This window comes from Pseudopodoces humilis, chromosome 2 (assembly GCF_049639895.1).
Source record: "Pseudopodoces humilis isolate 2021_Gansu_Grassland_sample_001 chromosome 2, ASM4963989v1, whole genome shotgun sequence".
Classification (NCBI taxonomy): domain Eukaryota; kingdom Metazoa; phylum Chordata; class Aves; order Passeriformes; family Paridae; genus Pseudopodoces; species Pseudopodoces humilis.
This window is the reverse complement of record NC_142201.1, coordinates 60,762,930-60,834,532: the sequence shown is the minus strand read 5'-3', so window position 1 is coordinate 60,834,532 and position 71,603 is coordinate 60,762,930. Positions and strand designations below refer to the sequence as shown.

The following is a 71,603-nucleotide window of genomic DNA, read 5'->3' as shown; positions in this document are numbered from 1 at the left end:
TGTGAGCAAGTGCAAGGAGTACAAAGAAGAAAGAAAATTCTGTTGATCCAGCCAGAGACAGGCAGAACACATCACTACCCTGGGCTAATTGCATTCTGGATATGTGCACACATAACCTTTGTACATGGAGAGGGAGACAGGTGTGCATCCACTCACGTGCAATGTGGCCAAAGTGTGCTCTCTGTAGGTGGCACTTAGACACCTTCCCCAAGTGCTCAGAAGTTCTGCTTGGAGTGCTCCTGGGACTCTCTTTGATATCCTCTGCTTACCAATATAAAACTTGCTTTGCAAGTGCTCCTTGTTAAGACAAATAAGGCAAATAAGTCAATGTGTACTGGCAAAGAGAAAACATGAGTCACTTGGACAACGTTGTTTGGGTGGTAGTTTATAACAGACCTTCAGGAAGCAGAGCTCATGAAGAAAGTGTTTAAACAGTACAGATACCTCCCCATTTACCCCAAATCGTGCATACACTAGAGCAGCTTTCTCTCTTCTAACCCAGGAGAGCTAGCAAAAGAGGGTAAAAGAAAATAATTAATAAATAAAATAGGTTGGCACAACCAAGTCCTCAAAAAATGCCAGGGAAACGTGTATTTTCAGCCTCTGCTCACACCTCTCAGCCATGATTGAAACATACTGCTGAGGTCTGTTTCCTCCCAGGTTAATCCATCATTTTCTAGCACAACCAGCATCTGATTTTTATATTTGAGAATGATGTGAGGGAGAAATGCCAGAACCACAGAAATTTAGACGTAGCCCAGATTTTCCCCTCCTGGTGGTTTCATGGGCTGCAAAATTGTTTCCTGAATGAAATAACAGAGGTTGGTGACATTGGCCATGTATGCAAATGATCGTAGTGTCCTACAGAGATTAATTGGTTCATGAATAAAGATGAGGAGCTGAGGTGTGCAGGGAGAAATCATTTATCAATTATATGCCTTGGAAAACTGAAAGATGATGCAGCCTTAACGGCTGAATGGGTTTGAAAGGGGGACTTGTAAATTGAGTTCTAATTCTGTTCTGCCACATTCATAATAAAGAGCTGTTACACTAATTGCATCCTTGTGTGGCTCATGAGCAACAGCACTCAGCTGCATCTCACAGTGAGCAACAGAGATCAGAGTTTAGTTAGATTTTAGTCATCTTCTGCCTCACGTGGGAAGGATGCTCACTGGTTACCTTTGGCCTTGTCAGTAGGGATAATGCGCCGGAAAAATGGCAAGAGCCTATCAGCAATTTTCATGAGATTATTTTGCATTTGAATCTGAATTTAAAGAGCCAGTAAGGACAGCACAGACTCACTTGGCTTTTATATGCTGCTTGTGTCACACGGATGCATCAGCACGATTACCCACCCCTGGAGGGACTCTCTGATTAACTGGAAACAAGAGGATTCTGGAGGATCAAAACCATAACAGACAATGCTAATCACAAACAAGGAAAAGGATCTGAGGGATGTGGCTGTTGATAACAGCTGACCTCTGCTCCTCCTGCCCCTTCTGAGTGCTTGTTAACAGGTTTACTGTTACAGACAGCAGTAGCCTAGTGTGGGCTTTTGCACACACTGAAATACAGACTCAGATCTGAGAACCTTAATGAGACTTGTTATTTAAAATCTTGCTGCTGGATACTGTGCAAGCCCCAGGATCAAAGAGGACAGCCGCACTTAGGTCACAGTTGCATGTAAAGGAAATCTTGTGACACTTGGGCTGCTGAAAACCAGGGGTGACACTTATGGGAGTCACTGGTGATTACTCAGGGCCATTGCTGCAACTGCTCAAGACCTGTTGTGACTGCAGTGGCTCAAGAAGCTTTTCTTTTGACTTGTTTTATCTGACGGGTTTCCAGGGTCTGTCTCTCTTTCACCAAAACGAGCAGCCTGCAAGAGCCCAGCATGATGACCAGGCACAGCCCAGCATCCCAGTGTGTGCTGAGGGGTCTTGAGCAATGACAGATACCCTGACTTAGCAGAGACATGGGTCTCTTCTGCTGCCACCATTTTGGGCACTGACATCTTAAACCACCACACAAAGATGTGCCAGAGCCTGGTCTGGCTGAGATACAACACCCAGTCTCTTTCCAGGGGATACTGGTGTTACTACACATGAATGTGCAGAGGAGAGATGGCATCCAGCCAAAAGAGTGAAGACATCTCTTTAGAACTGCCTTTAAAGTGTGATTACATTTTTTTAAACCAATATAATAATGGCATCAGAAGGCTATATATATTGCCAGTCCTAATTCCCAGATGCATAATTTTCAACAAAGAAATCAAGAGAACACTTTGTTTATTATCTGCTCTAAAAACTAAGACCTGCTCATCCCTCTTTAAATGAAAGCCTGTGCATCTCCCAAAGCTACCCTAAAAGTTAACACAAACCAACACAACTGAAATTGCTCCCCATTAATACAAGGCCTCTGATCATATTTGCTATGGCAACATTTTGCTATGGCAGACTTGCAAGTATCAGGTCAGCATAGCCCATGGACTACCCAGTGGAGAAGGAACAATTAATCCAAGTGCAGCAAAATCTTTGAAAGAATTTTTGACCAAGCAGCTCTTCACCAGGGAGTGCTGACTCAGCAGAAGCAAAAAGGGTTGGTGGAAATGATCAGTTTTGATAAATTTCCCAATCAGAGAAATAAATTAATTTGTTCAAGAAGGGAGGATTTCAAATCTTCTCAAATTCAACTAAAACCTCACCTTACAACAGTTTCTAAATTCAATCTTATTTCCTCCAGGTTTAAAAACAGACTGTAGAAATGCAAGTTAATTTTCAATAAAATAATTAAAATGCCTTAGAAAAAATAAAGCAACAGTTAAAATTCTCAAAATGATTTTTTTTATTAATTCAATTTTTTTTAGAGTTGCCCTTCACAGTGTTTTTTTAAGACTTCATTTTTCTTCCCAGATAATCTGGGAAATACTTCCCAGGTTCTCAGAGGTCTTCAAAGGTTATTAAAAGATATACTGCTGTGGGTAGAGTTTCCTCAAACACCTTTTTTTCCTTCTTTTTCTGTATGAAATATTTTCTCTGCATTCCAGAAACCAAAAAGCAAGTAGGAAATCAGTAGCTTTAAAACACTGTGTGAACAGTCTCTGCAATAAACCATAGAATCTAGGAAAAGCTACCAACACTAAAAAATGTTTGTCTAAAACTTTCTTCTCAGGTAGACACCAGAAGGTGGTGCTCCCTTTTTCAACTTAACTAACACCCTAAGACATGTAGAGAGATGATCCTTTCCTTTTCTTCAATAAGATAAACCCAACTCCATTAGCTTTTCAATCTCTTCTGTTGAACCTAGCTCAGCAGATCAAATCTTTTTCATATCTGTGCATGAAACATTTCCACATGAAGGAGTGTCTGGATGAGCAAGTTTTGTCTTCTGTCTTTTATTTTTCTTTCACAGGTTCCTTTTGCCTGTGTGAGGAAAGAGCATCTGAACCACTGGTTTAAAAATCAACCCTTCTGGCAGAGTGCTGACCACTACCCTTGCTGGGAATGGCATCTGTAGCTTATCAGAACTTCCTATTTGCTTGAACAATATCTAGAAAAAATAAAATAAGAACTAAAATGTCTAGGTGAGGCATCAGTGGTTTCACTTCCCATGAGCCTTTCTTTGCCTTTCCTTTTGGTGTCTGGTTTGTGCACAACTCCAGTTTGATGATTTTCAATGTTGGTGTATTTTCACAGAGACATTAACCCAAGCATACTCACTGGGGAGCATGATTCACCTCTGTTGACTTTAGTCACCTAAAACTCAGCTGTCTGGCTTCTTAGGATAGGGCTGCCCTTCTGAAACAATTAAAACAAAAAATAAACCCAGGGCTGTGTTTGACTTCCAAAGGCCTGGCTGCCTGCTTAGGTGGAGAACTGGCTTTCATCTGAACCACTCCAGAGCTGTTCTAGAGGAGTTCATGGATGCAATCTAGTCTATGCAATCTAGTCTGCATTACTTAACCTTAGCTCCAGGGCTTGCTCCCAGGCATTTTTTCACCTAGGGTATAGCTATAACCATAAGCTACACCTACAGCATCAAATAATTTAGTTCCCCCATTCACATCCAAGTCTTAGCTCCCTGGTGTCTCCATTACATATATATTGATCCACTCCTCAGTCCTTTTCTGGAATGAATTCCCTCTGGAAGAGGACTCAAACCAGGATAATAAGTTGTGTCTTAGTCAAGTTTGCATTTGCTGTTCAAGCACGGAACAGAGATGCAGATCATCTATTCTGGATATGCCAAATTCACACAGCTTTTCAGCATGTCCTGTATGGATAACAGTGGATAGAGATATGGGAAGCTAATCTTGGGGACATTCAAAAATTAATAATAATGAGATGAAGAGTCACTTGCACTTTTTCTTGAAAAGTAACCCTTATGACATCCATAAGGAAAATGCATGGATGTCAAAGCACCAAAAAAACATATGTCTCACTTGCTCCTTGTTTTCTCTGCTATCAAAAGCCAGGAAAAGAAGCTTTCCTGTTCAGAATTTTTCTGTTTGGACTTAACCTCATTCCCACTGCTTTGAACCAGATTCATGCTTGGCTGTGATGTCTTATAAGAGAGCTGGATGCACAGCACACTGTTGGACCTCCACAAATATTTGAGGATTACAAAAGCTTTGTGCTTGGTGTTCTTATGTCTGTTGTTCATAGCTGCAATAAAATAAAAGGCTGAGATGAAAAAGTGATTTGTCAATATGAAAATGTCCAAAATATATTTTATCCTCTTGTATGTGGACGACATCAATATGAGCAGCACCTCCCCAGAGAGCTCTGTCATATTGACTTAGCCACCAGGAGCTTGGGGTTGAAGTGAGAGGCAGTATTAAATTTTAACTACTCTTTAAATAACATTTTTAAAATCAATAATGTGGGGCCTGAACCCTCAGATTTCCTATTGCATTTGGCTTTGTTGTGGATGCCATGAAGATGAAGTTTTACCTGCTCTTTTTCACTCTTTTTATCTTGGTTCCAGAGAACAATGTCTTCACTATTCCAAGGTAAATATCTACTGATGCTACTGGGGGGCTCTAGTGTGTGGTGTGTGGGACAAGGAAAGTATTGATGCAAAATAATTCCTAGTTGCATGAGAAAACATTTGTCAAAGGCTGACAAATATTTATTGCCCTTGTAATTGGATACGTGGTTCAATTTAACATAAAGATGGTTGGGGAAATGAAATTATTTTAGGTCTTCTTTGCATCCATAAATCCTGTATTTTTAATCATATTACAACTACTCTTTTCGGTCTAAGTGCAAATCAATTCTGTTCATTCGGTACTTCTGAATGCCAATAAAGGGCATTTTGAAGCTTAATGGGAAAAAATAATTTGCTTCATTTGCCTTAAAACAAGAGCTTAAATGAATTACTTCTTGAGGTAGAAAGAGAAACCATTTCAGAAAGTGCTAACAATCTGTTTTCTTTCCCAAGCAGCTTTTATGATTGTTTTTCCAGGCATAAATCATTTTTGAATAACCATTTGGTATTTGCACAATGTTTCAGAAGCAGCTTTATTGTTACCTATTGATAAACTTCAGAAATGCCCTGAAACCAAATGCTTTCTTAAAAAATATGAGAACATATGTCAGAGAGGAAGACAGGCAAAGTGCTTTTATTTTCTGCATGTACCACTGGTTTAAAAACCTGAAATGTTTTAATAAGTAAAACAAAAAGAATAAGTTCCTCATGTAGTGATTTTAAGCAAAGCTGAACAACCTAGGATTAAATACAACCTGCTCCCAGAACCAAAATATCTGCCCAAATAAAGTGTGAATTATTTCTCATATCCCTTCTGTGATTTTGTGCCACTCTGCAGACCTGTGAGAGGTGAACACCATTGAGTTCATGTATTAAAAAGAGGATCTTTCCTCTCCCTCTGTATTGCAATCATATTTTGTCGTGGATTGCTATGGAGGTGGGAGGGTTAAAGTAGGGGGTAACGAATGTGATTTAAGGTGAATTCAGTAGAACAATATTGCTCTGTGCTACTTGAAGATTTATTTATTTCATGTTTAAATACAACACTGAATATCTGACTCTTAAAGAAGATTATTTCCCACTGGAAAGCAGGAGCCTAACCCCCTCAGCCCCTGTTACAAAAATGGCTAAAATAATGAGATTCATCTGACTAGATGGGATTTTTACACAGCTTTGTGTAGGAACAAGTCCCCTTCACCTTTCTCTACGGCTAGTGGGGGAAAAAAATTTGTGCATTTAGAAGGCAATTCATTTCAGGTTAGCACACGCATCTAAGTTAGCTCTGGTTAAGCCGACCCCTAGAGTGCCTGTTTCTTTATTAAGGCAGTGCTCAGCTCAGATGAAGATATCATCTTCAAATTAACTGAAATGTATCTTACTCACTTACAGGGTAAGATGTGAGTATTGTAGTGTGGGGATGGCAGCTGGACTTCCACCAAAAGGTAAAAGAAAAAGGGAAAAGATATGGAAACAGGGACAGAGCCCAGTTGGACTCTGGCAAAATATTGGAAGAAGGGAATGAGAAGGATGTTTTTGAGGACAAACTGAAAGCAATCAGGGAAGGAGGGCATGAGAACAGAAAGAAAAGAGGTGTGTTTAAGATGATCAGGTCCAGCTGCACAGGGGCAGCAGGCAGGGCGAGGAAGCTGGGAGATTCTGAGTTTGGTGTAAGGGTAATAATTAAAGCTTTTGCCGGGTGTTTACTACAAAAGTGGGGAAGAAGACCCATGAAAGAGAGTACAGTGCCAAATCAAAGGAGGGGGACTGAGAAGGACAACAACTACAGTTTTGGGTGTTAATAGTCACCACACTGAACAGCAGGGGCAGAATTTTGATCCGTTTACTCAGTGTATTCAGGTCCTACCACAAGAGCTAGAGAGGAATCATAGCACCTGCTCAGTACTTACCACACTTGGATGAAATATTTGTGCAACAAACAGTGGGGTAAAAGTACACATCAGCTTCCCCATTATGGCGCTTTCAGGCTGTGGGAGTCATGCAGTGAAACCAGATGCAGCAGGCCTTTTCTTGGCTCCTGTGTGAGAAGACTCCCTCAGCTATGAGAAGACATCCATTTTTAAAGTAGCCTCAAACACACACACTTCAGAGTGCACTTACCTAAAGAAATAGGCAAACTGCCTGCCTTGCCTATCCCTGATTGTTATTTGATGTTCTGTCAAATGATGGTGGAGGCAACAATAGGGTTGGCATGCTGTTGGTTCTGCATGAGAAACTTGATTCTCATGATTGCTTGGAGCCTGGCTAAAAGTAAAGAAGAATCACCTGGTTGCCAGATGCTGTCAGATGTCTGCTTGAAATCAGTCACAGCAACAAGCTGTGACAATCATGTTATGCTGCTTGAAAACCCGAGTTTTGAGAGTGCTGCCTGTTTTCTTTTCAGGACAGTCTTTGCAGACAGGGCTGGCAGGGACTTTGATTGTGCCTGGTTTATACGGTGCCACCCATTCTATGTGATTAGATGGCAGAGAGCCACCCCAGCCCAGAAATGGGAAGAGGGGTCTGACATTCTCCTGAGTGTCCTTCTTCTACACACACAAATTATTTTAATTATCTATCCAATGCAATTTTTAACTACATGACTTGGACTTGCAGGACACTGATGATCACAACTCAATGCACACTGTTATTTTTTTCTTTTCAAAAAGTGAATTTTACTTCTGCCACCAACAGTGGGGTCAGGCATGGAGTAGCTGGGAAGCACTATGTCATATACAGCATGTCCAGACCATGGTTTTCAAATAGAAAGGGAATATAAGTTACTGGGCAAAGATGGGGAGAACAGTGTTGCAGACAACTGAAATGATACCAGCAGAGGGACATAAATGAGAAGACCAGAAGAACTTGACTGAAGTAGGAATACACATCTACAAAACATCATGTTTGGCTTTTGCCAATCTGTGAGGGCTTTTGGCAGACTGGGAGGGCTGATGTCTCTGATGAATGGTGACTGAGAAACTCAGGGAACAATAGGAGAGCCATCTTCCTGTTCTCAGCTAGTTGTTTTTTTTGCTGCTACTTCTGGGGCTGGTGGCTGTGGTGCTGGTGCCAGCTCCCAGGATCAGTCTCAGTGTTAATTTTAAACACTGGCTTATTTAAAAATTTTAATTTTAAATATTTGAAATATTTAAAAATATAACATTGGCTACCAAAGCCCTGCACCACCTTTTTCATGGATTTTACTGATTGGCAGATGAAGAAGCTGGAACTAGATTCAGCATCTTCAATATTGGATTATCTTTGGGTTCACAGCAGCCAAGCCAGGGAAGATGAGTGAGTCCAAGCCTGCTTCTCCATTTTTGCATGAACTGGAGCTGTTCCAAGAATCTGTGCTTTACCTAAAAACCCTTGTTTTTCAGGGATGAAGTTTTGTGGGCTCTCCCACAAACTGATGAACAAGTTAAAGCTCTTCAGGACTTACTGAACACCCCTGAGGTAAACAGATTATTCTGTCTCTCTGAACTCTAGGCCAGATTTTCCCCAAAGTGCTGTAATAACTACTTCTCCCTCTCAGAAGAGATTTAGCCCACTTCCATTCATTTGTTCTAATACATCAGCTCAGGAAATGCTTGGTTTTCATTTCTTACTGCTTTCTGATTTACATGAGGAGACCCCTCCATAATGTTTCAGTAATGAATTATATTGGAGCTCATATTTCTGCAATTGATTTTGTGTATTAAGGCACTGCAAAACTGGCAAAACACCAACACACAGTAAGTAGAAATACGTTTGCTGGGGAACTTCAGCACTTTTGACCAGTGTGATCTTGACCTATATGGCTTGCACACCTTTGAAGATGAGGACTGGATTTTTGTGGTATTATTTTAAAGGTAGAATCTAGAAGAAAAAAATAGCTTAAATAATACTTTTGTATTGTTATTACTTCTATCTTTCATTAGATAAAGGAGTGTTTAATTAAATTGAGACATCTCTTCCTCTTCACTTGCCCAATCACAGCCTCCCAGTTTGAAATCAACACTACAACAAAGGTGTAACCATTCCCTCAATCAACATCATTTGAGGATGATTGAGGATAGTTTCATATGACAGAGCTTTTAAAGGTGTCTATGCCCAGTCTTTCTCTGTCCTTCTTGGCTTTTATTCATTCTATGCCCACCCCAAAATCCTTCTGCTGTCCCTACAAGCATCTTTTAATCCTTCCCTTATGTTCTCAGAAATATTTTGATAACCTTTCTTCCTCTCTTCCACCTTCACAAGTCACATATACATCTCTTTTTCTATACCAATATAAACCTCTGCTCCTCCATTTATTTTTTTTTTACTACTGTAATTCTTCACTTTCTTGTACACAGGAGAAGAAGTCAGGAAGAAGAACTGCAGCACGTTCAATGCAGAGAGGGCTTGTGGTGGTTTCTTCCAAGCCATTTATAGGAATATGCAAACCAAATGTTTTTCATGGGTTATAAACAGAACAATTTATTTCCATGAGTATAAATTGGGCAAGCTATAAGAAAAAAATTAGAATGGGAATAGCAAATAGGAAAGGGAAATGGGAAGGGGAAGGGTAGACACAAACAGTATGTCCCAACCAATTTTAATAGTTACCATTTATTGTTCAAACAATATTCCTTGTGCAACTGAACCATAAAGAAAAAAAAATAAACCCTATTGTCTGGGTCTGTCATGATGTATGGTGCCCTAAAAATGCATCCAAGAACTATGCTGACTTTTTTCACACTCTAAATTTATGCCTAATTTACTGCTGTCACCCTTAGATCTTTTTGTATTATTGGTTCTGAAGTTTCAGTCTTTTATTGAATATGTTGGCTTCTGATTGTATTATTGTAAAATATTTAATTTTACCAAGAACAATCTAATTTTCTTACTTTTCTCCAATTTCTAATCTCTGTATTGCTTCTTCAATTTGACTTTTATTCAAACCCCTTCTGGCACTTATTTCCTCCGTGATCAAAGTCATCAGGGAATACAATAACTACAAAGACTGGTCTGATCTTCATTAATTCTCTAAATACCCTCAGGGAAAATAACTCTCAGCAGACTTGAAAACATGTAACATAATAACCAGCCAAATATATCTATTATACTAGAAATACTATCTCAGAAAAGGTTATGTACTTGTCTTTGTTCTTGATTTATGAATTTCTGTGCAGAAGTCATTATAAACCTTTCTTAAATACACACATTTCATTTCCAGAAGTAGCAGAATGCTACACATCACAAGGAACATTAAACTGCTTGTTGCAAGCAGTCTCTCAAATTGAAAACACATGCTTTGATTATTTTCAAAATGCTTATTAAATGTTAGTAAGAATATTTTTTCTTTCCTCAGTAAAAAAAAAATAAAATATTTTTGGAAACTTTGTAGGTCATACTCTGGCAACCTGTTGTGGTTGAAAACATCAAGAAGGACAGAGAAGTCCATTTCTATGTCAGGGCATCCAACATAAATAGCATAAAAGCTCAGTTAAGGCAACTGACCATCCAACACAAGTATGTATTTTTTATTTGTTGTCATGAATGATTCTGTAAAATTGTCTGTCATTTATTTAACAGGAGGTTGTGCTCTTCCTTTGTTATTCAGAGTCTTGATGGGAGATGTTCAAGGAATTATTGAAAAACAGACTGTCAATGACACAATCAATGCTCGCGGATCTTCCTCATACTATGAAAACTACCACTCAATGAAAGAAGTAAGCTATTTTTGTTGTGAACATCTGTAGATGCAAAGGGTGAAATTTGTCTCATTAGTTGAGAATGGAGATAAAGGGAAAGAAATCACCAGCAGTTAATAATTACCACTGTATTGCTCAACAATTAAGAGTTCTATTTATTGTAATGCTTTCACAGAGATAGAAAGAAGTACCAGACAAAATCTCTCATGTATTGCCTCAAACTGTCATTCAAAGACAGTAAATACAGAAGCAAAATGAAGTCACAAAACAAACAGGCAAATATTTAAAACATTAAATCAATAACAATGTAAACAGATAGAAATAAACAGGAATTTCAGGGCTACATTTGGACTGTGTTGTGATTGCATCTTACTGTTGGTTTTAACAAAAATTAGTCAGGCAAGTGGTAGCTGAGTCAAATTACTAGTTTTTCTTTACCATAGATAAAAAATTTGGGAGGTAGAATGAATTTAAGTCTAGAACACTTCCAGGGATGAAGGAAAATAGTAGAGAGAAGATCTACTTACTAACTTCATCCTTGCAGATATATCGTTGGATGGAGGAAGTAGTGAAAGTCCACTCCGATCTCCTCCAGAAAATATATATTGGATCATCCTATGAAAAGCGACCGCTTTATGTTCTGAAGGTACGCCTGTGACATACTGCAAAAAACTTCCCAAGTACTACTATAAGCAAATGATGGGGTTTGGCCAGCATGTTTCCTTGAATCTATACCTACATTCCTATTTTTCGTGTTTTTTAGAAGTTTCCTAATATGTTCTAGTAAGATGTATTACCATTGCAAATGCATTTGACCAGATTAGGTTCTTTTCTGGGTCACAAGGAAGTTACCACATCTAGGCCATTATGCAAAGGCATGAAATACTGGCACAGTGGATACCCTCCTCTGTTGACAAAGCCAATCTAGTTTGTTGCCCTGCATAGCTGATGGCACACTCACCTGACCTCAGGTCTTGCTGTAGTTTTGGGGCCCGTGTTAGGACTCTGCAAGCAGCCTGAATGTGGCTCTCTGACTGTACGCAAACCTAACCAATGGCTGCATCCTGGCTCAGGATCAGTCTGAGCTCTCCTTACAAGACAGATGCTGCTTCTTCTTCCATCTTGGTTCCCTTTTCACTTCCGCTTTTTATGTGGTACCCTTTTATGATAGTGACATTTGAATGCAATCTGTCTTTTGTCAGATTTCTAAAAGCACGGAAAAACCAAAAAATGCCATATGGATTGACTGTGGTATCCACGCTAGAGAATGGATTTCTCCTGCTTTTTGCCTGTGGTTCATAGGTCATGTGAGTACATAATCACATCTGATTACAGTTTTCAAAGCAAAGCAAAAGATCTTGATGCCCTTTACCTTAGTCCAATTGCATTCTAGGATACATAAAGCCTTAATCCATTTACTCCCACAACACCAACACAGAATATTTGTGTCTAAGCTATAAGCATAGCACTGTGTGTGTGCGTGTGCATGTCAGTAGATAACGGTATGTATGTGTGAGAAAAACAGAAAGTCATTGGGAGTGAACGCAAAAGAGCTCAAATGTATTCCAAAGTATAAAAGAAACCTCAAAGTATGTGCAGCAAATCCAACAGAGACATTTATAATTATGATTGGTCAAGAATGGAGAGGGCATGCCAGAAAAAACATGTGTTTTGTAATCTACTAGGGCCATGTCTGGACCAGGAGTGGTCTTGGCTCTGAGTCACACAGCACATGGTGATTTGTGTCCATATTACTGCAACTGGCACTGCCTGGAGCAGGTCAGAAGACACACAGGGTGAGCTCAAGCTATCCTACAACAACCCTTGGCTCTTCCCCACATGCCTTCCTAGAGCATTAGGTGCCCCATACTTGTCTGCTCCAGACATGGCACAGCTCCACACCAGCAATCCACTGGCTGTGATGCATCACCTACTCCTGTGTGTACTGCTACTGCTCCTCCTGACTCTGTTTTTCATTTGTGCTCCTGCTTTTCTTTTTCTGGATCTGCAGAGAATAAAGCCACATAAGCCGCCTTCTTCTGAAGGTATTATCCCTGCTAGTGACACCCTCATGTCAGACCTCCTGAACATGATCAACAACATCCAGCTGTAGTACCAGCTCATGGAAACTAGAAAATCACTGATGGGTTGAGCCTATAGATTAATGACTGATGGGATTGGCTTAGATTAACCTGCCTTGATGTATGGCCACAGACAAATAGACACATCTATCTTTAGCCTCTTTATTATCTACACTGCCCAGGAGAGGGAAGAAAGGTGCACAAAAAGAAAAACATCCAGTTTACAACTGGATTTTAAAATACATTGCCTTGGTCTTTTTGAACTTACAGCATCTCTGCCCAACTCCTTATGCTGAGCTGCTGACTCAGTCCCTTGTATGGGATGAGGAAAAGGCTTCTGAGGCCTTTCTGGCCCGGACGAGGTTTCCCATCTTGCTCAGTTAATGTTCTGAGATATTATTTATCATTATTTTTTCATAAAAGCGAAGTTCACAGTAAAAATAAACTAGATGACACTGAGACTTCAAAGTCACCAGTACTGTAGTCAGAGAAACAACATAAACGAGTCCTTGAAATGTGAATTACGATTTTGCCATGATGGAACTAAATGATGTAGACGATGATGATGATGATGATAATAACAATGGAAAAATAATAAATGTATTTCTTTTTGTCATCAGTCACATATATAAAATCTCAATGCCTAAAACGTTTGAAAGGATATTGCAGGAGTTAGGGACAGATACAGCTGAATGTACCTTGTGACCCACTGATAATCCCAGCTTTCAAGGTTCCACTGGATAGAAATGCATTTCCCCTTTTCATGCTGCTCCAAATAATTACCAGCTGTGCTGTCATTTTGCCAGTGACATGTCCCTGCAGCATTTTTCAGAAGTAACAGGCTGAACATTTAGGTTTTCCATTCTTTTGATCTAATTTACGTGGTTTAAATTCAAATTTTGTTTCTATATCTCTTCATGAAGCAACATTTTAAAATCTGACATTAATCCACATCTGCACACATGCACTAAAATCATCAGCTGTCCCTAGTAAATCCTAGGCATTCTTTGTAATGGGTCCACTTTTTGTAATTTAATTTTGTCGTTAAGATTATAGAAAGATTGACATTTCTCATTTAGTCAAAGGAAGTCCATTGCCTGAGGATAACTAGGAAGGATTTAAAATGAAAGAAGGTGATCTAAGTAAGGCATAAAGAAAAAAAAAGGATGATGAAGGACTTAGTCTATTCTAATAGGAACAAACCCACTTATCTAGATTAAAATTTATTTCTTTGTCACAGACCAACAACCAGGTTCGGTATCACTAAAGCCTTCAAAATAAGCTGTGAGGCAAAATTAGCAATGTAGATCTTACTGACTCTTGTCATACCGTTGCATTAAACTCACAATACAACCAGAATAAATAATGTTATGTATGGCAGCCATTTGAAATATTGTTATTTTGGAGCTTGCTGTATTTTGGGCAGGAGGGAGGGTTTCTATTACTTACACAGGCAGCAAAACCTCAAACCTTCCTATTAATAGACTTCATTTCTGTCTCATGACCACCCACTAACACTAAAGGACTGAAGTGTATCTGACTGACTGCTTCAATTTCTCCCTGTGGCACTTTTGAACAGAGAGGTACATTGCTATTTAACCATTTCCATGATGTGATGAGCTTTATCAGACTCAGGTAGACTGCTCTGATAATTGCACAATTATTTTACACATGCCACCAGGTACCTTTGAAGGAAGGTAAGAAAAATAACAATTACAAATGCTTTTAATATGTTTCCCCTGCGCTTTATAGGTAATCCATGTGCGTGAGAGAGATCAGATCATGACAACCCTTCTGGAGCACTTTGATTTCTACATCATGCCCGTGATAAACGTGGATGGCTATGAGTACACGTGGAGCCATCCCTCTGTATGTAGACCTTTTTTGACAGGTTGTGGAAGGTACTGATTTACTATTTATGGGAATTATCACTGTGCATGGCTAGGGCATAGTTTTCATCCTGGAACTCCACACCCCAAACTCTTCTGTGCTTGGAATTTCTGCATCTTTGCCACAGAAAGTTGGGATTTGTGCTCCTAAACTCACATACTTGGTCAAACTATGTCTTCTGCCCTCCTTCCTCGGCCCAAATTCCATTGAAATCAGAATGTGATTACTTATTTTCCTACCCAACATTTCCTTTTATCACCCAGCCTTGCTGGCAAGCAGATTGTGGTTTTGGAATCTTCCATGGTCTTCACCAGCATGGGACAGTAGTGGCACAAGCGGGAAGGCACATTAAACTAACCAGTGAGGTGGTGCATTGACTTTTTCAGCATTTCTCCCTGAACACAACTTGTGTGTCTCTTTCCATAGAATCGCCTGTGGAGAAAAAGCCGCTCATCGCATGGTAACAGCAAGTGCATTGGTACTGACATGAACAGGAATTTTGATGCACACTGGTGTGGTAGGACATCATTTTCTTCCTATTGTACACCTGCCTCACTTTTGGCCTTTAAATTTTTTTATTTTGAAAATATTTTCATCTACTGTTCTCAAAGTTAATACAAAGACAAATGCAGCTGAGTATCTGTTATGAACTAGTGAAAACTTTCCCAGCTTTAGATAATTCTTTTTGGGACTCAGAAATTTTCATCCCCAGATGACACACCATGGAATAACCTCTTCCCAGCACAACAGAGCCCCTTACATCACACCATGACACACCTAGGGGAGTCTGTTTGTGGGAAGAAAGAAAGAGGGAAGAGGCGGCCCTTGCCATGTCATCCAAGGCCTGTTGCACTATCCAGCTGAGTGTACAGCTTCCTTCCATAATGCCTAGGTGACCAATATTTTTTTGCCCTTAGTGATTCTTTTGAAGACTACATCTTATTTAATTACTGCAGGCACTTTGGTACTTGACAAGATTTTTTCATAGTCTGCAGCATAGCTGCCCTAAAGTATTGCTCTATAGATCAGATGTGACTTCACTCAGTGCTGACACTAAAGTTCTATATGGATTTCAGTCATTCTAGCCCATTGTTAAACCATCCATGACTGTTATATCAAGAAAAACATGCATTTTTTCCCCTTAAAGATCCTGACTGCTTCCAGAAAGTTATTTGGTCTTATTCTGAAGACAGAAGTGGTGAATCCTATTTGTCTTCTTGATAATTTATTCCACCATCAATTTTTCTGAAAAATTTTCATTTTGATTTGTTTTCTCAGCTTCTCATTGGGAGTTTGCTTTCCCACAAGATTAAATAAATGATCATGTGGAATTGCCCCTTTCCTGTAGTACTTCTAGATTTTAAGATGTCATCTCACAATCATGTGATGATTTTAAATGAAGCATATTCATCCTCTCTAAGACTTTTTATCCAATCTTTGAATACTTTCTTTCTACATCTCCCTGACTACTTGTAAGAGCATAATAGGCGAGAAATACTGGTGGGCTTGCAGAGATTTCTACAAGCATGTGAGTTCTTTTCATAGCATGGTGGAATCCATGATTTCTTGTGTATTAGCATCATACTCTACTCTTTCACTTCATACTCTTGCATTTTTCATAAACAGAAATGCAGAAGGGAAGAAGGAGTAAAACTGCACTTTTTTGTTTGGTTAAAGGTCCAGGAGCATCTCACTCTGAATGCCAGGAGACTTACTGTGGACCCTACCCAGAGTCTGAGCCTGAAGTGAAAGCAGTGGCTCGCTTTGTCAGAGACCACAAAGACACCATTAAAGCCTACATAACCATGCACTCCTACTCCCAGATGGTGTTGTTTCCATATTCTTACACTACGAACAAAAGCAAAGACCATGAGGAGCTGGTAAGTCTTCCCACCTCCTGAAGTTTCACACTAATTTCAGAACTATTCACCCAGCTTTGTTAGCCTTGTAATGAGGGAGTCACTGTGCTGTAAGGATCAAGAATTAGGAAATGGCATTTTTCTTGATGTTCTTAACAACTGAAAAAGTCTGGGCTGGTCTAGTAGTGTGTAAGTCAGCAAGCTGTTTCTGAAAGCTACAGAAAAATGAAAATATTTATTCCAGATTGATTATACATCAACAATACCTAATATATTGAAGCTGCTGCTAGAAGAGCAGAGTCCTCTTGTTCTGAACATCTTGAAAAAATATATACATGCAAATTCTTCATTATGTTGTATGGTTTATATAAACTCTGAAATTAATTGGGTGTGTGGCTCTCAAAACATCCTTTACATACCTAAGCAATGAAGTATTCTGATGGACACTTGCTACTTTTATTTCTAGGGAGACTTATTTAAAATTGTCTTAGTAAGATGGAAAATATATCCTGCATATGTAGAATTTTACTTCCTTGATGAAATGACAGTACAAACTCTCACTGAAAACTGAAAACAGCAGAGTTCAAAACAGAACAGTCACTCTTTCCCTGTAAGGAAGAGAGAGGTGCACTGATTCTGGGCATTCTACTTTTCTTCATGGTTTAAGAGTAGGGTTCTCTCAAATTATTTTCCTGCTGTATTTTTCAATATTACTTAAAAGAAGAGTGGCTTAAATACTGTGGCAAAAAAGAAAAAATATTAGATGAATGAGAAAAAATGGTTTCACAACAGTTTACTGCCAGAAGTGGGGATAAAGTTCCATCTATACTTCTTACCTGTCTACAGCAGAAAGGCAATCTGTAGCATGGGCATACACTGAAAACATTTACCACATTCAATGGGTTTTCTAAAACCTTTTATATGACTATTTAACTAATTTGAAATCCTGAGCACACTGGAAGTAAATTCTAACTGCGTACATATTACCTATTATCACAAGGCCTTAAAGGTAATAATGTTTTGTTTAATTTCAGGAAAGCCTGGCACAGAAAGCAGCTAAAGCTATAAAGAGGACAACTTGGAAAACTTACAGACCTGGTGCTGGTGCACAAACAATCTGTAAGTATGACTTTACTGCAATGAAAGGCAGGACAGTATATCCTTGCCAGCATCAGAAGACAGCTTTTGAACAGAAAAGGTTCTGGTTTCAGGCAATTTTCTATTTTCCCTTCCTCGTACAGATTTAGCTCCTGGAGGGTCTGACGACTGGGCTTATGATCTTGGCATTAAATATTCTTTTACCTTTGAGCTTCGTGACACAGGAACTTATGGATTTTTGCTTCCTTCTCGAGAAATCAAGCCAACTTCCTTAGAAGCACTTTCTGCTGTCAAAGAGATAGCTCAACATGTTCTACAAAATTTGTGATGTTGAATATAATTTATTCCAGCATGACTGCAATTAGTTATTTACAAAAATATAATAAAAAAAAAAATCTTGCTCCTTTATTAAAATTCTTTCTACATGGGCAAAACCCCAGAATGACTGCACCCCCTGTATTCTAGAACACATCCACTTTTTTCAGCCAGACTTATATATCTACAATGGTAGCTGACTGCACCACAAGTATGTAAGGGGAAAAAAGCACACATGTCCCACGATGGTGAGCTGAAAGGATCTCTGACTGACACAGGGCACACTGGGCAGACACCATCCATAGGAGAGATTCCCCCATTTAGGTCACTTGTGTTATTAGAGGATTTTGTTACAAGAGCACAACCCTACTTCTCCTGTCCGATGTGAAGGAGGAAGGGTGTTCGCAGCAAGGCGAGGACACACCGGTGGCCGAACCACCGAGCGGCAGCTCCCCAGAGGCTGCTCCACTACAATCAGCCAAGTCCACCCTGCAACCAAGGGTTTTGTGCAGCAAAGCACTGGCCTGAAGACTCTGTAAGACCTTTGTAAGGTGACAGGACAAGGGGCGATGCTTTTAAACCAAAACTGGGCAGGTTTAGATTGAGAAAGGAGGTTTTTTTTACAATAAGGGCGGTGTGGCGCTGGCACAGGTTGCCCAGAGAGGTGGTGCATGCCCCATCCGTGGAAACATTTATAGACAGGTTGGATAGGGCTCTGAGCAAGCTGTTCTAGCTGAAGATCATGGAAACACAGATTCAGTGAGGTTGGAAAAGACCTTTGGGATCACTGAGTCCAAGATAGAATCCGACACCACCCTGTCAATCAGACCAGGGCACGGAGTGTCACGTACAGTATTTCCTTTAACAGATTTCCTTTAAAGTATTTAGTTTAAAACTTAAAAGTTTTCAGCTACAGAGACTCCACCACCTCCCTAGACATCCATTCCAATGTTTAATCATCGTTTTTTGTCTGGAATTTCTTCCAGGTGTTCAACTTGAACTTCCATTAGCGCAGCTTAATACTCGGTCTTCTCGTCCGAAAAGTCTCCTCCTGTTACTTGTTGCCAGGGAGAAAGGGACCGATCCCACCTAGCTAAATCTCCTTTCAGGTGGCTGTAGGGAGCGATAAACTCGCCCCTCAGCCCCCTCCAGGCTACACGTCCCCAGCCCCGCCTGCCACTCCTCAGCGATCTCCGGCTCCAGAGCCTCCTCCGGCCCCATTGCCCCTCCCGGGAGGCGGAGCCGGGCGCCTGCCCCGCCCCACCAAGATGGCGGCTCTGCCGCTTCCGCCCTTCCCGCCACCGCCCCCCCAACTGCGACGCCACCGCCGTCGTCATCGTCGTCATCATCGGCGGCGGCGCGGGCGGCGCGAGGGCCGCCGGGAAGGGCGCGCGGAGGCGGTGGCGGCGGCGGCGCTCCCACGACGGCTGTCCCGGCGCGCGGGGCGGGAGCGGCGGGTCCGCGGGGGCGCGCGCCGCCCCGCGCGCTCCTCCCCCTCCTGCCCGCGCCGCTCCGCGCTCAGGCCCGGGAGGACGGACCCCCCCCTCGCCCCCTCCCACCCTCTCCGCCCCGGGCGGCGGCGGAGGAGGCGGCGGGGAGCGGCGCGGCAGCGCAAGGAGCAGGTGAGTGCGGCGGGGCGGCCGCGGGCGCGGAGTGTGGGGGGGAGAGGCGGGGCGGGCCCCCGCGTTCCCTTCCCCCCGCCCGGCCCCGGCCCGTGGCCGCGGGGCCTCGGGCGCGCTCGGCCTGCGGAGCGCAGCAGCGGGGACGGGCCGCGCCCCGGCCCGGCTCGGTGCGCGGCCGGGGGCTCACGGGGGGCTCCCGGAGGAGGGGTGGGGGAACGCCCGCAGGCGCCGTCGCGGCGCGGGCCCCGGGTGCCGTTCCGTCCGTCGGTGGTCGTGCTGCAGTCTGCTTCCCGTATACTCGGATATTCCCTGTTCGTGGGGTTTTTTTGGTTGGATTTTGGTTTTGTTTGGGTTTTTTTTTTTCTCCCGCTTCTGTAGTGCTCTTCTCCCACTTTCTGACAGTAAAATAGTTTCTGCTTTATGTGCTTGAGAGGGGCTACTAATTTTGCTTGTATGAATTCACTCATCACCATTCCTTCAGGTAGTGGCTACAGCTAACCCCCATCCCTTCCAGAACTTGTAGCCGGGCACGTTGGGTTAGTGTGTTTTGGGTGGTCTGCTTAGGGCCTCGCCTTTGACATCTCGATGGATTCACACTCCACCGTTGATTTCTTGTCAACCTTCTGCAAGACTGTTTGGAGATCAGGTGTTTGGCTCTCAGTGGGTTAGCAGCCAGCGCTTTGAGGGATCTTGGGGTGGTGATGAAACACTCACGGTTCCTCTGTGCAGTGGGAGTGGACAGACTCAGCCAATGTACCTGAACACTAAAGAAGTGTGGCTTCATGTGGCTGTGCCCGAGATAACGCACCCTGCTTCTCAGCATGTTGGCTGAGAGTGACGGCACGCTAATGTGCTGATCCTGCTTACAGATTGGAGGTAATGTGTATCCAGCAAGCTGGATACTGAGGCAGAGTGACCTCGGACCTGTCCATGCCAGTCTGCACAGACTGTCCCTTAGTCTGGCGAAACATCTTCTTTGAGTATGAAGACTTGGTTAGACAAGGCACGGAATACTCCGTACTTCCTGAGCCCTGATGTTTTTATTCACCTGTAGAAAGCCAACCATGGTTTTATACTTGTGCATAATTAGCAGTTGCTTATTGCTACTGATAGAGAAATATCATATGTGAAATTAGAGGGGTAGGTTCAAGTTACTGTGGTGATGGGTTACAAACAAGAAGTGTTAAAATTTGGATTAATTTCTAGTTTTGTGTTAGGCTTCTCTGTGTGAGTATTTGACTGCTCTTTTTGAAAGTTCATTATGAATGCATTTTACCATTTTTAGTAATACTTTTAAGTAGTAAACCCATGGAGATTCTTCAAATACCTCTTTCATTAGCAGTGTGACATGGAAGTGTTAACATTTTAATAGGACCCAAAATATTTTCAGGTAAAAGCTCTTCATTTTAAAATGTGCAGGGAACCATTCTCAAAGCTGTTATTTAGTTTTCAACATGCATTTAGGTTATCAAGGAGTGTTAATAATGAGTTTGTATCTGAACTTCTGTAGGACTTGAAATAATTTTGCTTGTTATTTGAAATGGCATATTATTTATCTCTTCAAAGGTAGGATTTTCTGAAGTGATGTTATGCTTAGCTTGTGTGTGGTGTGTGCATGTGCAGACATTGACATGCTTATGAGTGATGTCTTGGACTTCCTAAAGAGATTTTTATCTCCTTAAATGTTTTCTTGTTTTTGAACTTTTCTTTTGTTCTGTTACATCTCAGTTTGAAGTTTTCCGGTAGAATCCTTCAGGATTTGTTTTTTCAGGGGGTTGGATTAGGTTTTTCTAGCAGAAAACCAAGCATTTCAGCTATCTCTTCATTATGACTTATGTAGTATCACACTGATTTTGAAGAAAAATGTTAAGCATGCTTGACACCAAGATATAGGAATACTGGTAATAAAAATTAAGAATTTCAGTGAATGCTGTGTCATCATAACATGCCTCATTGATTTCAGTTCATTGGTCAGTGTTCACTAGGTGCACTCACTTCTCTCAAGTCTGTCACATTTTAGATGATTTATGTACATAACGCTCTGTGATATGTTCTGCTTCAAATGGTAGTGTAATTAATGTCATTAACAGATTGTCACTCACCCTGAGAAAGTTAATTCATTTTAATAATAACATAGATGCATCTGCAAAAGAGTTATCCTAGTGTCACAATATTTCTAATTTATTATAAAGGTTGTCGTAGGTCTTATTTATGCATGGAAATGTGATAAATTGCAGTTAAAATTTTAGGTAGAGAATTTATTTTAGGAGGATAAAGTTAACTTTGCTTAGTTCCAGAAACTTCATTCTGTTTCAGAAGTAGCAGAAGGTTCAGTGCCCCTAAGTAGAGTCAGCACTGCAATGTCACGTACCTGAAATAGAGAAGTGTGTTATGTTCTACTTAGAAAATTTTTAATTTTTTTTATAAGCTGGTAGGAATTATTTGAAATGTTGAGAGTACTTAAGGCTCAGTCCACACTGGTACTCACAGCTGTCTAATCCCACATTAGTGTTTGATAAGGAGATGGTAATTAAGAGGCACAGACATCTGATGGAAAGTCACTGCACTGGCCATCAGTGTGGGATTGATAGCAGGACTGTGATCATCAGTGGTAAAACAGCAGGTGAAAATGTTTCAGAAGGCGAATCTTTATGGGATGTTCCATATAAATTGTTCTTGGTTGTCCATTAATGTGCAATCTGAGAAATTTGGAAATTAAACATGTAATTTTTTCCTTTTCAAACAGTACTTTTTTATGAGCAAGGAACCTTTTCAGAAACGCAAAACCTGTCCATTATCCATCTGAGATTTTCAATACTGTTTTAATAGTCTCTTTATTTTTCCAACTCACTTGGTCCTCAAAGAATGAAAATGGGACTGAGTGCATTTGCAGACACAGTCTCTCAAATGCAATGTTTGACAAAATGAAATTCCACCGTTTGCCTCAGAATAATGTGTCTGGACTGTAATCCTGCAGCCTTTTATAACATCTATATTCACTTAGCAGTGGAATGTCTTGCAGTTCTTGTTACATGAGTGAGGCCCTCGTGTTAATGTGTGCATACAGAAAGTAATATGCTGTGCACTCACAGCATGCAGGGTGTGTTTGTTTCCTTAGAGTAATCTATCAGGAAATACCTCTTCTGTTAATAAAGGACCTGTTGTTAATTGCAAACTGGTAGATATGGGCCAGACTATGAGGATAGAATTCACAGATTGCTACAAGAAATAGCCCGGGTTTTTGTTTCTCATTTTAAGTTGCTGTTTTGGGTTTTTTGAATAGGGGGTTTGACAAACCGTAGAAGATTCATGGTTGAATGGTGTTCTTAATTTCCTTATGCCAAAATACAGGGAAAAACACGGTTGGAATTAAATTATCTTTTCAGTTATGATGATGTTGCCCCCTTCATCCTCTCCATGTTTATGGCAATCCCTTTAAGCCTAGTCATCATCATAACTTTCTATACAAGTTAATTCCAAAAAGGCACTAAATGCTGTGAAAAATTAACATTTAAAATGAAAGTTTTGCCTCTGTGTCTTTGAAAATAAAAATACATTGGAATTGAGGCAAATTAATGTGATTTTTCTGTATGCTGTTACAATGTCAGTGTGTACTGTACTTGCATATTAGATAGACTCATCTGTCCTTCATGTGTTGAGCCTTCTGCCTATGCCATTGCCAGTGTTGTTTATCTAACCCTTTTTATTTCAGATATGGCTCTTTTAACTGTAAATATTTAATCCAAATTAGGCATTTATTATATGATTGTCGTATTAAAAATGCTTTTGCATGTGTCAGTTGATTTTTATATCTTCTATATAAAGGGTGTGACTGCATGAAACTGTAGAAATTTAGTAGTTTTTTTTCTTAAATTCTGTGAGAATCCTGAAATGGAAGGGTGCTCTGCTAGGTGAGATATGGTATTGTTTTGCTTTCTAACTTTAATGGTTTATCCTGTCAGACTTTTTAACTATTGCTGCACATTGAGCTGTCCACAATGACTCCTAATTATTTTTCTCAGAAGATTGGACTAATTTGGTCTCATCAAATATTTAAACAGAATCATTTCTCCTTCTGTGCGTTGCATTATGTTTATTTGCATTTCATCTGCTGTTGTATTACTCAATTCTCTAACTCAATTAGATCTTTCTGGAAATCTCTATTCTTCACAGTTCTTACTAACCCAAATAATTTCATACTACTGGAAATTCTAATGTTTGACTGTCTGCTTACACTAATTGATGTTAACCATTGCTTTTAATGTTTGGTATACACCATATGGTTAACTTCTACCTTCCCTGAACATCTTGGTTCATGTCTTGATTATCTGAACCTTATTTATGAGATAAAATTCTTCAGATAATCAGAGGCTTGGAGAAGGAGTCAGTAGAGCAGAGGTCTACTGAGAAATTTCAAATACACAGTGTAAACTTGTTTTCTTCCATTGTTTACAAAGGAGCTGAAGTGCTTCACAAGAGTGTCAGCACAGCATTTTGTTTGTAGAAATTGTACAGGTGTCATACTCCTAGGGAATTCTTGTGGTGGAACTAACTGTAGGGTTCAGATAATGAAGTGTCCACGTTTATACACCGTAATACTTTGTTTCTGTGAAATGTAACCTTACCATATGGATACTGTGGGAACATATTGCTGATCAGATGATGAAAATGTGTATCAATCCTCTCTGGTGGATGTTAGTTTAAAATGTGTATTATTCTGGCTTTATGGATGAACTTTGTCATTTGTAACCTGTTTGTGTATGAGATACTTAAAGTGTGTGTGTGTGTGTTCTAAATGCAGTGACATGTGAGCAGAAGAGACAGCAGCAGAAGGTTAGGAGATTAGTGTTTGGCTAATCATGATCTGTTAATGAGGGTGATGGCACATTGCAGTACAACAGAGGTGTTTTTTTGAGCTGTATATAATTTGTCAAGCACCTGGCAGATGTTCCCGAATTGATTTTATTTTTGTGTAGATCAAGTAGAGTGTAAAGAATAGACAATAGTTTGTGCGTCCCATTTTGCCCTTTTTGTACAATCTGTCTGTAGTGCTAAATATATATGTTCTTTTTTTTTTTCTTTAAATATGGGGTTTCTTTCCTATAACTCCTTCCTTTCTCAGGTAAGATAAATTGTGGCTTCTTGTTTATCAAAGTTATGCTGTGTTTCCTTTAAAATATGTTTTTCTTAATGAGAAGGAGCTACTTTTTGAGCAGCTTAAGAAGTGCATCATTATTATGGAGTTTTTTATTATTTTTATTATTGTTTTTTTTTTTTTCTAAACTCATGTAATTCCAAGTAGTTGTAGGAATCAGACCAGTAACAAACACAGGCTGTGGATAATAGCAAGATGGTTTTCAGTAGGTTGTCATACACAACAAGGAGGGGAAAAATAAAGCTCTTATTTCTTGAAATTTGTTTCAAAAATGGGAGGCATTTTTAGTGGTTGGAACTGGTTTCTGAGAGGTTGGTGAAATAACATTAAAGGTTCTATTCACTCATGCACCAAAAATACATCATGAAAGAAAGCGTTTGTCCTGTATGGTGTTTGCTGCCTAAATGAATAACGTGTTGTATGGTCTTTCCCGAGGGGAAGCTGAAGAATGCAAAGCAGGTCATGAAATAAAATGAAAAGTTATCGCTACTGGTGTTCAGCTGACTATTTCAAGTCAGAAGCATTCCTTGTTATTAGATACATTTCACTCATTTATGACTTCTTTTTCTTTCTTCATCACCTCTGCAGCAACTTTTGCAGCGTATATCATACTGTTTTATTCATGTGAGTTCAGTGTCAATAGCCCCAAACTGAAGGATTTTACAGTTTTGCTTTTTTTTTTGGTTGAAGTAGTACAAAATGTCAAAAATTAGAAGGAAGGTCACAGTGGAAAATACCAAGACCATATCCGATAGCACATCCCGAAGACCCAGTGTGTTTGAAAGGCTTGGACCCAGCACTGGAAGTACTGCAGAGGTGAGTTGTGAAAGTGTTCTTCTTTTCCTCCCCACCCCATCATCTTCTCTTTCAGGATTTATGTGGTGGGAAAGAGTAGCTCACAAGCACCCAATATTCAGATGTTACGCAGGTTAAGTAAAGGTGAAAAGAACTCCTTAACACATGGATGTTCAACATGCTAATACTAGAATTTTCAAATACCATGTGTTGTGCCAGCTTCTGGATGGAGCAGTAGTACTATGCATATTAATAATATTTCCACCAACCTAAATTTTTCTCTGCCAGACCTGATGCTCTTTGTTGATTTTTTTTTTAATCAATTATATTACTGGTGGGCAGAAATTACAGATAAATGGGACTTAATGTGGAGTCATTTGTTTGTTCTGCCACACTCACACCAATGGTATTTCCAGAAAGGAGTGTGAAATTCACCCAGTAATGTCTGTCTCTTAGACACAGTGCCGTAACTGGCTGAAGACTGGCAACTGCCTCTATGGGAACACATGTAGATTCGTACATGGCCCTTCACCACGAGGTAAAGGCTATAGCAGCAGTTATAGAAGGTAAATCAAGAACTCACTTTGAATTCTTCACATGCTGTAGGAAAATAGCTTTTGCAACTCTGTCTTTTGTTTTGTTGTTTTGTTTTTTTTTAAAGTGAAATGCTGTGGTGTGCCTAATTGTATGTTTTATCAATAACCAATTGCCTTATGAAGCTGCTTAAAACAATTATTTTGGCAATGTGCAGGATTTTTGTGTGTACACAGCTTGAAAAAAATGAATAGTCAACTGGATGCAGATTAACTGTTCATTACTTGAAATGGGAAGTTCAAGTACCTTAGTACTTTTTTGTTTTGGCATAGTGTCACTGCAGCTTTCTGTCCTGTACTAAAATGCTGGTTTGCAATTACTTACAGCAGTGCTCACACTCACAGCCCTTCTGACTTTGCTATGTTGTGTGATCAATGTCTATCCTTTCTCTCCTGTCATGAGAAAACATTTCTCTTCAAAACACGGCTTTGTGACTTTAGCTATCAGATACAGAAAAATGTCCTTTATTGTAGGGGGAGATCCAAAAAATTACCTCATTTTTCAAAAGAGAATATTTTTTATTATATGTCTCTTCATATGTTACTAAAATTTTATTTTTTTTCAACTGTCCTTCGTGTGGCATAACACCTAACTTAACTGAAACCAAGTATGGCAGTAAGCTTGTAATATTCTTATTATAAAGGACAGAAAGATGTTATGGTTTTAGCATAGTATCTCTTTCTGTGAACACTTCATAATTTACAAACATAATGCCAATATTACCTATAGACTGCCAGTATAACCTCTAGATTATGGATGGGCACACTGAAGCACTAAAGAGTAAAGCAACAAAAGGAAGGTTGGCATGAGGTTAGGGTTCTGTGTCCTATTTTTTCCTATTCCTATGGCATGCTTTTACGATGATCTTGGCTTTGCTTGTTTGATCTTCCATTGCTTCTAAGGTGTTAGCAGCTGGGATACAAAATACATCACTGAGTTTAATGTTTCTTTTGGTGTGTAAAAGATTTTACTCTGTTCTGCACTGAATGTTCCAAATTAATAAAGTAAGTGGTTCACTGGTAGGGATTAAATTTTAAAACTGTTATAATGTCACTTTCTCCTTGCTTTCAGTGTTTGGAACACTCAGTGCTACTTGGTTCTACTTGGTCATTTGAAGAAAGGTGACATTTCTTTTAATGATTAAAGCTGTGTTTCTGCTTCACTGTCACCACTGACATTTAAGAAAAATGTTGATTTCCTTCTTATTGCTAACTTTTTTACTAGGACTATATGAAAAGTCAAAGGACAAATCTTCCTACTTATTTGCTTGGCACATTGAGAATTTAATAAAGGTGTTCTTAAAAGTAAAAAAGGGGGAGGAAGCCCACCACCCCCACACACCCCCCAAAACAGACAAACGAGAGAACTGTGCCTGTCTTCAAAAGTTTCCACTAGGAGCTCTTGGCCAGGCATAGAAAAAGCTGGTACATAATATGTACATAATAAAATGTTGGCATTTTCATGCCATTTAACATAAGAGAGATTTTCACTAATGTTATCCAGGCACTTCAAATGTAATTTTATTGGCTTCAGGCAAGCCAAACGAATGCTGCTTCTGCATCAGTTCAGTTAAAGCAATACTATTGTTCAAGTATCTGGGATAACCAAATGGTAGTGTGTCTGTGTGTGATCAGCCTTGTTTGCCAGGGAAGTCTCATCTGCTTTGCAAGGAGTTGGGTAGGACAAAGCATGTCCTGCTGCCTTTCTGCCTTTGATCCTTCTGCCTCAATTTCCATATCTGTCTGCAATAAATCCTGTTGTTAATGGATTTATCTGATCATAATGCCTCGCATAGTTCAAAATATCACTGGACAGTAGGAAAACGTGACTCTAAAGTGTAATAAAGATTGTTCCATTTTAGCACTAATGCTGCCTCTCACAGCATGAATTTTAATCTTGCTATAAAAATAAACCCTAATGTGTTTTTACATGAAGTGTTTTACCTGATGATAGTATTAAGAATTCAGTATTAGACCTGTCAGTCTTCCCAACATCAGAATTAAGGAGAAGATAACTAAGAGATGTGTGTAAACATGCTATCCCACAAGGAATTTTGCTCTTTCTGCCTTGGTAGATTATTGGTTAGCTGCTTGGCAGCTTCCTGGCTAGCTCCTTCATCTCCTTGGGATCTGTGCCATTGCTGGGCCCTTTTCCTAGTCGTACTGATCCTCTTTATTTGGGATCATCACACTGCATTTAAAAACCAAACCAAGCCAGCAGTCATATTAGGAAAGAATGTATGGATTTTGAAAGTTTCAAATATCGTAGCATGAGAAACTGGAAAACGGGACAGTGTTTATTGAGCAGTTATAGTATGTACATAATACATAACACAAATATTGGTCATCTGCCTCTATGCACATGTGTGCTCTCATACAGGTAAGCACAGATATCCTCAGGTAGGTGTGTTGCAAGGTGTGCCTGTTGCTGGATACTTGTTTCTGACACTGTAAGAAGTACAGGAGCAAATGAAGGCACTGTTATGAATGTGCATTTCCTAAATGCTGTTGTACATGGAGAACTGAACTGTTGCAAGAAGTAATGCTGTTTAAAATCACTTAACTGCCTTAAAATTTGAAATGAGGAAATTCTGCATTTTAGGCTTTATTTGAAAGATAGGCCTGGCTCAAAATATTAAAAAGAAATTGCATAATGCCTTTTGTGTGAAAGGTTCTGGCAGTTGCAGTCTAGCCACAGCATCTTAAAACTGCAGAGGTAAATTGTCATGATCTGTTGAAGTTCAACAGTGATCATGACCTGGAATAACCAGAGATCCCTTCTGGAGTGGGCTGGCGGAAAGTTGTGTAGAAATGAAGCTGTGGTACACATAAGAGAAAAATCAGCTAGAAGACCAGCTTATTTTTCTGTGCATTTAGCCAAAGCATCTGAAAACAGTCATGGCTTCCTGAGTAATTATGTTTTAAAATTTGACTAATTGTCAGTCTTATTTTATTAGAGTTTTTGGAGGGTTATGATGTCTTTGGGGAAGGAGAAATAGGGTGATTACCATGATTTTGCTTCTGTGTTCTCCTAAAGCTGAAAAAAAGCTGACCCAGTAACAGTGAAACCAAATAAAAAAATCAAACAACACACCCCAGCCCTGAATGTGTACCTTTAAATTTTCTGTGGTTTTTTTCATAACTTTTTTATAATATTTAAGTAGCTTTGAATAATATTTTAGCAAAATACCTTTTTTCAGTATTGGAGGGAAGAAAAAAATTATTAATTGAGGGTAAAATGACTTGGATATTTTGGTTTTTTACTCCAACCTATAACTTAAAAAAAAAAAAGCTATTAAAATGTCAGATGTCCCTCTGTAAGGTACATGAGCTGCATTCTGTGCAAGTTCTCTTGCTTTCTCGTTCAGCTAATGGGATTTTTTTCCTGCAAATATACCTCTCAAGGAGCAGCGTTACAAAATATTATTGATAATCTTTCTGCCTTTTAATTTAATTTTCAGTTTCACTAATCCAAATCCTTTGTATTTGTAGCTTAAATATTATTAAAAATTAAGGTGTTGAATTGCACTTTAATGCTGAAAGACAGTTTATATGTTGAGGTAGCTGATGATTGGTATGCTTCAGCGGGTTTTTGTGATGAGAAGAATTGCCTTTTTAATATGGGGAGCAGGGGAAAAATACTTAGAATCATAACCTTTACTAAATCCAGACACTTTAAAGATCATATAGTCATGCATGCAAAGAAGATAAGTTATTTATATTTGTATGCTGGGTATTATTTGATCCTTAGTGATGAAAAAAGCAGAGCTTTACTCTTCCGTACATTTCCTCTGATCGAGATTGACTTGTACTTACAATTTCATGGAAAATTAGATGCATTAAAAAATGAGAGCAGTCACTAGTCTTTGTCCCTCTAGGTCCTCATACATTTAACCCTATGATGAGGTTTAAAGAATTAAATATAAAAAACAGTGCAGAAGAGGAAATAGAAAAAATAGCTTTTTCAAATATGTGCAGATTGGAAATGAAATGGTATTAAATTAAATTTTTGTATGCATTGACTGTGAAAGACAGTTTGCCCTTTATGTATAATGTGACAGGAAGAGTGGGAGAAATTACTTTCTCAATGGAAACTGATTCAGTCTGAATAAAAAATAAAAATGCAAATTTCATTATTCATATATTACGTATAAGTTTTCTAATCAAAAGACAGCATAAGTGTCTCTATGATTCTTTAGTGTAAACTGATAGGCACAGATGTAGTACTTGTATACAACCATTTCACAGAAGATTCTCTAATTACAGCTAACAGTCATCACAGAAGTACTAAACTCAGTATCGAGCCAAATGTATATGCAGAGAAAATTTGTTTTCTTGAACTGAAAGATGATCTGAAACAGTTCCTACATTCCTTTAGCTTAGGAATTTTTTGAACCACAGAACCACAGAATGGTTTGGGTTGGAAAGGACATTAAAGGTCACCTGGTTCCAACGCCCCTGCCACAGGCAGGGACACCTTCCACTAGACCAGGTTGCTCAAAGCCCCATCCAGCCTGGCCTGGAACACTGCCAGGAATGGGGCATCCACAACTTTTCTGGGCAACCTGTGCCAGTGCCCCACCAGTGCCATGGTTGTCCTCTTTTAACCCATAAGGGGTGAATGAACTCATGAATCCATACTAAGAGGTGATAAAATTATAGTAGTGTAGGATGTTCCTCCTCCCATTCCACATCACAGCAATATATTTTTCAGAAACTGTGTCATAAAGGTGCATGACAAGTAGAGTTCATCCAGTATTTTGTAATTAAATAGTGAAATTATTATATTACTGCAAGATGGAAAATGGAAGAGGCCTCCAAGAGTTAATTTCTGGTTCATGGTCTTGCAGCAGTGTTTTCCTGTGTGGCAGCCTTACCTAGACCATGGGAGGATGGTGCTTAGGTTATGTTATCTCTGCTTGCAGACTTCAGAGTTGTGCTTCTCTGTGATTGTAATTGCTAGTCTATAGTAGTTTGATTCTGCATTAATTGTGGTTTTAAATAAATATATGTAATATAGAGACAGACATATTTATGTAGTATATATAAAAATTGTTGCAGATAAGATTGTGGAGAAGGCTAAATCTTGAAATATTTGTTAGGAGCAATTGTGAAACACATTTGCATGATGCTCAGAAGAAGGTTATTTATTCTGGGTGGGATCACCTGAAGCTGATTAGATTAGTAACTTAGTCATGCCATATATACATAGAAGTAATTTTTCTTCTTGGAGTCAAGTCTTCCTTGATTTTCAAGGGTTTTTACAATGCTTAAGACCTTTAAAATGGAATATTTTCTTACTCATCCACCTTGCCTCTGGGTGGGAGGTTTAGATTTTTCTGGATATACTAATGAAATAATAATTAAAATATAATATTCCTTTAAAAATAGTCCCATAGAACTGGTTATATTATGTTTCTGTATTATGCAGGTCACCAGAAAGACCCACTGGAGATCTTCGGGAAAGAATGAAGAACAAACGTCAAGATGTTGAGGCAGAGCCACAGAAACGAAGTACAGAGGAATCATCCTCTCCTGTTAGGGTAAGAGTGGAGTTTGCAGAACTCCAGAATCCCTCAGTAGCAATTGGGCAGTGTGTTCTAGAAACATTACCATTGTGACTTGTAATATTGAGAATGTTTTAAGGAACTGATCATTTTGTACATAACATATCACGGTTTTTGTTACGAAGTGTCTTGACAATTGTACTGTTTGGCAATTTTATAGTACTTTCTGGTCTTTTGGTTCCCAAAGATTTTTATAAATCCCACAGACTTAAAATATGTTATAAATACTGATAAACAGATATTTAATAACAGTGCAGACTCTTTGATTATTACCAAGAAAGTATATTAACCATTGTTTCAGTCATCCATTATATTTCCCCCAGTACTTATTCATATCCCTTGTATACATGCATTCCGACTTAAGTCGTTCACCCCAAATTTGCTTTTGATGAAACCATGCAGTTACTATTGTGCTGGTTCATTTTGTCTTCCTCCTCACATACTCATCAGGCACCCCAACTGCTCACTTAATGGATTTTGCAAAAAATTCATTATTGTTCATATTTTGTAAACATCTTTTCTGCAACCCTGTGGCCCTCAAATACCAAAATTTATTTAGTTTTAAATTGTGTTATCCATTTCCGATGATACAAATAGGGATAGAGTTCATAGTGTGACCCTGTACCTGTGTAGCAATAGCACCACTGTGTTCCTACACCATGTTAAAGACCATCTTCATATGAATAATTTTTAAAAGGTTTTATTTGTAAAAAATCAGTTTTGCTTCTGCAGGTATTAACAATGTTCTATCATTTCCTCTTGGTCTGTTCCTACTTGCTGTGTAAAATGAATTTTTTATGTCAGCTGTAAATAAATCAGCAGCAGCTGCTATCATTAAATTTAACAGAATGACTTACCTTCCAATCATGTTTTCAGTTGCTGTTAATTTGTGTAAACTCTCAATATTTTTACTGAAATGTGTTTCTTTTATTTACTAATAGTTTGAATAAACTGTTCAGTTATTGAGTACATGGTTGGTGGGAAAATTTTTTTTTTCCAACCGTCATTAAAAATTTGCTGTAACTTTTGTCCTGGTGCAACTCTATTTTTGATGTAATTCTTACTTTTGGTTAGTTAACCTTGCTTTTTATAGTGTTCTCTTAATGCAATAATAAAATACTCTTAAACAGCTAAAACCTAAGTGAAAGTGAACTGGAAGCAAGAATCTAAAGGAATTGGAGAATTAGTGTTAAAGTATCAAAGAATTATTTATAAATTAAGCACATGGCAGAGTGAAAAATACTCTGCTTCAATCTCATAAAATGGAAGATTGAGGAAACAGCTGAACTTTTGGTTTAGTTCCATGGAGGCAACTCTCAAAATACAGGATATCAAAGAAAATATTCTGGAACAAATAGATGAAGAGGGACAGTCATCAAGAGTTGCTTTGCAAAGAACCAGGATATCTAAAAGGACAGAAGACTCAAGTGACTGAACTGCTAAGAAAAATCTTGCTGCATCGGTAGAGCTGCTGTTATGGTGGAGAACTGATACATGATGTTTCCATATTTTATTAAAGCTTTTGGGGTAACAGCAGAGCTGGATAAGAAAACTTTGAAATAATGAAAGGTAGCTTGTTCCGTAAGAAGTTTCATGATTTTCGTTAAAAACTAAAAAAAAGAGACTGATCAGAAACATTCCTGCAGACAAAATCTGTGCTTCACCAGACTATTAGACTGAAACTTCAATGGAGAATAGTGGTTAAGAGAGAACTGCCTGGCATAGGTCAAACCTGTTTTGAACAAGGCTTTTGAGGCATATGTATAGATAGTCAAGGAATAGCAGGTATAATAGTTTAGGTTTAGAAGCCAGCTAAGGGGAAAATTTTAGATTAATTTGAAACTGAATTTCACAGAATGCTATTGTAATTAAAGAGCTATAAGTTTAAAGAATGTAGAAAAAATGTTGGACATCCCAAATATCAAACTTTGCAGAAGATTTGAAAACAGTACTTGAGATTACTGAAGTCTGGGTATCTGAGGAAGTCTGAGGAGTGCCACAGGGGTTGGGAAAGGTAGTTTTTGGCAGTACAATGGCAGATGAAACTTGGTGTTGGCAAGTGCAAGGTAATGCACAATGAAGAAAGTATTTAAAACAAAAAATGAATGAATTTTTTAAAAGTAACTAAAAGTATGCAGTAGAAAAATAAGTTATTGTGGACAGCTCAATGAAACCATGTGTTCAAAGTGAAGTCACAGTTGTAGAAGCAAACATTCAGGTATATAAAAATGAAATAGAAATGATTGATATTATGCTGTAGAATTCATGGTTCAGTTTTATTTGAAATGCTGTTTGGTTGTCATCATCTGTCTGTATGCAAGAAAATACAGTCAAAGGTCTTCTTGGAGTGGGCAAAGAGGTGAGAAATAAACTGGAGAGAAGAAAGGACATGGGATGAATGCATATAATGTATGTTTGAGAGAATGTAAGTTAGATGCGTCATATTCATACTTTCTCCCAGTAGAAAGAGTGACAAATTTGAAAATGACAAGGGGAAATGCTATTTACATTATATATAACAGCTCTACCTGGTTGCCAGAAGATAGACATACAAAGCTGAATAGGTTCCACAAGAAGCTAAGTCAGTAAAAACTAGTATAAAATATTTTCCGAAGAGATTTTGTATTCATTGGAGATGTAAGATGACTAGTACAATCTGTATGTATTTAGGAAGAAACTTCATATATGGGCAGTTTATAGATTATATCCCTTTTTATTTCTTCATGCTTTGTACTATTATTTGCAGAGACAATATACTGTTATGTGGACACCTACATTGAATTTGGTTGGTTTTGTTTCTTGGATTTGCTTTTGGAAGTCCTTCAGCACTGTATGTTAGTGTATGAATTGTTACACAAATAATTAGATGAGCTTCCTGCTGTCACTGCATTCAGTTGGAAATTTTTATTTTTAATTTTTCACTGTATTATGAGAAGACAGTTACATTGGTGTGTATGAAGTCTTATCTAAAGTCTTAACCTGGAAGGTGTGTGTGATTTGGGAGCAACAGTGGGAGGAACTTAATGTACATTTAGGAAGGTTTTCATAAGGAATGTGTATCACTTTTTTCATATCTGTGGGTTTTGTCACTGTAGGTTTTAACTATTTCCACTGGAAATAGGACTCAGCATTGTCTTCCATCTCTGAAATGGGAACAAATACCTCTTAATGTCAGGGGAACTTCAGATTCATTTTCTTACGTTTCTGTAGCGTTGTAGTAGTTTACACTATAAAGATATTATACCTAGAGCAAAGTAGTACTGTGCTTGCCCAAAAGCACAGTATTATATTGTAGCTGTATTATGCATAGCTTACTGTAGGTTTAAAGGAATCTGTGCTTTGGAATGAGTTTATATTGCTACTGCATGTACATGTGCAACCTGATACAGTTGAAACCAAGATTTCTGCAATGCAAGAATTGTAGGTTGTATGAGTCTTCTATTCTTTCCATCCATGTTGGCAAAGGAACACTTCTTGGCTAGAAGCATGTTTTACAGATTGGACGAGTCCTTTTGTGCTTGGCCAGGCTTTTCTGGCAGTAGTGGGAAATTTATTCGAATAGACATCAGGTCTTGTGCTGTAGAGTGCTGATCACATGGGACATAGAACTTAACTTGAATAGACATTAAATTAAATAAAATCTCACAAGAGTCAGCCATAATGTCATCCATTTTTCTCTTTCTTACGTGGCATCTCTCCTGAACATCAGCATGAAACTGTAAACATCTGTTCAACACCTACTGTGTTTATCTGTGTGCATATACCTGAAAACAGCATAGATAAAGTCTACTAAATTGTTGTTTCCTCTTAGGACAAGCTACAATAATTTCAAATGGCATTTTTTCAGAGTCTGCAGAGAAATAGTTAACAAGAATGACTGAAGTGGATATACATACAGCATCTTCAAGTACAAGTGAAAGCCGTGCTATTGGCCCTTAGGAACTTGCCTTACTTTATTCTTGGCTTGTTAAGGGAGAGACAAAACAGGTCTGTAAGGATGAGAAGGAAATATTTCATTCCCATACGAGTATGAGGGAATCAAATTAGTTACAAATGCAACAAGTAAAATGAATATGTTGAAGATTTTTCAGTGAGGAAAAATTAAGTATGTGTACTAAACTAGCATAACTTAAATTCTTGATTTGCATGCCCCAGGAAAAATATACTCGATTTCTAAACTGATACTTGTTTTTCAAGATGCAATGTTGTCAAAATCTTTCTTCTTGACAACTAAATAGCATTAATGTGAAATACTATGCTTATCCTATATTCAGTATTTGTTTGGTAGCTGTTTTTGTTCTTAGTTCTTCTGTAGAAATGTGATTATGCCACTACCAATTTTTTCCACTAAAAGGAGAAAATACAGGCTCTTTGAAGATGCTTATATTGGCTTGTGAGTTTGAGGAGGTAGGCATGATACATAGAGGTTGTGTAGTATTTTTAACTTGAGTTATTAAATTGAACTTGAAGCATTGACTTGCTACACGTTCTTTGATGACCAGTTATTTTATGAATTGTCTGCGAGAAGTTTTTTAAATTGACATGGAGAGGTTGTCCTAGTGTTCGTATTTCAGTTTGCTAGTAAGAGGTAGTGTTGAATTAATAGGAGGAACTAGTATTCGTATTTAAGAAATTATGGTTTTGTTCGTTTATGTTGTAGGACTTAGTTGAAATATGTAGCAGAATTGTGCAGTTCAGTAGAACAGATGTGGCCTTCATGGAGGGTGGGGTAGATAAATAAGAACAGTCTTATGAAAGAAGAGAATGGTTGCAGGGAAGGCTTGTTATACTGACAGATTTTTAGGTCTCATCCGAGTAATTTTCTTTTAAAGTAGTTTACTTTGGGGCATAGTATTCTGAATTTTGGCCCTTAGACTTGAATGCCTTTAGTACATGTTGAGACAATGGCTTAGGGGATGCAGACTTTTCTGTGGTTGATGTCAACAACCAACATGACTCAGTAAATTACAACCTTCTGCATCATTTTAGAGATTTACATCATTATAAACTAGAGATAAGATTTTAACATTGTTACTGAGTAAAAAGGACTAGTTGAATTTTACTCATTTTTGAGTGACTGTCTGCAATTTTATATTGTTTACTTAATGTGTTTCTAAGGTGATGTTAAGGTTTTAAATTAAATCAAGATTTAAGTCCCAATAAGGAATAGCTAGTGAAATTCTTAGGCATCTCCTTTTCTTTGTGTTTCTTGCTCATACCAACATGAAAGAATCCCCAGAAAAACAATAGACGTCACTATGTGAGGTGAGAACTACAGGGCTGTGGGACAGACTTCGTTGTTCTGGTTTCCTATTTAATAAATTAGCCTGAGATACTTCTAAGCTTGAATTTTCTTCTTTTGCTAGTAGTGAAGAAACCTTGTCCCGTACTCCACTTGAGCCCGGGTAGATCATTTAGAGAATGTTGCTTCAGCAGATGCAGAGACAGCTATGTGGCTTTATACTGGAATTGAGGAGGGACACAAGAGCAGCACAGAATCAGTTGACTTGCAATTATATTTTTTCTTGTAAGGACAGTATCTGGCTTTCTTGAGTGTTCATGGCACCATCTGCCGCATGGGAAATGGGAGGTACTGCATTAGTTAGTGCACTGTTACTTGGAGACAGTGAAAGTCAAACACAAAGCTGTCAATGGAACTTGATACGATTGTGTTGCTTTAGCATTTTTTCCCCTTCTGCCATCCAAGGGTCTCTGGGTTTATTTATTTTATTATCTCATTGCCCTCCACGTTCTTTATCCTCTGAAAAGTAAAATGGTTCTGAGGCTTATCTGCCTTGCATATAAATATACTTATTTACAGCTGAGAATTCTTTCTCAAGCTGTTAAAATTATATTATTTAAATGTTCATTAAACTTCTGGTCTTTAGAACTTAATCTCTTCTTTGGTACCTATTTTAAACTTTATTCTCTAATGTGTGCTTGACTCTTGCCCTGCCTTTAAGCCTTCTTATTTTATGAATCCTTTCTTCTCTTTTCCTCATCTGCTATTTGCATTCTGATTATATGAAATTGCATTAGAACATGTAGCCTGTGGAGTCTCTGCTTGTTTAGGAAGGTATTTGTTCAACAGGCTAAAGGGGAAAATGCTTTTTGTACTATGAAAAAAGTCCAGCCAAAATACCATGTAAAAAACACCTGCTTCTTCAGGCTTCTTTTAAAATAAAGTTGTTTACTCTAATGCAGCATTTTTCCCTTTATAGAAAGAGTCTTCACGAGGAAGACACAGAGAAAAGGAGGATATCAAAATTACAAAGGAGCGAACACCAGAAAGTGAAGAGGAAAATGGGGATTGGGAAACAAATAGAGAAGGTACGTGAAAGGTATTGAACTGACAGTCCCCTGACACGTAAAAGAACTGTGAGATTTCTGGGCTATGTGTCAAGTAGAGTGCTTCAAGATTTGGTTTCTAAGCAGAATACTTTCATGCAGTAGCCATTAATTATTTATTTTTTGAGGAGAACTAACAAGTTACCTGGGTTGGACTACTCCATGGTGATTCTGTCACATGAAGGTCACTAGGTGAATCCAAGTTGCATTTATAGTAATTTGGAACTTGCCACTCTGAGAAGAAAGTAATTCCTTTGAATTCAAAAGTCAGCTGTTTTTGTTGCATAATTTGTAATGGTGTAAACTGTCATTAAGAAGGTCTCCATTAGAATAACAACAGCTGAAGGTGTACATTGGTGAAATATTTGTGTTCTAAAAATACTTTAAGAATGCTAAGTGTCTTGTATTACCTTCTGTAGTCACTTTAGTATGAGTTGGTGGGTGGGAGTTTTTGGGTTTGGAGGTTTTTTTAGTACCTACTAGGTGGTTTCATTGTTGCTGCAGGCAGTTTTCTTCTCTCCTAAGTTTTACTTTTGTTAGTGTCCAAGTTCACCTGATAGTGAAGTTACAGGAACTTCTACTGAACTGTGATGTTTCTGCAGTTTTCTAAGCGTCTGTGTTTCAGAAGTAGTTACAACATTGCAAGAAAAAAATGGCAATTATGAACCCATATGAGGGAATTCAGATGTAATGAACATATTTGCAATGAAATTCACTGCAAGATGTAGGATGGAGCTCCTTGGAAAGGTCAATAACTAGGGGAGCTTTTCAATACTGTGTGCTTAGTGTTGCAGGTTCTGTTTTGCTGTGTCTTAAGCACAATACATGGAATGTATTTGTGGAATGGAAAAGTAGCCATTATATGTATTCACCCCTTGGTAGCCTTTTTTTTTTTTTTTTTTTTTTTTTTTAACACACTTAAGAAAAATTGATTTATGACATGTGTATATGGAAATAAAACCTGACTCGGAAAAGTTTGGAACATAGAAACCACAAGGTCTATATAAACATATGGTATGAATGTCTTAAGTCTTAGACATTGAGACTGTCATCTTAAGAATTCAGCCTTTTTTTCAAAATAGTGTCAATTGTCAGTATATGAATGAAGAATTACTGTCTGTTAATTTCTACTGAATGCTATATAAGTAGATGGATAGACCAGGAAAGGACCTATGCTATTAGGAACTGCACCTTTCTCTGAACTGTTCCCATGCATTCATGACACGTGGAGGCAATTTGCAGGCTGATTTTAGTTCTTGAGAAACCTTTTATGTAGTTCCTGTATGTAGGAAGGGAGTGAAAGCTAATAACTTTTTTAATGAAGTTGTCTTTTCTCTGACAGATATTTTCCCAAAATCCTTTTTGAGTATTAGCTCAAAACAAAACAAACAAAAAAATAAACAAAATCAATATAAACAGAGTGAGTAAATTCAATTTTCAGTAAGTACAGTTGCCAGGTTGTAAGCTTAAGATATTAATTGTCCATGACTTAATAAAAGAGTGAGAGAAATAGCACTTTTTCTAATGTGAAAACCAGTGATAATAATCTGTAAAAGCAGATGTAAACTCTTGAAGTGTATGTTTATCCAATGAAAGGGTTCATACAGAACTCATCTTAAAATCAGTGCTCACATGTAATTGAGTGTATCAATTGATTTGTAAGACACTGTGTTAAATAAACCCCTCTAGTCTCATGCGTCACTGTATGAATGTTTCATGTGAGTTCCCCTGTTAAGTAGTGCTCTACATATTTTTGCTCCTTGTCAAGACACACAGTTTTAAATTTTTTGTTATTTAAATATAAATAAGTGGTTTACTGTGTTTCCCTTGCTACCTCTTACAAATGTCCATGAAAGAAGTTAGGTTGTTCTTTTTAACGAAGTTTAAAAGTTGAACTTCAGTTTGTATGGAACTAAATGGAATTACTTCAGGTTTGCACACATAATTGGAGAAGAAATTCAGCATTTATTCCTTGGTCCATTCATATAGTACTTAAAAGTCATGGAAGTATTTATGGTTGGCATTTATTATGGTAAATGTAATGGTTATATTTTTCACAAGAAATTGTCTACTAATCTATTTACTTTTTTTTTCTTCCAATAAAGACTCTGATAATGGAGATGTTAATTATGATTATGATCATGAGCTGTCTTTGGAAATGAAGCGCCAAAAGATTCAGAGAGAACTCATGAAATTGGAACAGGAAAACATGGAGAAACGAGAGGAAATAGTAATTAAAAAAGAGGTTTGTATTATGTAAATATGAAATAAAAAAATAAGTCATCAGCTACTTCATTGATTTCTAATTGTTTCCCAGAAGATTTAAAGTTTTTGGGCTACAAATGCACTATTGTGTTACATAATAGTAAATAACTGGCACCTATCTAATTAGTATGTGACTTGAGTATTAGGAGTATCTGATCAGTCATCCAGCACAGTAACCAAGTTTTCTCCTTTGTGAAGTCAGCTATTAAATGAGTAGGATTTAATGCATTTTAATGATAAAAAACTAGTAAGATCTGTAACAGAGAAGATACGTAAAAAAGAACACAAGGCATTTCCCAATATCATTTTTCAGCTTGCCTTGTAATAACAGAGTAGAGTGAGAGAGACAAAGCTATAGGTGTTAGAAACTCTAAAATTTTGGGGAAGATGAAAAAAAATCCTCTAAAGATGTCTTTCTTTTTCAGACAAATGTGAGTGTTAGTTGTGAGCATACTGATTTTAAACTTAAAGTTATGGTTTTTGTAATGTATCACAAAGTGTATCACCTTCTTTTCCTCCACACTTTATCTGTTGTCTTGCTTTTGTGGTCTTTGCAAGCAATGTGATGAGGTTGAAGTAGAGAATGTACACGGTTGTCATACTCTCTCACTTGCTGAATTTACATATTTGACATACGTATTGGCATACGGTTACACTTTTCAGCATCAATATCTTATTGGCTAATTATATTCTTTCCCTCAAGATTTCTCCAGAGGTGGTAAGATCTAAATTATCACCATCACCATCACCACGAAAGTCTAGCAAATCTCCAAAACGAAGATCCAGTCCCAAATCATCATCTTCAGCTAGTAAGAAAGACAAGAAAGCATCTACTGTCTCTTCACCACTTTTGGAGCAGCAGAGGTCAGTATGTAGATGCATCTTGCAAGAGAGTGAGAACAGAGAACCATGCTTATATTTATTACTGGAGTTTTCATAAATAATGTTTTGCATTTTCCTTCCTGTCAGTGCCATTGATTGTATAAATTTAGGACAAGATCTCTAAATTGTGCATTGTGAATCATCTTATGCAGAAAATCGTTATATGGATGTTATTGTCAGTTGATTATTTTCATGGTTAACAAGCAGATCTTTTCTCTTTGAAACTCCAGAATCTTTGTGAGGTGATGAGATAATATAAAGCATTGAAAAGTGGAAAACACTTTTGTTTGAAATGCTGCAGCCTGTGAAGCAGCCTCTCTAAACTGAAATGTTTCAAATTTGACCAACTGCACATTCTGTTGGTATTGCATATTACAATAGATACAAGATACAATGTGTGATTTTCAAGGCAGGAAATTTCTCAGAATTCAGGAGAGGATAAGAAGTGAGGGTTGGGGAGGCAGACAAGGAAGAATTAAGGATAAAATATGTAAAAAACTTGAGATTTTAACGGGATGCTGGGCCACCAAAGTCAGTGTCCAAAAACGGCTTCTAAAGTTCTTGCTGGCCACAAGATATTTTGAATTGCTGTTTGCAGCTTTTAGATAGGAAAGAAATCACTGCAGCAGTGTAGCCAAGCACATCTGTGTTTGCTAAAATCCCCTAATTAACCTACTTGTTAAAATCCCCTTTAAAACAGGGGCAGAAGGACATTTCTATTACAGGAAGGGTGTAACGTGTGCTCGTATGCTACTAACATATGCAGTGATACTTAGTTGATAGGATTTACCTTAGTGGTAAATTATGTGGAAAATACATACTGTTTCATATTGTGAGGTGCATATTCAAGAATGTTTAGATGCTTCATTCTGTCAGGTAGTTAATCTTAAATTGAAAACATGAGTAGTTGCAAGTGATTTTGTGTATATGGTTGGGGTATTGCATTGCAGAAATGGGATTCTAAACAGACAAGATACAGTTTTTGTCTTCTGATGTATGCAGTTCATGTAAGGTCAATTTATCTTTGAAAACTGGTTCTGTCTGAACAAGAGCAATTCCTATTTTTGTTCACTTCCTTCAGAAAAAAAGGCTATAAATCTAGAGCTCAACATAAATTTTAACGATCTTTATTCACCTTTCTGTCAAGTTCTTCTATGGAATGGTGCTTGCTAAGGGAGTTGGTAAATCCTGTCCTAAAAGCTTCTAGGCCTTTTATGTTATAACTTTCCTGTCAATGTCTGAGAAATTATTGTTTGAAATAGTTGTCAGCTCTTCATTTTTTTATACCTCCCCCCGGCTCTGTTAATTTCTCTCTAGGAGTTCTAAAAGTAACCAGAGTAAAAAGAAAGGTCCTCGTACCCCTAGCCCTCCTCCTCCAGTACAAGAGGAAACTCCCCTTGGGAAAAAACACAAAGAAAAACATAAAGCAAAAGAACGTTCAGAAGAAAAGGCAAGGGAGGTGAAAGAGAGAGGGCGTGACTTTGAAAGGCACAAGGAGAAAAAGGAGAAGCAGAGGTAAGTTATGTTGCATTAATAGCTTTTAACTGTACCCTTGCTTTTGAAGTTATCTTTTATAGAACACTGAATAATAAGGGTAGTATTACTTACTTTGCTGACAATCTTTTCTTCACTCAGTGAAGTATTTTCAGTGTGTTATATAGATGAGTTGATAGACTATAATAGATTGGTAGGTTTTAATTACATAACTTAGTAAGTTTGTAATATGCCCCTTTGAGGGATTCATTACTTCTCAAGAATTTGGATCTTCACCAGTGGAACGGATTGTTTGCCAAAATCTTTATTGAAGTCATTCATTGGTCTGATTGGATGCTTTTCTGAAATCTTAGAGGACTAATGTCATTATAAGGTGTCAGTGTGCATTTAGACTCTCCCTAATCTTCAGCAGGTTAAACTATTTTTGAAGTAGTCAAAGACTACTGACATTTTAGAATTGCTTCACCTTTGTATATATGCATATTTATATATATTATATATTTATATATTATATTATATATATTATATATATTATTTATATTATATATTATATTTATATATTAAATGGTGGACTACTATGACTATTCCATTATGTCCTGAAGCATACATGTCCACTTAAGCTGAAAGATACATGACCTGCATTTTTATGTCCTGTATTTTCTTGATGGAAGTAGGGTACATGTTCTTAAGTCTTACTTTGTAACTGGCCTAGCAGACTAAGGATTGGAAGAGAAGTGAATCATGTATTTTTAATTGATTAAATAAATTCCACCATACTTATTTGAAGGTATTTTATTTCCCTCATGATTGCATGCTCCATTACTGGAAGTCGCAAGCAGTAGAAAAGAGCATTCTAGGTAGTGCTGAAAGGATCAAGACAGTACTTGTCTTAACATTGTACTATAACCAGGTATTGCTCTGCTGACTATAGCCTTGTATTTCACTGTTGGATTTTTGTCTTTTTTTTTTTTCCTTACATAATAAAAATGAAGTTGTAATGTCAAATCTCCATGAGGTACAGTCAGTGAAATAGTTGAAGGTTTTGACAGATTACTTTCATTCACTTGCTACTGGGATTAGCCTTTAAAAATGTGTTAGAGCTTGCAGCCGCTTAAATAAAGTTCAGATATGATGGAAATTTTTTAATAAGGTAGCAAAATATTTCTCCATTGGTAAGAATTCTGTTTTACCACCATGAGAAATGTTAGGTAAAATTGCAAGAAGGCTTTTTTGGTTTTACCATGTTTTAGTTTTTACAGTCCAGTGTTACAAGAAATTTAGTGCATATCTTGTATTCTTGAGTTTTGCTAGCTTAACATAATTTCATATGTGAAATCATGGGTGGAACAAATGATTGCATAGCATATCTTGATACGGTAATCACAGGTTCTGCCTTGGAGGTGTTTGTAGTGTCTTAGAAATGTGCTAAATTCCATCTTAAACCTGTTAAACAAGCTGCTATTTGTTTCCTAGGGATCCGTCTGAAAGCTCCCGTAGACAGAAACGTTCTCCTAGTCCTGCAGATCACTCTGGCAGTAATTCTTCCCCTTCCAGGGAGTACTCACCACCTGCTGCAAGGAGAAGGCAAACCTCCCGAGCTCCAGCCAAGTCAACCACTCACAAACATAACTTCTCACCCTCTCGCAGGTAGGAGGTCAATTCTGTGGATTTTATTTCCTTTAATAGTTCTGGTTTGGAAACTTCCTCTCTTGGTTTGACTGCTTGCTGATGTGTCTGTTGTAAATATGTTTGTGTCTTAAACACTTGAGCTCTGAGACTTTTTTTTGCCAAATTACTACATTGAGGGTACCTGTCACATCAAGAACACAAGTCATGGTGAAAGTTTGCATTTTACAGTTCCTCTGAAATGTTTTGCCTTCGGGTAGAGCTTCAGAAGTCTGATATGAGATACAGTCAGTCTGTGAGCCTACGGGAACTTTCTTCCTCCCTAACCTTCTCCTTTTTAAAAAGTTGAACATGGAAAAATCTTTTACCTTAGAGATGGGAAATGGGCAGAGATTCTCCATTCTAGATTGGGTGAAGTGATTCACCTGTCCTGGTTCTGCACATCTTTCTTGAGAAACAGGAACAACTGGCTAAACAATGCTGTACAGAGCTTCTTGCAGGGTATTTTAGGGAAAGTGTCATATCTGTTAGTTCTTGGGGCTTTGAAAAAAATATTTTTCCATCCATTAAAAGTACAGTAGGCTCCTTATTTTGGCCTGAAAGAGTTTAAGCTCAGGTTTAGAATGTCAGTGCTAAATACTACTGTAGTCCCATGTTTGTATAATGGAAAGCAAGGCATTCTTATTTTCTGCACCTCTGTTGAAGAGTGAGGGAAGCTCTAGATGTCATATATATTTCTGCATGCTGAAAAAACAAGCAAAATAAAACCCATCCATTCAGCAATCCAAAGAGTTGTAAGCAAACTGTTTGACTTCTGTGGTGACTAAGTTCAGCTGGAACAACATTGGATTGTTTTATAGGGGATGTCACTGATGGACGTTTTTGCTATACTGGATTCTTCATAGGGGAGAGAGAGTTCCTCCTGGAGCAGTAGTACAGAGTCTGCAAAATATCTCTTCTATACTCTTTTCCTTGTTCTTTAACTTACTCCAGTGTCCTGTTTTTGGGTGGGATAGAGTTCATTTTCTTCCTAGCAGATAATGCAGTACTGTCTTTTCAACTTAGCATGAGAATAATATAGATGGCACACAGATATTTTAGTTGTTGCCAAGTAATGTTTACCAGTTTCCCACACCTTGCCAGTGAGCAGGTGCACAAAATGCTGGGAGGGAGCATGGCCAAGACAGCTGACCTGAACTGGCCAAAAAGATATTCCGTATCATAGAGCATCATGTTCAGTGTATAAACTGGGGGAGTTGGCCAGAAGAATCCAATTGCTGCTCGGGAATGGGCTGGGCATCAGTTGAGGTGAGCAAATATGTTGCGCATCACCGTTTCTCTTTGTTTTCTTCTCTCTCTTATTGCTGTTTTTTTATTAGCTGTTTATTGCTATTATTGTTACCATCATTATAATATTTTACTTTATTTCAGTTTTTTATTTGTGCTTATCTCAACCCACAGGTGGTACCTTTTTCCCATTCTCCTCCTCATCCTGCTGGGGTTTGGTGGAGGAGTGAGCAAGCAGCTGTGTGGTACTTAGTTGGTAGATGGGGTTAAAGCATGACATGCAGTATTCTGCCCGTCGTTCCTGCTTGTATCAAGTGTTGTTCAAGGGAATGTTAAGCAGGGAAGATAAATGGCCTTCTGCTAGAAGCAGGGACGGGTATTTGAAATATTTTGTCTACGTACCACTGAAAGCCTTCTGTGCAAGCCAATTTTGGCAACCGTGTTATGTTTCAAAATAACGGTTTCACAGGGAAAAATAAATGTAGTCTTAGTTTAAAGACAGTAAGTCATGAAAGCCTTTTGGATTCTGTCAGTCATATTGCTGACAGAATTTTACATGGATTGCTTTGGAAATTTTACTACTAATTCCTACTAAGGTCATTTGTTTCACTGGTGTTTGAATTGTCATCTTAGCGGCATGCAGGCTACTTGTTTCCTCAGGAACAGTGAGATTTTTGATATGTTGTCCCAGTGTGGCTTTTTAACTTGCATTCTTTTCTTGTCATCTCTGGAGTTTTGTGAAGTAGAAGGGAGTTGGAAGTTAAGGACGCTATATATTACATGAGAAAAAGAACTTGCAAATCACTTTGATGCTGATAAGGGGAAAAATAGCCCATTACTGAGCCTAAAGGCTTGAAGCGTGTTTTTGTCCACATTAGTCATATTATGAGGAAGTTTTTTACTGTTGTGTAAATTATCTTTAGTTGGTGACAGAATTGCAAAGATCTGAAGTATTTTGTATACATTTTCTGATTCTATCAGATGTGAGTTTTCCATGTCTGTGTAAATATTCATGTTTGCTAACATTATAAGTAGGTATGCATATGTTTTTTCTGGATATAAAAATTATTTAAAGATCAATCCTTACATTAAAAGGTGTTAGAAGTATATAAGAAGGAGACACTGTTGCTTTGTAAAAAAATTCAGTGCTGTTGTGAACAAAAATACTTAGTTACAACTTGTAAAAGTTACCTGTGTAATTTTATTATGAACTCCAGAAACTATTTTTTATTGAAGAAAACAATGGTTCTCGTTTGAGGGTGGGAAAGAAGATAAAGATAGATTTTCTGACTCCTCCTTCCTTTTCCCTACATTCTGGTAGCTATATAATACAATTTTAATTGGACAAATTTTTCCTGGGCATTAAATAAATAATAATAATTTTAAGGTAAGTGTATTTTGAAAACATACACTTGGCACCCTGGAGGGAAGCCAAGTTTGATGTTTTATAGAAACAGCACATATTTTCTGCAGTCAGAGGGTAGAGAATACAAAAATTATTTCAATTGCTTTTTTGTATGGTACATTAAGAACCTTTCAAGTTAAATTATTATTGCACATATGTCTCTTCTAACTCTTCTTGCAGGTCTGCTTCTCCGTCAGGTCAGCATCATTCTCCCATATCCTCCAGACATCACTCCTCGTCCTCACAGTCAGGCTCCTCTGTTCAAAGACATTCTCCTTCCCCACACCGTAAAAGAACTCCTTCTCCATCCTATCAAAGGACAGCTTCCCCGCCTGCAAGGCGGTCATCTTCCCCCTATCCCCCACACTCCTCCTCTCCACCTCAGAGGAAGCGAAGTCCTTCGAGGCACCGATCTCCTGGAAGAGACAAGGGAAGACACGATCGTGATCGGACTTCGCAGTCTCATGACAGGCGCCACGAAAGGCGGGACGGTATGAATGAAAATAGCACTTCAGAATCGTTTTTATTTGTTTGCAAATTGCATTTTGAAACTTGATTTTCAAATTGTGGCATTGTATGTACCCATCCCAGTGGCTAGGGGGTGAATAAAATACTGGCTGTGTTTACTCTGCCTGTGCTGGTGGTGCTGTTTGCAGGTACTGTGTATTATTAGAGTACCCCTGGCAGAATTGCTTATGTAGGCTCAACTGATTGTAAAGGTGCATGTAGGTATCTATGTAGGTGTTCCTTGTGTAATGCAATGGCAGTGTCAGTAGGAAAGTTATTTTCACAGCAGGGTACACCTAAATACTATTACTCTTTTCTGTGAGGTGCCCAAATCCAGTCCCCACTGATTGCTTTCTATTGTCTTTGTAATTGACATTTAAGCGAGGTGTGTGCAAAGAAACAGTCATTCCCTCTGTTTGGCTAGTATGTGATGAGCAAACATGCTGTTTGCCTCCAGAGATAGATTACAAAGAGGATATGTCAGCTCTATTTTAGACTGGCTGTAAACTTACCTTCCTGTGGCAGTATTATTAAAAATATGTAATAGAAAAACCCCAAAACAAATCAGACCCCCAAACTCAAACCAACAGATTTTAGCAGAGCATTGAGGCCTTAAAGGTGGTCTGAATATACCACAAATACTTTGGAAGTGTCTCTGTGTGCGTGTAGAAAATAAGAGGAATCTCTGATTGGAGGAGGAATGACCCTACCTTAAAAGCAGTGAAGTGCGCTTGCTCTGTAGGATGTTTGACATTTATTTTATTATACTTACCATGTTTTGAACAGGTTAATATCTGTAGAGATTCATATTCAGAATAAGATTTTTAAAACTTACTGAATGTATAAATGGATAGTCCAGCATGATCTTGTCCTAGTTATGTATTAATTCTGATTCACTAAATGTATTTTGAGTATGTTACTTTAGTGTTATTTGTGTGCTAAATGTTTGCCTTCTCTGATTAAGCCAGGTATATAACATTCTTTTGAAAATTTTACAGAAACAAGAGGGAAAAGAGAAAAAGAAAGAGAAACAAGAGATGATCGTGATTATGATCAAGAGCAGAGTACCTCCAGGGACCACAGGGATGACAGAGAGTCTCGTGATGGAAGAGATCGGAGGGACACAAGAGATACCAGAGATCGGCGGGAGCCACGGGAATCCAGAGATACTCGAGACTCCAGAGATGCCCGGGATTATAGCAGGGATACCAAAGACAGTCGTGACCAGAGAGACTCACGCTCCACACGAGACTCGCATGACTACAGAGACAGAGAGAGCCGTGATGCCCATAAAAAGGATGACCAGTATCAAGACGACTTGCGCAGCTATGGAAGATCCCATGGCAGAGAGGAGAGCTCTCGTGCTGAAGCAAGGAATGACTCCAGAAGTGACTCCAGAAATGAGAGCAGAAGTGATAGAACTGGCAGAAGTCGAGGCAGAGGTCCAGAGTTATCTGACAAAGGTATTGTATAATTAAAAAAATTAATGTGTCCCTATCGATGAAGATTGAATATTTGCATTCATACTACTTTGTTTGATATTTGATAGCAAGTACTGTCAAATAGTTCATGCTTTTAAAGCTGTGTTCAATTCTCTCATCATTAAATTAAAAGTTGTTGAAATTTATAGCACTTCTGTGTTCTCCATTCATTAAAGTGGCATAACATTGGTATTCTGCCATCCCATTTTAAAACAAAGCCTAACCCTTACATCACTCTGTTTAATATTTCTGCAACCCTAGGTTTTTCCATTGGCTACAAAAAACAGTAAGGGGCTGATGTGTAGTGGAAAATTCATAGTGGGTTGTGTGTCTCAATGCACTGGGCAGCGGGTTTCTTTTGCTCTTTCAAAAACCTGCATGTCTTAGGTGCCTGAAAACCATCTTTCACACACCCACCTCTCCCTGCCTCACCACCCTGCCCCATCCAATTTCCAAAAAGAATGACCTTAGACTAGTTTCTGAAGTCTGATGCATTAGTAATAATAATAATAGTAATAACTTTTAATAATCTGTAATTTATTTAGCTTTTTCAGGCTTTTTGTGATATTTTGACTAGGAAAATTACATACAGTTTTTACAGGGAGAATGATCTCCCTGCTTTCTCTTCCTGTTTTTGCTGCACTGTCTATTAGCTTATAGCCTAGTCAGAACAATTGTGAACTGGCTTTTGGACTGATATTTCTAGTCAAGAGACCTCATGCTATGACCAGAAGATGAGAATTTAGAAAGTCTTGATTTTTCAGTTTACAAATAATAACTTGACAGTTACAGTATGAAATTGGAGTTAAGTAGAGTTTGATGTTACAATCTTAAATCCACGAGCAGCTGATTCAAATTTATTAGATGTTAATACATCAGTTGGTATAAAATATCAGTGGATTTCCTTACATGTAGGAGCTCATGTTTTGTGTTGCTACATCTCCATTAGGAAGTCGGGGGACTAGAGGATCCCAGGTTGATGGTCACAGCAGTAGCGGGAACTACCACGACAGCTGGGAATCGAGGAGTAGCTACACTGATCGGGATCGCTATGACAGTCGGGATCAAGCAAGGGATTCCTCCTTTGAAAGAAGACATGGTGAACGGGATAGGCGTGACAACAGAGAGAGAGGTATTTTAATGTCTATTTTTGCTCATACATCTGTAGTCAAATGTACGAGTGTGTGTTTCCCTCCTTTTTCTACCTTGTTCTGCAGTGCTTCATAAATAGCTCATCTGACACCACACCCAACATTACTCCTGTTCTTGATAGAAGGTAACTTCTTTTGTACAATCATTCATTGGCATTGTATGCGTGAATGCCGTCACCTTTTCTCCAGCCCTATGGCTAGATGTTGGTATCTTCTGTGTTTATTCATACAGCTAGTATTTAAACAAACTAAGCTTCAAGGGATTTCATTATACAGCTTCATTGCAAAATGTTTTTGCTACCTCCTCCACTTCATGTTGAGCTTAGAGTCCATGTAAGCTTAGTCATGATTGCACTTTGTTACTGGTTCTGTTTGTCTGTATAGAAACATTATGCTTTTGTACTGTAAATTTCTTGAGTGTGTTTTGGGGAAGGCCTAAATTACACTGACAATTATGGACTGCTTGCTACTAAAGTAAGTGACAGTTTAAATTGATGTTTAATTCAAAAAATTATTGTCTGAGGAGTTTCATGGTGATGAGTGCTTTCCTATTGTCAGTAATAATTAGGTGGTGAGCATTGATACAGATACCAGTGATCATGAAAACAGCATGCAAGACTTACTTTGATGTAGTATGCAAGATGTCAGACTTCTGTACCAGAAAGTGTACTTGTGTTGGTTTGAAGGAATTTAGCTTACACTCTTACACTTAATACTCTTGTATTGCTCACCAATTAAAAGAGCAGGAGAAGTCAGGGAAGTGAAAATAGCATGAAAATTAAAAGAGGAGCTGTGAAGACTAAACATAAAATTACAGTAGGTTATTTTCTTTAGAAAATATTAGAGCTTTGATTTAGAGATGATAGATACATTCTAGCTGCTTTGTAATTTCAGTTTCTTGAAGAGATATTTTGTATGCCACTTGGAAAGATACTTTTTAGCCTATTGAGACAGATCTGTTGATGCTGCTTCTTGTGAAAGGCACAGCTTCAGATTCTCTCTCATCTTCAAGGCAGGATTTCAACAGACCTAAACTCCAGGTTTCCTTTTTCATGTCAGCTGAAAAATCCCAAGACTGAATGTGTGCTGGGGGTTGGCTTTTGCAGCCTAGCTTTCATCTCTTTCACCTCCTCAGCCCAAATAAATCCTACATATATATAATTTTGTGCCCTTCATATTCTAGCAAGTTCTTAATTTAGTAAGAAAAACAGCAAACATCCACCCCCAAAGAACCAAAACAAAACCCTAAACCAAGAAGAAACTTCGGAAAAAAAGCATGTAATCATAACAAAGTAAATTTCTAGGAGCAAAGTTGCTTTGAATGGGTTGTGTTTCCCTTTTGGGGGGAAAAATATAGAGCATGAATTCAGAATTTATTGTCTTCTTCCTTAAAAATTTAGATCACTTTTTGTAATAGTAAATGCTCAGAATTACAATTCAAGATAGTTTTCCTAATTAGACTATATAATATAGTTTTAGTATCTGTCATTCTGAGAAAAATTGAGATAGATTTTGGTTCTGTGATATGCAAGAAGTATGATTTTAAAATGCAAGCTTGCAAATTTGAGCCATCTTTATTCAACTAAGGCAAATACGGGAGTGTTCCAAACAGCCGCTGGAACAGCACTTCACAAAATGAAGTCACATAAGAAGTGCTGACTATCTGCATTTAATTGTCTAATACGCTTGCAGTATTTGATTCACGTAAGACTTTCATTTGGATGTTTTCTCACCAAAACTGACATAACAAATAGGAGTTAAAGAACTTATTTTTAAAATCTAATACTTGGTGTGCACAGTAAATCACGCTACAGTGTTGTAGGCCCCATTAAAAGAATGTGAAACCTGTTCACAGAAGTGATTGTGTGGATTGATGGTTTACCTTTTTAAAAAGGCAGAAGTGTCACTCAGCTTTGCTTTCGATTTTACATGGTAACAGGGGAGCACTAAATCATTGTTAATTCACTCAGAGATTAAAATTGATTAAACTGATGGAAATTCACATTTTATTGATTTAGTTCTGTCCAAACTGCCTGCTCACGCTTACTGAACGTTGTCTCAATTTACAGTGAAGTGCACTCAGATTAATGTGCTGAGAAATATCAACCTGTGTTCATGCCATTTTTTTCCTCTTTTGGGTAGTGTTTATATATATATATGTATATATTTTAGGAAAATAGTTTTATTGATTTGTTGTGGCTCAAATACTGCTAAACATGAGCATAGAAATTGCTATGAAGTAGTCAAAACTTAGAGAAATACTTAAAAAATATCCAAAATACAATGAAGAATATGTAGGTAAGTCTATGGAAAGTAAATATAATTGGATAAATCAGATTTTACTTTCCTTCTGATCAGTCATTTCACTAAACATGTTTAGTTTTCCCTCTGACTCTAATCCACTGTCTGAACAAAAAAAAGCTCAGATTCTAAACTGTAAGACTCTGCAGAGAACATAAATGAAAACTTCCGGTAGCTCTGCTTCCCCTAACTCATCTTTGCCCTATCTTGTAGATTTGGTTGTGTGTTTCTGTGCAGGGATCTCTTCTGTGATAAGACAGGCCATTATTTCTAATTTTGCAGAAACTTTTGCTCTGTGTTGTAAATATTTTGAGTCATTGTAAAGCACTTGACTCCTAATAGATTCAGGAAGTAAAATCTTTGTACAGAAGTCTTACCGTTTCTTAATGCATGCCATTCCCACCTTTTTAAGATCTTATATCAGATTTGGAATCACTGTGTAAAGCAGTTGTAATAGCTACATTGTGAGGCATACATTTGTCTTTTGAAGCCATTCAGAAAGGTCTGGTGGAAATAATAAAATTTTTTTGGCAACTTTTGGTTAAGTAGAGCAAAGCCCGCTTCCTAAATGTTGAAAAATTCTTTCAAAATTAGTTCTGCTTTTTGTCTTCCTTCCTCCCCAAAGGGAATATTCAAGTTTCTGCAGGGAGTTGCTTTTCATTTAATGCAAACCTAGATCTAGATTGTCAAGACAAAGGCTGTTTTTGTATTAGTGTAGCAGAAGCAGTGTATATCTGTTCAGCACTCAGTAATCAAACCCGCTTCTGTTTGCAGATCAGAGAGCAAGCTCACCGGTACGACACCAAGGACGGAGTGATGATCTCGAGCGGGATGAGAGGAGAGAGGAGCGAAGGGTCGATCGGTCTGATGACAGGAGAGACGAAAGGGCCCGGGAGAGAGAGCGGGAAAGGGAGAGGGACCGAGAGAGAGAAAGAGAAAGGGACCGGGAAAGAGAGAGGGAGAAAGAAAGAGAGTTGGAACGAGATCGTGCTCGGGAACGGGAGAGGGACCGTGAGCGGGACAAAGACAGGGACCGTGAGCGGGACCGAGACAGAGACCACGACAGGGAAAGGGAACGAGAGAGGGAGAGGGAGAAGGAGCGGGAGCGAGAGCGGGAGGAACGAGAAAGGGAGCGAGAACGAGAGAGAGATCGGGAGCGGGAGCGCGAAAGGGAGAGAGGTCGAGACCGAGACAAAGAAAGAGACCGCCAGAGAGATTGGGATGACAAAGAAAAAGGAAGGGAAGACCGCAGGGATAAGAGAGAAGATATTCGAGAAGAAAGAGGCTCAAGAGATGTCCACGAGGAAAGAAAATCCAAGTGAGTGGATCTAAATGTTACTTCAGTCAAAGAAAAAAATAAAAAAGACAGTCTTTTACTGTTGAATTTGGTAAGTCAGTAAACAGAGGAGTAGCTTAAAGAAGAGGACATCCTGTTTATGTATAGATAGGCTTGGTCTGGAGCTGTCTCCCCTGCATCTGTGTGGCACATGCTGCTTGCCCACAAATTGGTACTGTGCTGGTGAAGTTATTCCAGTGTTTTGTTCATGCTGAATCATAGAACTACTCATGAGCTAAGAATTGAGTTGGACAATGTAATTTTCCCTTTTATGTATGCTTGCATTGTCTTGCCTTTAATAATACAGTCATCAATGGAAACGTAGTAGAAAACTGTGGTATATTATAAAGTCTGAAATTCAAAGAGCAGCTATCTAGGTCAGGGTTTGTGACTTTGTTAATTAAATATCTTCGGAACATGCATTACCCTTTGCACTACCAAATTTCCTACACCAGAAGGCTACCAGTGAAGGTGTGAAAAATATCCCCATTATAGGCATTGTACTTTCTTTAAGTGCACCGCTGTTACTTGGAATGGCAACTTAGAAAACGACAGAGCTTCAAGACATCTTTAAATGTCTTCTGTATGAAGTGCTTAGACTTCAGGGATTGTATTGATGGTAAACACAAAGCATCCTGAAGAAATTTGGTGGTGCGTGTTCCTTTTTCAGGAAGCGCCACAGAAACGAAAGCAGTCCAAGCCCCCGTCAGTCACCCAAACGTCGCCGTGATCATTCTCCTGATAGTGATGCTTACAACAGTGGAGATGATAAAAGTAAGTAGGATTGGGCTTTCTTTGCAGCTGGACCCAGGTTATCCTCTGTCTATGGAAAATAACTTGCAATTTTAAATAGAAAAAACACAGGGAAAGTTTTGTAAGTGTTCCTCATATTTTTATGAGCACTACCATTTTTCTTCATCTTTTTTTGTCATTTATCTTCATTTTGTCACTATGTATTATGTCTGCCCGGTGATAGTGACTTCCACAGCTCCTGTTTAAGATGCATGTTTACCAAATTGGAAATTCTTTTGCTGCTGCAGCAGTAGAAAAACCTAAGTAATCTAACTGAAGTAATGGGTGATTTGTTTTAATGGACACTTTTTTTGGCATGCAGAAGACAGCAAATGCTCACACGTTCTCCTTCCTACACAGTAAAGGTACATCCTTTTTTTCATTTTGCAGATGAAAAGCACAGACTCCTGAGCCAGGTTGTGCGGCCACAGGAATCCCGGTCACTGAGCCCCTCTCACGTCACGGAGGAACGGCAGAGCCGCTGGAAAGAGGAAGAGCGAAAATCGGACAGAAAGGAAAGTTCCCGGCGCTATGAAGAACCAGAGTTTAAAGAGAGGGTTTCTTCAGCAGATAAACAAAGAGAGCAACCAGATGCTTCAGAAGGTTCCCGATCCAGGGTTCAGGAAAATCTTGGACACCGTCCTTCTGAAGAAGGAGATGCTTCTGATAGAATGCATGATGACAACAAGAAGAAGTCTAAGATACAGAAAAAGGCCACAAAGAAGAAGAAAGATGAAGACAGTGGGGTGGAAAGGTATGCTAATGAACCAGCAACTGAGGAAAGCCAGGTCTTTTCCCCTAAGAAGGGTCAAAAACGGAAAAATGTGGAGAAAAAACGAAAGAGATCCAAGGGTGATTCTGAAGTTTCTGATGAAGAAGTTGTTCCACATCATAAAAAGAAAAAAGGCCCAAGAACCCCTCCTGTAACTAAAGAAGAATTGGTTGAAGTACCACCTGAGAAAGCAGTGGCAGAGGTCCCCACAAAAAGAGAAGATACAACATTTAGTGACTGGTCAGATGAAGATGTTCCTGAACGTGGTGACATTGTTGTTCCAGAAAGAACCACTGAGGATTCCCATAGGAAGAGTCACAGGACGAGGACAGAAAAGGTGGAAGCACCTCATGTTACTATAGAGGATGGACCACACCGTAAGCCTGTGGACCAGAAGCGCAGCAGCAGCCTCGGTAGCAATCGGAGCCATGCCTCCAGCAGGCTTAGATCCCCCTCCAATGAGTCAGCACATCGCAGTGGGGATGATCAGACTGGGCGGAAGAGGATCCTGCACAGTAGCTCTAGGGACAGGGACAGGGACAGAGAGAAGAAAAGCTTAGAAATCACTGAAAGGAAGTCCCGAATTGATCAGTTGAAACGAGGAGAACCCAGTCGCAGCACATCTTCAGGTAATAAGATATATTTTAGTGAGATTGTCCTAGCGTTCTGTGTACAAGTCCCAGATGGTTCTTCATGGCTCTAATTAGTGTGACAGGAGAGGGAGGTGCTGTCTGACTTTCATTGTAAAACTAGAATGCATTAAGGTTCCTGCGAGTGCCAACCTATTTGAAAAGCTGATTCTCAGTGGGCAGGATTACCATTTTGTTTACACCAAACATTAAGTTGAATTTGGTTCATGCTGTCTGGAGAATAAAGTAATTTGTAGGACAGAAAAACCTCCTAGAGAAAATGCTTGTGGTAACAGAACATTGAGGTAGTTCTATCATCTAAATAATGTTCTTAAATTTATTGAATACATTTAATTCATTTAGTAATGTTAATTTTGGTATGGAAGTTCCTGAAATTATGCAAAATGAGGTAAATTTTTTATGGGTCTTGTTAGGCATACTTTTAATGCACATGGAAATCATCTTAATTGCAAATCAAAATAGCCACATTTTTTATGTGTTTAGTTGCTATGAGAAAACAATAGGTAAAATGTTTTAAAACTGAAACAGCATCAATACAAAAATACCTTCTTCCGAAAGCATTTTGGCTCTCTGTTCTCATGGTTAGATGCCTGAAATTATTTTTCTGTATTCATAATTTGTTAACTAAGGCATGCCTAGCTTTTAGAAGACATGTTATAAAATTTTTCAAGTGATTCTTTTTTCTTTTTTCCCCCCATGCCTAAATTTCTGAGTTAAGATTGTATACCTTCAGTTGATTTCTCGCATCAAAAAAAGTAGCTACTAAAATTATTTTTTGAAAGTGGGAAAAGTTATCTCATGTTTTTAAGTAAAGTTAAATCTTCTAAGGCAATCTGAAAGCATTATTAATTTAAAGAGGATGCTTTTGAGAAGTATATTTTCATACCCAGATCTTTAAAATGCTTTGGTCTAGTAAAATGGTATTACATTTATGTGTCATGGTCATGCTTGTATATATGTGTATATATATATATAATCTCTTATCCAGATCGTCAAGATTCAAGAAGCCACAGTTCAAGAAGAAGTTCCCCTGAGTCAGATCGTCAGGTTCATTCCAGATCCGGGTCCTTTGATAGCAGGGAAAGGCTTCAGGAGCGAGATCGACATGAACATGATCGAGAACGAGAGAGAGACAGGAGAGAGGGGAGACAGAGAGACTGGGACCGAGATGTGGACAAAGACTGGCCAAGGAGCCGGGAGCGAGAGAGACTCAGGGAGCGAGAGAGGGACAGGGAGAAAAGACGGGAGCTGGAGAGAGAGAGGGACCGACAGCTGCCTGATACTGCTGAAAGAGAGAGAGAGAGAACTCTTGACATCTCCTCTCAAAAGGAATCAAAGCACAATGAAACAAAACTGGACAGAGATCACGAAAAGGAGTTTGATGGTAATTGCCGGGACTCAGCAACTTCAGAGAAGGAAAAAACAGACAAAGATTTAGGACCTTTACAAGGCTTTGAAGATGGAAATGAGGCCGAAAAGGTAGAGAGTTTAGAAGGTGAGCTATTCTGGGAAAGAACCTGCAGTAACAAATATTTTTTTCTTTCTCTTCTAGCATAGTGCTGAACTGAGATATATTGGAATACTTTTTACTGAAAGGCTTATTGGCTTCAGCTTCTCTGCTGTAGAAGCAGACAATGAGAGAAATTTGATGAACATCTTCCTTTTTGTTAATTGTTAGTCCTGCTTCTTAATTTCTAGAGGAGTCTTGAGGCAAAAAAGCATAAATTATCTCAGATAATTTCACCAAAATGTAATGTTTCTGAACAGGCAGTTTACTAAAAGATAACACCAACATTTGATTGCCTTGTTTTATCATTGTAAGATCTATTTATTTTGGGAGTGACAGGTAATGAGCGAAAAAAAAAGACTGTGGACTTGCAGCTGTTTCTTGGGGTTTTTTTCTGCCAGAGCCCAATTATCATAGAACTGTTTGTTTGATTAGTAGGTGAAACATATGTATGACTTGGCACAGCAGTCCAAAAATAGCTTTCCTAAGGTGATCTTATAGATCTTTCCTGATTTAACCTTATCTGAGGCGATCTCAGTAGTATCAACTGAAAATGCAGTTTTGTTTTGCTGGTTCTATTGGTGCTGGGGGAAGTGTGCTTAGAATTGATAAAGTCAGTAAGGGGCAAACACTGACCAACTCCTTGCAGTTTGTCACATGCATTAGAAGCTTGAGCTTTACAATAATAGGGAGTTGGGAAGTGCTTTTGTATGAACAACATAAAAGAAACAAGAGTCCAAATCCAGAGTAGCTGGTGTATGTTATGGTTATGCTCATTGTGTTTGCCATTCTTAGTAAGAATTACCTGTATTGTTCATCGTTAATTTGGGCAGTTGAATTAAATGCTGTCTCAAGAGGGTGGTGAGGAATATTTAGTACTTGGGCCTCCTGCCTGATTACTCACAAAGTGGTCTTTAGAGTTAAGAGATCCTATGGAGAAGGTTTCATTTAAAGAGATTATCTGTGGAGTGGAAGCACTTGACAAAGATAGTATTTGAAGTGAGCATGGAAAAGTCTGCTTTTGCTACAATAAACGGAATTAACAATTTCTAAACTAGAGGAAAAGCATGGTGTGATAAATCTGAGAGTACCATGTGGGACCTTGAGAAAAGAAATGAAAGGCCATTCTTGGGTACATTACCTGTTTCCAAGAGGGCACCTGTAACCATATAAGCTGTGCATGTTAAATGTGTTCTTAGGTCTGGCCTTTCAGCGTACTTGTTTTAATGTATTTTGTCTGTTTTGCAAAGGTTATGTTATAAATTCTCTGCAGGTTATCATCTGTAGGGAGTTATGGTATGTTTAGGATTTCTTAATTATTTTAGGAAAATCTATTTCATAAAATATTAGATGGCATTCCATTTTATTAAGGCATACTCTATATTCTGTGGTTATTCTTTTCTAAGGTTTAGTATACTTCATTGTCTTTCATTACTTTGTAATTCCTCTTTACATTGCTTCATTCAGCTGATGAGAATGTTGAGTTTTTAATGCAGAATTAATGTAAAAGTACACTTACACATGAGTGGTAAAAGTCTAGAAATTATCAAACTTTTACTTAAAATTCAAAATATAAAGTAATTTGCATATTGAGAACTATGAATTGTATTATTTTAAATTTCGTAATACAGTACATTTTTAATGGATCCAGGCATGTAATACTGGTGAACTAGTGTGTCTGGTACATCAGTGTGGATGCAGCAGGTGGATTCTCATAGGCAGTGAATATTGAAAGTTGTAAGACATAAAATGAAATCTAGTGCAGATCACCTTATTCTTCTTTCTGAAAAGGAAAAGCTTGTTAGGGAACTAAGTACAGTTTCCAAATGTGATGATGTTAGGGAGGTATTTGGTATTTACTTGGGCAAATTACTGTTGCATGTTGTCTTAACAAAATATGTCAGGATATTATTGAATTATCTTAATGTTTTGAACCTTATGTGTTTGCTTTAGGAGTGGGCTTAAATAATGCCTGAGATGCTACATGCTTCCTCCAATACATTGCCAGATGGTCTGAGTAGTTTGTTTATGCTCTACTGGCTTGTGTTTTACTTGCTTTTTCCTTGCTGATTTTTAGGTTAATTGAGGTGACTACTTTTTCTTCCCCCTCAAAGGCACGCCAAAAAAAATCCCCAAAGAACAGGGAGCAAACTTATAATGAAAGCAGTTTCACTCTGGCTAAGGGAGCTGGAAGGTGTCAGAATAGTCATCCACAGCAGAAGATCCTTGTAAATTCTGTCCAGTTTGTGTGGCACAACTCATTGCTAACTACCCATGGTGGAGAGCCATAATAAAGCCTGAGTTTAGAGCAGTGGAATTTTTAAATGCTTGAGTCAGATCTTTCAGTCTCGGAGGCTGAGAGGATGTCCCTTTTGTGAACTGCAAAATTCAGTGTTTGAGTGTCTTGTGTTTGCAGCTCCTAAGGAATATGTTTCCAGATAAAGCATTCATATTTGAGTATGGAGGTAGTATGTGGATGGAAAGGAGGGTAATGACTAAAAGAAGTTTGGCATGGTTTTTCTAAAAGCTCTTCCTGTGACTGCTGCAAAGAGTTTATAATTCTGTACATAATAGTTTCATTAAGGGATACCTGTTACGTTTTTGTATTTTGGAGTTTTGTTACTTATTTTAGGACCTTTGGATTGAATCTTGATTTTAGATTAATGTGCTGAAGCATCTGAAAGACTTTGTGGCACTTAGATTTTCATGAACTTTTTATTATTTTAAACTGCACATATCAGATAATCAGCATGTTGTGAAATTTGCCTTCTCTGAGCAGTTTGACTAATACTACACCAAAAAATTGACCAGTGTATGTAAAATTCAGACTGCCACATTGTGTATGGGAGGAATAACTTCACTGTTTCTCTGGGTTAATACCAGTTTTTATGTTGAATATACTTGTTCCTAAAGGCTAACAGTTTGGTTTGCTAAACCTTTTTGTCTTCAGGCAGTGTACAGCATGTTTAGAAAACAAATAAGTCTGCTTTAAAGCTACAGTATGTATCTGTCTCTGTAGGAGGAGAGGATGAAACAAAGACTAATGATGTGCAGTCACTGGGGTCTGGTGCTGGAGAATACGAGCCAATCAGTGATGATGAACTGGATGAAATTCTGGCAGGTGATGCTGAAAAGCGTGAGGATCAACAGGAGGATGAGAAGATGCCTGGTAAAAGTATATCAAACCCCTTTGTGATTATTTGAATATAAAGATTAGATCAGTGTGCATATGATGCTGTTGTGATGTTGACAGTATTTCTGAATTAGGAGTGCAGTCTGTGAGCAGATTCTGTCTCTGCTTGAATTCTTTCCAAGTGCACTGGGAAGAATGGAATTGTCTAATTGTCCTAAGTTCAGTTGGGTAATCTGGGCTGTGTGAACTAGCTTTCTGAGCATTTAATTTGAATCCATCTTATCATGTTCAGTTGTACTGTGACTTTTCTGAATGCATAAGTAATATGTCCAAACGTGCTGCCTAAGCAGGATCTGAGAAACCTTTCACAAAGGGATTGCAATAAAAATAAAGCAGAATATTAGTCATGGGTTGAGTTTTTTAATCCATATAGCTTTTTATTTCTATTTCTTTTTGTATTTCTCCTGTTTTCTACCCATCTGAGTGAGTTTTGACATTCTCACCTGGAGGGTCCCAGAGGACTGCAGAACAATGTTCATGTAATATATATATATATATATATATATATATATATATATATATATTGCTTTCAGGAGACAGGCATGTGCACAACATGTGAAATTAATCAGCTGTGGTAAGGTAATCAGCTGTGGTGATGTGATAGCTCATTCTTTGTCAATGTTTTTGCAGATCCAGTGGATGTTATAGATGTAGACTGGTCCAGTCTTATGCCAAAGCAGCCAAAAGAACCACGTGAGCCTGGAGCAGCGCTCTTAAAATTCACACCAGGTGCTGTTATGCTGAGAGTTGGCATTTCCAAGCGGTTGGCAGGACCAGAGCTCTTCACCAAAATAAAAGAGACATGCCAGAGAGTGTTAGAAAAACCTAAAGGTAACTTCTGCAGGGATTAAACTGTCTTTTGTGTGTAATGAGAAAGTCCTTATGAAATGTGCGTTAGTTCATTATTTTAGGTTTCAAAGACCACAGAAAGTGTATAATGAGTATTGTGTGAAAATTACAGAAATGTGATACAATAGCGTGTTGGTCAGATTAGTATTTTGATTGCAGCAATGGTGAGGAGGTCTAGACTAATAAACAAAACAAAATTGCTTTTATCTTAGTGGAATATTCTTTTTGTGAGGCCATTCATGCTTTCCTAGCCTGACTTGTCTCTGTCTTAGAGAGCTAAATGTCTTTTCCAGTGAACTAGAAGTAGTATTTCAAGAAAGAAATAAAGATTTCTTATATTCATTCTAAGGATCCTTTCTAGAATTCATAGATAGGGGTTTTGGCTCAGAATGAAGGCACTAAGTGAAATATGTATATTATATCTCTACTAAAAATGGGAAATACAATAATTCACAGGTTTGGACATAGTGTATGTTGCAAGACATGCATGATAAATGGGATAGGCGTCAATTGTACTAGTACTGTTTACTACAGTTCTGAGTGTTAGCAGGGCTTTTCCATGAGAAAAAAAAATAATGATTTTTCTCTTTCACATCCCAGGAACCAGTTGACCTGCTTGTAACAACTTGCATGGTAGAATGGTTCTTTTGGGACTATGACACATTTGCTTTCTGTAAGACCTCTATGCAAATTATTGCAGGATCTGAACGTTAGAAAATTGTGGCTTACAAATAACAGTATCTGCAGAGCTCATGGGTTTTTTTACTCAGTAAATTCTAATTCTTAATTTAAAACAATACCTTTCACTTTACACTATTCTTGTTGTCTTGTTAACCTCACAGTCTCGGATAAGTGGGGGGAAAAAAAAAATCCTAAACTTCTTTTAGTTGTGCTAATCTCCATCAATATCGCTGTTTGCTTGAGCCATTTAAATTGTATAACTGTATTAACTGTGAGCTGTTACTATTGCTCCTATTTTATTTTTTTTTTTTGAGTCAAATAAAATACTGAGTTTTCCCTCAGTATACAAACTGATATAGTCAAGGTGTGAACTGTGTCTCTCTGCCTGTAAGCCTTAATTTTGCTGTATGCTTCAACAATTCTTACCAGGGATTCCTTGCAACAGCGACTGCACTGCAGGATCATTCCACCTGGGTGTTCAAAATGATACCTGAAATAATCTCAGCAATCCTTTCATCCTACCCTAGAAATAAAGTCCTTAGAGATAATAGGAGGCTCTCCAGCGCTGCCTCTGGACTGTCTTAAGTATACTTGGATTCAGCAGAACCTTGCTCTGGAGAGGATGGGGGATTTGAAGTGCCTCTCTTGGTTTCCCTTTGGTGTGTGTGTGCAATCTGTCAACATCAGTGTTCCAGCACTGCTAGTAAGCTTTCAAGTGTCTGCGCTTCCTCTGCAATCGGCCAGATGAGTGTTCTCTCTTATAGAGACTACACAGCCACAGCACATGTAGTCTAAAGAAAGACACAAATATGGTGCCCTGAAAACTGAATGGATCTGCGCTAGATGTGCTGTGTGTAACAGTGAAAAAGCAGCATTTTCACACTGAACTTCATGGTCGTATGATTTGTCTCCCTGTCTCTTATTCCTGAGGTTGGTGTTCCCATCTTTGTTCTTGTTGAGGAGCAAATTGAAATATTTCTGGTAATACTATTAAATGCATTAAGTAGGGAAATGATACCTGGTTTCAGGGTGTGCTTTTTAAATTATTTTTGCTTTGGAAACAAAAATCTGTAGTATGTGATGGTATTGAGATTTTTAGCTGACATACCCTCTATTATATGCAGTTGCTCCTCTAAGGATATGGACGTGCTTACTTGCCAGATATGCTCAGCAAGCATCTGGCACCTGAGAAGGCTCTGCAAGCTGTCTGTTTTACCTTTGAAGTGACCTTTTTGTGTCTTGTCACTTATTTCCATTTTTTGATTGTCCATTGAGGTTGTCTTTGACTTCGGTGCAGTTCCCTTTAACCTGCCCTTCGTTACATGTAACTTACTTGTTTCTTTTCACCTTATTTAAAAAGTAGTTTAAAAACTACCGAGTTTCATCCAAGTTCTGAGTGGTTTAAAAAATGCCTTTGTCCTCTTCTGTGTTCACACTGACAAACTGCTAGAGCAGTCTTTGCTTTTAAAAGTATTTTCCCCCAGGGTTATTCACATCTTGAATGAGGTGTTAAATTCGCTGCTGAACACGAGCTTTGCTATGTAGAGGCAGCTGGATTCGACTCAGCCACTCAGTACTTTTCCAGCTTTTTTTCTATTACATTATAATCTTCCCATTTATTGTAAATGGGCTGTAAATCAATGAGCTCTGGTCCAGCCCTGTGTGCTCTTTTTGTCTTTGCATTTCCTAGAAACATATGAATCTTGTTGCAGAACAAGAGTCACTTCAGGATCCATCTTTTCTAGAAGTGTTCTTTCTCCACACTGTTTCTTCTGGTAAATGTGTTGAAGGACTGGTCCTGTCACCTTGAGTTCTGTTAAATGTCTTAGGTGAGCCGGTAGGAAGGGGTGATCCATTGGCAGCTGCTGACTTGTTCTCCAGGTTCATCCACCACAAATGAAAAAAATTATTCTAGATAATTGTATTTCACTTCTTCATAGCCATACAAAAAAAGCGTTGACATTGGCACAGTTACCTGATGTCTTGCAAAGAAGTGAAACTTGGGCTACTTTATGATTAATGCAAGTGGTAAACAAACACCTTTTGTCCATCACACGTCTGACCATAAATCATACCCTGTCTTTTGTCCAAAGCTGTCACTTCATTTTTAGGCTTCCCAGTGATTGCTGTCTCAATATTGCTTTCCAGTGCTGAAACTAAATACAAGGATATCCATCCTTCCCTTTGAATGGTGAAGGATTTATTCATATGATTTTATAAACTGAAATACTCTTTTTATTATTTTTTTTCCAAACTTTGATATTGTTTAGAAAGCAGAAATACAAATAATAAAATGTTAAGAAAATTGATATGACTGTATGTTGCTGTTCAAAAATGCCATGTTTATATTGATCTCTGCAAATCTCACTTCTTTCTAGATGCAGAAAACCTTTTTGAACACGAGCTGGGAGCACTGAACATGGCTGCACTTCGGCGAAAAGAGGAGAGAGCCGGCCTTCTCAGCAATCTGGGTCCGTGCTGCAAAGCGCTGTGCTTCCGCAGGGATTCTGCAATTAGGAAGCAGCTCATGAAGAATGAAAAGGCAAGTGGTCTGCTTACAGTGCTGGGTCCAAGTGTGGGAACACATGCTCCTAAGCAGAGCTTTTCTCTCTTGGGAGATAATTTTTGTGTTTGTTGTTCTGAAGCAGATCTGATCCTTTAAATAATAAACTGAGTTTTATTTATAGAGGTTGTAGGGTGTTTATTTTTTATGTAAAATGAGAGATTAATTTAAGTTTGAGACTAGAGCTAGGTCCTGTTTCTTATAATTTTGGGGTTTAAATTCTGGAGATACATTTTCCATATTTAGAGAATACATAATAAAAATAATTAGGTAAAATATTCTTTCAAAGGTAATTGTTTAATAACTTTCCTGTTTAAGGTTCTGTGCGCTTTTGTAAGAATGGTAAGAATCCAAGTTAAAATAAAAACTTCTGCCGTAAGTTTTATGATTTTGTATGCTGGTACAAAAATCATAATTCTCCAAGTTTTTTCTAGTGGTATGATTAGTATGATTAAACCTCGAATTACTGAGAGTACTTGAGGTTAATTTCCCAGCTTGCATGTTAAAAGACATTGTTTTCAGTTCTTCCTTTTTTAAATTCCGTTTCCAATTTCAACAGGGTGCAACAAAACAAACTTACACAAATTCCGCAGCGATGGACAGCGACTTGTTACGGTTGAGTCTACGGTTATTCAAACGAAAGACTGTGTGCCAAGTTCCCGGGCAGGAAAAGACAGAGGACAACAAAATTCCGCAGCCAGCTCTCCAGCAGGAAGTGTGTGTGACTTGAGGAAATGGCTGCAGTGGCACTTCCTTGATTTTGAGTTGATTTCTCACTACCAGTGTGTTGGTGTTGCTGTTTAGAACTGGTGGTTGTAAAGCGGCTCTAGAACATGTAAGGAAATACTCCATTTGTACACAGTTAAGAATATTTGGTTTAGATGTGAATAGGAGTGAAAAATTAAGACTGCTGTGTGGGGGGTCTCTGCAATTTTTGTAATATTGAACCTTACACTGTAACATAAACCTGTTTTATGGTGCATCAAGTGTAATAATGTGAAGATGTCTGGGTTTAGCAGTTTATAACATCAGCTGATATTAAACTGAGGAAAACTGTCTGTGAATCTTTTTCCTGGCTATGAATGGGTATTTCTGCCACCACCTTGGTCCCTCAGTACACTTCTGAAATTTGTTAAATAGTTGTGAATCTGTTTGCCTCCTTTTTTCCAAATCCCTTTCTTATCACAGTAGCCTCTGGTGTGGATTTGGATCAAACTCTAATTCTTTTCCAACTTTAACATAGGTTTCCTTTAATGTAATTTCTGAATACAAAAATCTAGTCCAGTCAGTTAAGGCTCCCTTTCTTGTTAATTAAAGAGAAAATTTCTACAAAAAAACCCCAAAAACAAAAATACAAAAAAAAAAAACCACACAAACAAAAAAATCCCACTTGAAGAAATTATTACAGTTTTAGGTGTCTGTATTTGTGAGACTAACTGCATTTTGGAAATGCTGGCTCCTTTCAAAAAGGGCTAGCTAGTGCATGTTGAAAAACTCCTGCAGAACAGCGCAGTCATTCATTGCAGCCAGCAGGGCTTTGTGTGGGAACCTGCTTTTCAAACCCGATTTCCTTTTACAACAAGGTAATTCACCTGGTTGATCAAGGAAAGCTACTTGATGTAATCTTCTTGGATTTCAATAAAGCTTTTGATACGGTCTCTCAAATATCCTTCTGGACAAAAAGAATGTCCAGCACACAGCTGGATAGACACACCATGCAATGGGTGAGCAGCTGGCTCATGGGTCAGGTACACAGGGTTACAGTGAATGGGGTGACATCAGAGTGGTGACCTGTCACTAGTGGGGTTCCACAGAGCTCCATCCTCGGCCCTGTGCTCTTCATCACTGTCATTAAAGGCTAAGTAGGCTTGCCAGTGATACTAAATTAGGAGGAACTATTGATCCCCTGGAAGGCAGGGGGCCCTGAAGAGAGACCTCTATAAATTAGAGATGGGCAATTGCTACCCATGTGAGGTTCAACAAGGGCAAGTGCTGCATTCTGTTCCTGGGATGGGACAACTCCAGATGTATGTACTGACTGTGGAATGAGAGGTTGGAAAGGAGCCCCATGGAAAGGCACCTGAAGGTCCTGGTCAGTGACAGGTCAGCAGTGCCCTGGCAGCTGTGTCCTGGCTTATATTGGACACAGCATCGCCAGCCTGGCAAGGGAGGGGAGTGTCCTGCTCTGTTCTGCACTGCGGCACCTCGAGTCCTGTGTGCAGTTTGGGGTGCCACAATAGAAACAAGACATTTAACTATTAGTGTCCAAAAGGAGGGCAAAGAGGATGGTGAGGGGCCTTCAGGGGGTGCCATAGGAGAAGCAGCTGAAGTCACTTGGTCCGTTCAGCTGGAGGAGAGCAGAGACTTCACTGGTCTTCAACATCCTCACAAGGGGAAAAGGAGGGGCAGGCACTGATCTCTTCCTTGTGGTGACCCCTGACAGGACCAGAGGAGACAGCATGAGGCTGTGATGGGAGGTTTGGGTTGGATATCAGGAAAAGGTTCCTCACTCAGAGGGTGGGTGGGCACTGGAACAGGCTCCCCAGGGAAGTGGTCACAGCACCAGCCTGACAGAGCTCAAGAAGCATTTGGACAAGGCTTTCAGGCACATGGTGTGATTCCCAGGGTATTCTCTGCAGGGCCAGGAGTCCAACTGATGATTCCTGGGTGTCCCAACTCAGGATGTTCTGTGATGGATTTTGCATTCTGTTAGTTATCAGGACAGATCAATCCCATGCAGCAGCCTGAGGATGTTTCACAGTTGCTGAGTTTCAGGTTTTGTGTGTTAGCTGTAGAGGCACTAACCAATGATGTTTTTGCTGTTTATTAAGATTTCCGAGGCATGTTAGGGACTTGTCAAATCTGGGCTCAATTTTGTAAGAATTGTTTTATTACAAAATTTGTGAGGGATCTTGGGATCATACCAGTCTTGTAACCAAGACTTGTAAGACCTCATACTAAGTCTTTGTGTATACCTCTATACTTTTCCTGGCTTTAAACTTGAGCTGCTTCTTTGAATTCTGCTCACAGAGAATTGAAAAAAAATCCATAGCTATACATTGATGCTAGGTCGCTGAAGACCAACTTGCTTTTGTTGTTCTCACTCAGGTTGAAAATGAGTTACAAACCACTAAATTTTTTGACAAGTTGGCTTATATCAGTTTCTTATCCTTTTTTCTCCACTTGGAGCCAGCACACTGTGGTGGGATGTTGAGTGGGCTAACAGCAGGTCTGTCTCACATCTGTGATTGCTGCAGTTGTATTGGCTTCAGGCAAAGGCCTAACTGTGAACAGCAATGCAGTTCAAATACAGAGATTTCTTACTATAATGCTTTCTGTAACACCTAGTACCTAAGGGTTCAGTAAAACGTTCTTACACTACATTTAAAGAATTGTTGAAGAAGATGTGAGGAAGTTTTTATTTCTGTTTTTAGTTCTATTTTTTTAAGTGCCTACACAGCAGTGTATGGTACTCATATAAAATATAAATGATGTGAGAAATCTCTGCCATTTTTTTTTTATTCCTATTAAGCTATGTGACTCAGGCAAAACTTCATTTTCTATTTTTCACTTTCTGGTCATTTTTAGCTTGCTGACTCTTATTTGTGATGTCACTGATGATTTTTTATATGCTTATAAAAAAATGACGTGTCTTAAATGCTGTAGTACCCGAGCAAGAGTTAACAAACCAATTCTATTCAGCATTTAAATGTGTTCTCTGTTTTATAGCTACAATAATGCTGCCTTTAAGCTGAAAGTATTAGATCATTGCTACCAATTATGTTAAAGCCTATTTTAACCTCTGTCTCTAAAAGGCATTAAAATGTTTGATAGCTAGAAACAGCCTTATCTGAGACCACAGTACACAAAATAGATTAATGGTGTGGCATTTAATTACACTGTGCTTTAAACTGTCTTCCTGTAAAACAGTCAAGGTGTATATATGCACTTAGTTTGGAGAAGAGTATTTCACATTACCCTAGGAAACTCAAAATAAAGTAGGTCTGATGGGCTACTATGAGTATCTCCTGAAGTGACAGTGTCCCATCAAAGCCAGTGCTGACCTGTACCATCATTTGTTGGGATTATACAAAGAACAGTGCTGAAATTGCCTCTTACACACCTTTGCTTTAATCCAATTTGCAGTACTTAGAACTGCAGAAGTATGTTAACAGTACTGGCAGAAAACCTAGGTGTTCCTGTGGGAAGCCCTAAGATTCTTTTTCAAGCATTTCCCTTCACCTGTCAGAAATTACTGTATGGGTAGAGCCCAGTAAGTATGAAGTTCCTGTGTATGAGTATTTTAGTCTCCATCATTTTAACTAAAAGTAATCTTAAGTTTGCATGGAATATAAGTTAAAAACTGTCATCAGGTAGTTTTACAATAGCTTTAAGAAAAGGAGAATTGCCTACATCCCAATTTCAGAAAAAGGTGTGAAACTTGTCTGAATTGCAGACCTTGCTTTAGGACCTTCCATCTTTGGACCCTCCACACCTACCATGTGTTGGTTATCATTTCTGTGATGGGTCTCTTGCATCTTTTCTTTCTTCCCCGTTGCTCTCCTAGCTTGATTTTGAGGGGAAAAAGAATGGGTGGAAGAATTTTTGTCCATTTCACATTTTGTAAGGCTTCAGGAGGATACACAAGAGCCTGTAATGTTTCCGGCAGTGAGGCTAAATGTATGCCACGGGTGCCCTTTGTGCGCTGGTTTCAAGTCTGAAAACATGGAGAAGCATCTCTCCCTACTCAGTTTTTCCTTTTGAGCTGTGGCAGCGACTTGAAAGCGGTCCCTGAACCAGCTTAGAGACGTCTGCCCTCTCAGCTGCTAAACCCATGCTGTGCCTGGTTGGACGATAAATTAGTTTGAAGCATCCCCGAGGTGCCACTGGCACGTGGCGCTGCAGAACAACGAGCTGTGCCTGTGCTGGTGGATGAACTTTCATCCCAGTGAAATGCTGGGCCCAGCTCCTGCAGCCGGAACAGATTCTCAGGAAGAGCAGATTTTCAGAGCCTCGAGACACGAATGGGACTATGACCTGTATCTTGGGGTAGAGTCACATTCATTATCCCAAACACTACTTCAGGGCTATTACTGCTTCAGCTAGTGGGGGGAGATAAGGATTTTGACAGTGGGCCATCTGCACAGAGTACTCAAAAGCGTACTTAAAAGAGTTTAAGAAATTTTGGAAGATTAAAGCTTTTATTTGAATTGCTTTGACACAGTTGGGTTCTCCTTTTCCTGCTGTAAGGATGCTATTTGTCAGGGAACAGGCTGGCTGAAGCTGGACACAGCCTGTGTATTCAATACCAAAATTTGCTACCAGATAAAAGAGTTCAGGAACCTCTTGTTTTGCAGTAGCAGTCAAAGTCTTTTTTTCTAAGGATCCTTTTACAAAGCAGCTGTTTTTACTGTACAAGTCTTTGTTTTAATGCCACTTGGAGGCCCAAAGATATGGTACCAAATGCTTGGTCTCACTGCATACATTGTGAGTAAGGGATTGTGGGCAGTGTGGGTGTCCAAGGTGTTTTTGGATGCAATTTGGATTTGGATGCAATTGAGAACAGCAAATGAATTGTTAAAATGATAATAAAAAGCTCTAAACAAAGCCCTAAACTCCAAAGTAAAGCAATGTGACCAAACATCATGATGTGAGGAGTTTCTTCAACAGCTAGCCTCCAGAAAATTTGAAAATTTGTCCCATCAGACTCTATAAAGGAGACCAATCATGTGGGAGAGACAAGTGCTGAAACAGTATTTAGTGACCAAATGCCCAGAGTTTTATGGAAGAAGACTGTTTTTGTACTGTACAGCCGGTATTATTGCCTCTGCTCTATCAGCAGGAATCAACTGATGAAAGGGAGAAGATAAGCTTCTGGGAAAGCTTAATTTCTTAATATCTGCTTTCACTGCTGAGGGTGCATCTATCACAGACTTGCTTTCTTTCATTAGTGATAAAATTGAGGTGTTACCTACAAAGACTGAAGTGTCAGAATACACATCTGTACAAACTGCTGAGGCACAGAGCAATGTGCTGCCAGATTGTAAGTGTACGATTTTAAGTGCCTTGTATACACAGAAAATGCAGAAAATGCATGCACAAACTGTGCTAGCAAGAGGTTTCAGAGGACTTATGAAATGTCTCGCACAAGGTTAGTAAGAAAAAGTTAAGCTGTAGTGAGTGAAGAATAAAGAAATGACATGAATTTTAAATTAATGAGGAAACAGAAGGCAAAATAGAGGATTAACTGATCATGTCTCATCACAAACAGCTCACAGTGGGTGACTTCCCTGTATATTTGTGATTTGGGAAGGAGCTGTCTGAGAAGCAAGATGAGAAAATTTGCAAATTACAGTTAACAACTGGAGGGAAACCCAAAGAGATGTGTTTGCTGCCGTGTGGCCTATTCATTTATCTCATTTCAAGTCCTTCTGCCAGTCAGCATCACGATGTCCAAAAGTGACTCTATTTGGTTTGCTCAGCATGGGTTTGGTCACAGGGCTTTACAGGGATGGGTTCTGTGAGAAGCAGACAGAAGTTTCCCCCAAATCCAGCAGTGACAGTGGTAACACCTCTGGGATAGCAGAGCTAGGAAAGGGAAGGAAAAACCTGTGCCATTGTAGATGGAGATAGAAGTGAGAATACATGAGAGGAACAGCCCTGCAGACTCCAAGGTCAGTGGGGAAGGAGGGACAGGAGGTCCCCCAGGCACCAGAGCTGGGATTCCCCTGCAGCCCATGGTGCAGACCATGGGGAGGCAGCTGTGCCCTGCAGCCTGTGGATGTCCTTGGGGAAGCAGTGGCAGCATGTGAAGAGCCCACACTGGAGCCAAGGGATGCTCAATGGAGGCTGATCCTGCGGGAAGCCCATGCTGGAG

At 38.7% G+C, this 71,603-nt stretch overlaps 2 protein-coding genes across 7 annotated transcripts; both read left to right on the top strand.

Moving 5' to 3' along the window:
* Positions 1 to 4,920: 4,920 nt before the first annotated feature.
* Positions 4,921 to 17,989, top strand: CPB2 (carboxypeptidase B2). 3 transcript variants are annotated; one of them, XM_014263142.2, is made up of 11 exons: positions 4,921 to 5,011; positions 8,367 to 8,442; positions 10,355 to 10,479; positions 10,571 to 10,679; positions 11,206 to 11,307; positions 11,864 to 11,968; positions 14,495 to 14,611; positions 15,059 to 15,149; positions 16,310 to 16,512; positions 17,526 to 17,610; positions 17,733 to 17,989. In XM_014263142.2, exons 1-11 carry the CDS (start codon positions 4,935 to 4,937, stop codon positions 17,915 to 17,917), a joined length of 1,275 nt encoding a protein of 424 aa, XP_014118617.1. In that variant the 5' UTR covers positions 4,921 to 4,934; the 3' UTR covers positions 17,918 to 17,989. The 3 variants fall into 3 exon arrangements, with proteins under 3 accessions (XP_014118617.1, XP_014118623.1, XP_014118627.1); XM_014263148.2 differs by lacking the exons at positions 8,367 to 8,442; positions 10,355 to 10,479; XM_014263152.2 differs by lacking the exons at positions 8,367 to 8,442; positions 10,355 to 10,479 and having other exon boundaries at positions 10,543 to 10,679.
* Positions 17,990 to 19,404: 1,415 nt separating this feature from the next.
* On the top strand, positions 19,405 to 66,391 carry ZC3H13 (zinc finger CCCH-type containing 13). Of its 4 annotated transcripts, none has more exons than XM_005516373.3 (20): positions 19,405 to 19,526; positions 25,375 to 25,497; positions 25,933 to 26,042; positions 31,501 to 31,612; positions 37,858 to 37,966; positions 40,090 to 40,229; positions 40,953 to 41,113; positions 42,449 to 42,646; positions 44,099 to 44,272; positions 47,124 to 47,434; positions 48,449 to 48,913; positions 49,881 to 50,063; positions 53,158 to 53,701; positions 54,390 to 54,493; positions 54,902 to 55,912; positions 56,922 to 57,428; positions 60,460 to 60,615; positions 61,264 to 61,464; positions 64,542 to 64,705; positions 65,286 to 66,391. In XM_005516373.3, exons 2-20 carry the CDS (start codon positions 25,381 to 25,383, stop codon positions 65,454 to 65,456), a joined length of 4,938 nt encoding a protein of 1,645 aa, XP_005516430.1. In that variant the 5' UTR covers positions 19,405 to 19,526; positions 25,375 to 25,380; the 3' UTR covers positions 65,457 to 66,391. The 4 variants fall into 4 exon arrangements, with proteins under 4 accessions (XP_005516430.1, XP_087907330.1, XP_087907329.1 ...); XM_088051203.1 differs by having other exon boundaries at positions 19,436 to 19,526; positions 25,372 to 25,497; positions 60,460 to 60,609; XM_014250207.2 differs by having other exon boundaries at positions 19,436 to 19,526; positions 25,372 to 25,497.
* Positions 66,392 to 71,603: the final 5,212 nt, after the last annotated feature.

Coding starts and splice junctions, on each gene's coding strand:
- CPB2 (XM_014263142.2), top strand. CDS start 4,935: ATGAAGATGAAGTTTTACCTGCTCTTTTTCACTCTTTTTATCTTGGTT. Junction 10,480..10,570: donor CAACTGACCATCCAACACAA/GTATGTATTTTT, acceptor TTTGTTATTCAG/AGTCTTGATGGGAGATGTTC. Junction 14,612..15,058: donor ACACGTGGAGCCATCCCTCT/GTATGTAGACCT, acceptor CTCTTTCCATAG/AATCGCCTGTGGAGAAAAAG.
- ZC3H13 (XM_005516373.3), top strand. CDS start 25,381: ATGTCAAAAATTAGAAGGAAGGTCACAGTGGAAAATACCAAGACCATA. Junction 54,494..54,901: donor CAACAGTGGAGATGATAAAA/GTAAGTAGGATT, acceptor TTCATTTTGCAG/ATGAAAAGCACAGACTCCTG. Junction 57,429..60,459: donor AAAGGTAGAGAGTTTAGAAG/GTGAGCTATTCT, acceptor CTGTCTCTGTAG/GAGGAGAGGATGAAACAAAG.